The sequence below is a fragment of the Agaricus bisporus genome (genome assembly GCF_000300575.1).
Source record: "Agaricus bisporus var. bisporus H97 unplaced genomic scaffold AGABI2scaffold_2, whole genome shotgun sequence".
NCBI lineage: Eukaryota > Fungi > Basidiomycota > Agaricomycetes > Agaricales > Agaricaceae > Agaricus > Agaricus bisporus.
The window spans coordinates 2,999,555-3,065,823 of record NW_006267355.1 but is presented as its reverse complement, the minus strand read 5'-3'; the positions used below and the strand labels follow the sequence as shown (position 1 = coordinate 3,065,823).

At 46.7% G+C, this 66,269-nt stretch overlaps 16 protein-coding genes across 16 annotated transcripts in view; 7 read left to right on the top strand and 9 right to left on the bottom strand.

Annotated features, from left to right (window-relative positions):
• Positions 1 to 409, top strand: part of AGABI2DRAFT_115812 (hypothetical protein) — a gene marked incomplete at both ends in the record, with an annotated part of 1,881 nt that extends 1,472 nt beyond the window's left edge. Inside the window, 2 exons of the mRNA XM_006458733.1 lie at positions 29 to 252; positions 323 to 409. Coding sequence (XP_006458796.1) covers positions 29 to 252; positions 323 to 409 — 311 coding nt within the window. The remainder of the gene's footprint in view (positions 1 to 28; positions 253 to 322) is intronic.
• Positions 410 to 1,504: 1,095 nt separating this feature from the next.
• Positions 1,505 to 4,477, top strand: AGABI2DRAFT_190986 (hypothetical protein). The gene is made up of 3 exons (XM_006458732.1): positions 1,505 to 3,746; positions 3,801 to 3,887; positions 3,948 to 4,477. The coding sequence occupies exons 1-2, from the start codon at positions 1,673 to 1,675 to the stop codon at positions 3,872 to 3,874; spliced, it is 2,148 nt and encodes a 715-aa protein (XP_006458795.1). The 5' UTR covers positions 1,505 to 1,672; the 3' UTR covers positions 3,875 to 3,887; positions 3,948 to 4,477.
• A 189-nt stretch (positions 4,478 to 4,666) lies between these two features.
• AGABI2DRAFT_115810 (hypothetical protein) lies at positions 4,667 to 6,538 on the bottom strand (the record flags this gene model as incomplete). Its single annotated transcript, XM_006458731.1, has 1 exon — positions 4,667 to 6,538. The coding sequence occupies one exon, from the start codon at positions 6,536 to 6,538 to the stop codon at positions 4,667 to 4,669; it is 1,872 nt and encodes a 623-aa protein (XP_006458794.1).
• Positions 6,539 to 12,985: 6,447 nt separating this feature from the next.
• AGABI2DRAFT_190985 (hypothetical protein) lies at positions 12,986 to 15,158 on the top strand. Its single transcript, XM_006458730.1, has 5 exons — positions 12,986 to 13,519; positions 13,574 to 13,631; positions 13,680 to 13,877; positions 13,934 to 13,989; positions 14,041 to 15,158. Exons 1-5 carry the CDS (start codon positions 13,244 to 13,246, stop codon positions 15,067 to 15,069), a joined length of 1,617 nt encoding a protein of 538 aa, XP_006458793.1. The 5' UTR covers positions 12,986 to 13,243; the 3' UTR covers positions 15,070 to 15,158.
• A 183-nt stretch (positions 15,159 to 15,341) lies between these two features.
• On the bottom strand, positions 15,342 to 17,123 carry AGABI2DRAFT_115808 (hypothetical protein; the record flags this gene model as incomplete). The annotated part of the gene is made up of 3 exons (XM_006458729.1): positions 15,342 to 16,580; positions 16,632 to 16,815; positions 16,891 to 17,123. 3 exons carry the CDS (start codon positions 17,121 to 17,123, stop codon positions 15,342 to 15,344), a joined length of 1,656 nt encoding a protein of 551 aa, XP_006458792.1.
• Positions 17,124 to 17,467: 344 nt separating this feature from the next.
• Positions 17,468 to 18,511, bottom strand: AGABI2DRAFT_190982 (hypothetical protein). The gene is made up of 3 exons (XM_006458728.1): positions 18,198 to 18,511; positions 18,018 to 18,145; positions 17,468 to 17,960 (listed from the first exon to the last, which is right to left on the bottom strand). The coding sequence occupies exons 1-3, from the start codon at positions 18,467 to 18,469 to the stop codon at positions 17,743 to 17,745; spliced, it is 618 nt and encodes a 205-aa protein (XP_006458791.1). The 5' UTR covers positions 18,470 to 18,511; the 3' UTR covers positions 17,468 to 17,742.
• A 726-nt stretch (positions 18,512 to 19,237) lies between these two features.
• AGABI2DRAFT_177002 (hypothetical protein) lies at positions 19,238 to 22,734 on the top strand. The gene is made up of 16 exons (XM_006458727.1): positions 19,238 to 19,385; positions 19,436 to 19,504; positions 19,554 to 19,682; positions 19,740 to 19,757; positions 19,816 to 19,922; positions 19,979 to 20,107; positions 20,167 to 20,254; positions 20,309 to 20,322; positions 20,379 to 20,571; positions 20,628 to 20,928; positions 20,983 to 21,260; positions 21,323 to 21,516; positions 21,570 to 21,801; positions 21,850 to 22,074; positions 22,123 to 22,172; positions 22,226 to 22,734. The coding sequence occupies exons 1-16, from the start codon at positions 19,245 to 19,247 to the stop codon at positions 22,638 to 22,640; spliced, it is 2,583 nt and encodes an 860-aa protein (XP_006458790.1). The 5' UTR covers positions 19,238 to 19,244; the 3' UTR covers positions 22,641 to 22,734.
• Positions 22,735 to 23,060: 326 nt separating this feature from the next.
• Positions 23,061 to 24,741, bottom strand: AGABI2DRAFT_190980 (hypothetical protein). The gene is made up of 5 exons (XM_006458726.1): positions 24,452 to 24,741; positions 24,341 to 24,398; positions 24,091 to 24,292; positions 23,983 to 24,034; positions 23,061 to 23,927 (listed from the first exon to the last, which is right to left on the bottom strand). Exons 1-5 carry the CDS (start codon positions 24,725 to 24,727, stop codon positions 23,238 to 23,240), a joined length of 1,278 nt encoding a protein of 425 aa, XP_006458789.1. The 5' UTR covers positions 24,728 to 24,741; the 3' UTR covers positions 23,061 to 23,237.
• Positions 24,742 to 30,364: 5,623 nt separating this feature from the next.
• AGABI2DRAFT_64972 (hypothetical protein) lies at positions 30,365 to 31,747 on the top strand (the record flags this gene model as incomplete). Its single annotated transcript, XM_006458725.1, has 5 exons — positions 30,365 to 30,526; positions 30,582 to 30,639; positions 30,685 to 30,885; positions 30,942 to 30,997; positions 31,052 to 31,747. The coding sequence occupies 5 exons, from the start codon at positions 30,365 to 30,367 to the stop codon at positions 31,745 to 31,747; spliced, it is 1,173 nt and encodes a 390-aa protein (XP_006458788.1).
• Positions 31,748 to 32,759: 1,012 nt separating this feature from the next.
• On the bottom strand, positions 32,760 to 34,658 carry AGABI2DRAFT_190978 (hypothetical protein). Its single transcript, XM_006458724.1, has 5 exons — positions 34,646 to 34,658; positions 34,571 to 34,592; positions 34,129 to 34,521; positions 33,098 to 34,079; positions 32,760 to 33,041 (listed from the first exon to the last, which is right to left on the bottom strand). The coding sequence occupies exons 1-5, from the start codon at positions 34,653 to 34,655 to the stop codon at positions 33,027 to 33,029; spliced, it is 1,422 nt and encodes a 473-aa protein (XP_006458787.1). The 5' UTR covers positions 34,656 to 34,658; the 3' UTR covers positions 32,760 to 33,026.
• Positions 34,659 to 37,759: 3,101 nt separating this feature from the next.
• On the bottom strand, positions 37,760 to 39,381 carry AGABI2DRAFT_190977 (hypothetical protein). The gene is given in 5 exon segments (XM_006458723.1): positions 37,760 to 37,799; positions 37,819 to 38,580; positions 38,632 to 38,683; positions 38,740 to 38,941; positions 38,990 to 39,381. The coding sequence occupies 4 exon segments, from the start codon at positions 39,375 to 39,377 to the stop codon at positions 37,885 to 37,887; spliced, it is 1,338 nt and encodes a 445-aa protein (XP_006458786.1). The 5' UTR covers positions 39,378 to 39,381; the 3' UTR covers positions 37,760 to 37,799; positions 37,819 to 37,884.
• Positions 39,382 to 40,349: 968 nt separating this feature from the next.
• AGABI2DRAFT_190975 (hypothetical protein) lies at positions 40,350 to 40,731 on the bottom strand. The gene is made up of 2 exons (XM_006458722.1): positions 40,587 to 40,731; positions 40,350 to 40,484 (listed from the first exon to the last, which is right to left on the bottom strand). Exons 1-2 carry the CDS (start codon positions 40,704 to 40,706, stop codon positions 40,353 to 40,355), a joined length of 252 nt encoding a protein of 83 aa, XP_006458785.1. The 5' UTR covers positions 40,707 to 40,731; the 3' UTR covers positions 40,350 to 40,352.
• Positions 40,732 to 43,799: 3,068 nt separating this feature from the next.
• On the top strand, positions 43,800 to 45,178 carry AGABI2DRAFT_65123 (hypothetical protein; the record flags this gene model as incomplete). The annotated part of the gene is made up of 5 exons (XM_006458721.1): positions 43,800 to 43,961; positions 44,017 to 44,074; positions 44,123 to 44,320; positions 44,377 to 44,432; positions 44,483 to 45,178. 5 exons carry the CDS (start codon positions 43,800 to 43,802, stop codon positions 45,176 to 45,178), a joined length of 1,170 nt encoding a protein of 389 aa, XP_006458784.1.
• Positions 45,179 to 51,392: 6,214 nt separating this feature from the next.
• Positions 51,393 to 52,983, top strand: AGABI2DRAFT_190973 (hypothetical protein). The gene is made up of 5 exons (XM_006458720.1): positions 51,393 to 51,667; positions 51,721 to 51,778; positions 51,827 to 52,024; positions 52,081 to 52,136; positions 52,188 to 52,983. Exons 1-5 carry the CDS (start codon positions 51,506 to 51,508, stop codon positions 52,881 to 52,883), a joined length of 1,170 nt encoding a protein of 389 aa, XP_006458783.1. The 5' UTR covers positions 51,393 to 51,505; the 3' UTR covers positions 52,884 to 52,983.
• A 4,729-nt stretch (positions 52,984 to 57,712) lies between these two features.
• On the bottom strand, positions 57,713 to 58,192 carry AGABI2DRAFT_115799 (hypothetical protein; the record flags this gene model as incomplete). The annotated part of the gene is made up of 1 exon (XM_006458719.1): positions 57,713 to 58,192. One exon carries the CDS (start codon positions 58,190 to 58,192, stop codon positions 57,713 to 57,715), a length of 480 nt encoding a protein of 159 aa, XP_006458782.1.
• A 4,799-nt stretch (positions 58,193 to 62,991) lies between these two features.
• Positions 62,992 to 65,047, bottom strand: AGABI2DRAFT_190967 (hypothetical protein). The gene is made up of 6 exons (XM_006458718.1): positions 64,386 to 65,047; positions 64,273 to 64,330; positions 64,030 to 64,224; positions 63,919 to 63,974; positions 63,131 to 63,868; positions 62,992 to 63,109 (listed from the first exon to the last, which is right to left on the bottom strand). The coding sequence occupies exons 1-6, from the start codon at positions 64,701 to 64,703 to the stop codon at positions 63,065 to 63,067; spliced, it is 1,410 nt and encodes a 469-aa protein (XP_006458781.1). The 5' UTR covers positions 64,704 to 65,047; the 3' UTR covers positions 62,992 to 63,064.
• Positions 65,048 to 66,269: the final 1,222 nt, after the last annotated feature.

Sequence of the window (66,269 nt, the reverse complement as noted above, 5' to 3'; positions counted from 1 at the left end):
TATTAGAAATTGATATTTAAACTTCCAGTCGGCGCACCACTTTCGGGATATTTCTCGGATAGAATTGTGATCCGGTACAGGAAATCTAGGGCCGGGGTATGGTACCCGGAAGATCGACTCCGTGCTGCTCTGACCGGTGCACTGGTTTTGTTGCCGTTATCTACTATGCTATATGGTTTCACAACGGCCTATGTCGAAGGCCCTATTGGCGTGGCTCTGGATTGTATTTGTTTATTTGTAAACGGAATAGGGGTATGTCTTTCTCGCCGAAAATTCTCGGCGATCGTGGCGTTAACCAATGTATTAATTGATCAATCTCTAGTTGGAACTCGTGTTGAGTCCTGCTAGTTCATATGTTGTAGATGTACTACATTCGCGGAGTGCTGAGGCTGTAGCAGCAAACAAGTGAGTGTGTCATAATCTTTTCAATTTCACATAATTGCTCCGGACTCGGAGCGGAGTGAGATTGTTCTTTGCTCGGGGTTTGTAACCGATGTTCCTAATTATAACACTTTCATGTAGTGGCTTCCGATCCGTTATACTCTCGTTCGCTATTGCGGGAATCATGCCGATGATAGAGGCTCATGGAGTAGTGTTTACTAATTTCATTGCTGCAGTAGTGGCTTGGCTTGGTTTTGGGTGAGTCATGTGCCGTATTTCGTATTTTCAAATTAGGTGTCGTCATAAGAGGTACTGACGACTCGAGGCAGATTGTTATGGCTGACGATACGATATGGAGGATCTATGAGAGCGTGGTGTGACGTTGGTTTTTCCAAGGCAGAGACCAACTGATGTGCGTATTGTGAGCTAGTATACGGACAGAGTGGATGGAAGGTTAGTATTGTTACTTCTAGTGTTGTTGTTATGGGCCTGTACACAGGCTCGTATGAGCTGTTGCATTCTTTTGGACGGAGATCAATGATGGACAACTCTTATTGTGTTTATTATGCAGCTATGATGTAACTCTGTCGTGAAGACAGACATAAAATTATCGTACTTATGTGATGATTACGGGCTGTGGAGACTCCACTTAGCTTTCCGCACCTAGAACCTGCGATGGCAAACACTCTGACGCGCACTCTCCAAAAAGTTGTGGGTAATATCACGAGGACCCTGAGTTAATTGGACAAAGAGCATGATGAAATAGAAGGCGTTTATCGATGGATGGATTAAGCAAGGTGAAAGGGTCTGCTCCATCAGGTGGGAAATGATGGGAAAGAGTTATACTATGCATCCGTCCCATCGCATTGCAGTCATGATATTCTGAACTTGTTGCCTATCCTGGACTTTTACAAGCTGAACCCAACAGTAATGGACAAACCAGATGACTCCAGAGAAACTCCGTTGAGGGTATGTGGTGACGTGAAAGGAAAGAACATGAGGCATGATTTTCACATCAAAATTGACAGCGATCACCTCGAGGCAGACCATTGCTTAGTCATGATATGAAAGCTCATAGCCTCGAGTTCCCGTGGTCCGGTCGTCCCACCTCATCGACTTTCATCGCGAATGCTTGCAGACTAACTCTGAATTGCAGGCTATTTGACACACATTTCGACTTTCTTCTTGTTTACACACACACATTCTATCCGGGCACCACGATTTCGTTTTTCCCGAACATACACGTTGTCACCGGAAATCACCTCTGCCAGGTCCTCGTTTTACAGAAGCCATGTTGTATTTCTTGGAATCTTCCATGGACCTTCACCATTATACAGAACGACTGTCAGGATCCCTCTCTAACTCCATCCCTCCGGACTCTATCCCACCTAGCTGCAGCCCTCCATCGTCCCCCCCAACGTATTCTGACCCGCCCAATTGCACTCCTCAATCTCCCTCTTCTTCACTCCAATACCGCCCCTCTCTGCGCGACAGAGTAGACTACATCGGCGGCCCATTGAATTCGTTTTCCATGATGCGCCGCGATGCCTTTAAATCGCCGATGAATTCTCTGCCTTCGTCAAATTTTCCGGATGTACCATTCTCGCCAGCGTATACATCAACGTATTACGGTGCATTACCCACGCCTTCTTCCTCTCAGATGGAGGGAGAAAGTTCTTATTACCCTCTTATGGACGACTTTTCCAACCATAATGATCCCTCTGATAGCCCTTCCCCACCTTTTGGCGCGTTCACACCGAGCAGTCAAAGCAGCTGTAGTACGCTACAATCTTCACCACCCCTATCGCCTGTGTCTGCACAGTCACCGGAGTGGCCACTATTTTCGTCTTACGGAAATCGCCTGCCTCGTGACCACGATCTTGACGCCCTCTCCCTCCCATTTGGTGATTCCGAGGGTGGGAGTTTTTTCCAGGATCAGTTGGGTCAGAATAATAGCAAGTCACCCAAACGCAGTTCTTCGCTGTTGAGCGACCAGTGGCGCTATTATAACAATAGTTCCTATTCTGATGATGGCCATCCACTCTTTTGTCCTGAACTCGTTGAATCACCAAAGCCTATTTTCCAGCGCTTAGATCCTATTGATACAGATGATGCTCTTCCACCTCTTCCATTCGCTTTTCACCGTCCCTATGGAAAAGATCACGAGGTCGCAGGACAGACAAATAGCCTCGAGACACAGCAACAAAGAGAAAAAGAGTGTTTGTCATCGTTTATGCCCGCCACATTCTCTTGCTCTCTTTCCCCTTGGACGCACAGCAACAGTCCGCCTAGACTCCACGACGACCACATGGACGTCGATTTGCCCCATATCTTCGAGGATGCACCCCCACCATCACCTTCTCTTCGTTCGTACGCTGCGCTTCCTGATAATAACGATGAACTTCACGATATCTCTAAATTGTATACCCCTCCGGACGAAGATACCAATATGGACTTACTCGATTCTCCTACGTTATCCCTCTTGTCACTGCCTGGTGCTGACACCGACGAAGATTTGATATTTTTGGATCAAGCACTAGCAAGACCTGACCATCAAATTAAATCCTCGCCTTACGCTAATCGTCTTCTTGTACTTGACGATGATACATCATCCCCCCAAGACAATCAAAGATCACCTAGTCCTGAACCATGCGCGCTACTGGATATCACTCATCTAAGACCCGAAATGCAGAATGACGAAGAGTTGAGGAAGGTGTTTGGCTTGTTAAAGAAAATGAAGGAGAAGGAGAGAGCGGCGAAACAGTTGGAGACTGTTGTGGAGAGAGAAGAGAGGGTGGCGAGGAGTATAAGTAATAATGCCAGTGGAAGCGGGGCGGTAAAGGCACTTATGGATGCGAGAAGGAGAACGAAGAAAGTGAAAGATAAGGTTAGAGAGGTTGCGATTTTGTTGAGGTTAAATCTCGCGCAAAGAGGTTTGAAAGTCTCGCAAGATGAGTGCGGTAAAGTGACCTTGGAACCCATTTCACCTTCCCCTAATTCTATTGTTGATACTTCGAGAGACGACGAAGATGCGATGGAAGTTGAAAAGGTGGAGGAAAGGCGGACGTTGAGCAGTAGCTTTGTGCCATCAAAGAAACCGCCCATACGAAGTCCACAGCATTTGTTGGTCAGGATGATTTTGGATCGACATGAGCCGAAATACAGCCCAAACCTACGAGCTGGCTTGTCTTTGAGTAAGAAGACGGTTTCACCTCTCAGAAGAAGTTTTCTCGCTACGACTGAAATAGAGGATGCCGGCGAAATGGAGTATGATGGCGAAACCTGTGGCGTGAACCATACTAGCGCTAGCGAGTATTCTGATTCTATTCCATTGTTCAACTCGAGTCATGGGCCGCAAAACAGTGGTGTGTACATTGTTATGCGGAGCTGAATAGGGATTAACTGATCGCTTCTTGAAGACCTCGACAGCGACCGTGATGCAGGCTATGCTATAGCTCCCTTGGAGGAGCTGGATTTAGATATTGGATTTTGAGCATTACCCAACCGTACGTTCGCTTCGGTCCTCTATTAGTCTACCGTGCTTCATCTGAAAAATCTTTCAATAGGGCAAGCACCGCAAGAATCCATCCCTTTTCTCCAATTCTTTGAGCTTGAAGATCTCACAACGTGATCCTTGTACAAGCCAGCTGGGGCCCCTTGCTCGGATTATACACACATCTTTTCATTGGTTTTTTCTTCCACCACCATTTGTAGCAATAGAACCGAATTTGTTCGTGATCCCTCCCTATTTGCATCTCTTGGTTTCTTCTAGTGTCCATACTTCAAATCGATATCCATAAGCTATTCCGTTTTGCTCACTCATGTTACCCTTTACAAACTCAATTTGCTATCCTTCCTAGCTTCCTCTTTTTTCTTCTCGAGAATGTTTTCCTTCATGCAGCATAGCTTTGAACGCACGGAATTCGAAAATGTTTCGGACGTTTCTACTCTAGCTCGTGATTCTTGTCTAGTTGCTTCGTTTGCCTGTTTTCCAATCTTTCTCCGCGCTTCGTCCCTATTGATTTCAAACTATTATTTACTAAGACTTGTATTGAACTAGTGAACAAAATAAACGGAAATCGTCCTTTTTTTCTCATTATCAATTTTCTGTGTTATGTCCATACGATACATTACAACGCGAGATAGAAAGCAGCGATACAAGTACAAGAATTCAGAGCGATACAGGGCCTTCTTACCTTTGTAATTTGCTTCACCATGATACCCATACAAATACAGCAATAAGGTAAAGATCGACTTGCCTGGCTTATTTCAAATTGGTGACTCTTCAATCGTCGTCATCGTCGGAATCAGAATAGTAATTCGTATCGACGGGAACTCCAATCCTCTGTAATTGCTTTGTGAGGTCTTCGCAGTCACGTCTTCCGAGATCACCATCAGCAGGAATAATCTTGGGCCTAATACACTTCAACGGAGCACCCATAGCCTGTTTCTCTCTGCAAAATGCCACAACGCTATCCTTGAATTTAGATCCAACAGGAGACGGTGAAGTCCACAATTCCAGTCGTGTCAAGGCTTTGAGGAAGGTATTATTAGATCGTCGATGTCGTTGAGTACTCTTGTTACGGTGCGTGTTTGCCTTTGAGAACATATTTTGGCAAATGGTTTTCCAACCTCGTTGATTGATTGCTATTATCTCGGATAATCGATGACTGCTTGTCCATAATAGATCGGATAACCAAGTATCGTCCAAGATCATACCCGAATTATTGTCATCGTCTCTGAACAACAAAGAGTCGATATTGCCGAAAAGGGGTCGGAACAATTCCATCCACTTTGAGAGTACGTCTTGTGATTTCTTATCGCCACAAAAGAAATCGACTTCGACAACAGCTCCAGGAAATGTTGATGGACCTGAAGTTCCGATAGAATCTCCGGGTAAGTCTTCCAAATCTTGATCATCTGGATAACCTAGGATTTCGATTGAGCCATGACCGATTTGTAGAGCACAGTTTGAGAAGAGTGGGTTGGTAGTAATGAGACGCTTGACGATAGAGGAGACGCGAGAAAAGACGAGTCGCGTATAATTTTCTGTATCATTCTGAGTTTCATCGCACATCAACTGGAAAACCCTGTTCGATTTCAGATCGGCGAGGACAAGAAATTGTGCACAGAGGCAAATGTCGTCGCGGAGGTAGAATGAATCGAAACTTAAGCGGGACCTTGACTGCGCGTCCTCTTTCTTCAACCGTTGATTGGATATAACGCGATCAAGAGCGACGTTCCTGAGGCAAGGAAGGCGAGAAAGAACTGTGACCCATTCAAATGCACTCCAATAACGGGTGTTGCTGACATGGAGCTCGGTTAACCTGGTCAGACCAGTGATTTGCGAGATACTTTGCAAAGAACAAGTATGAAGGTGAAGTCGTTCCAGGTGTGGTGTTGCTTGACGAGAAGGAAAATGCTTTGGCATCAACAAAAACTTCGTGTTGTCCCTGATAAACCTCGGGTCGTACGCGTACCCTAATGTCCTCTGTATGAGATTCCCTTCATCATCGTAATCCGTATCGTCCCAATCGTCGTCAGATTCCGTACCGGAGTCCACTTTTCTGAAATCCGCGTCGTCGAACGTAAAATGGGCAATGCAAAGCGATCGTAGACGCGGCCACTTGTCTGGTATGTGATTGTCGTACCAAACTTTACAGTTCAAGTCGAAAGCCACCGAGTATGACGAAAGTTTGTCCGCGTATGCCAATTCCCTCTCAAACACGTTCTTGTTGACAATAAAATCGGGAGAAATGGTCGCATATGTGATCGGAAGAGGTTTCGACCTTTCGAGTAGTAGCCGAGTCCATCTGTGATTACGATGGTGTGGATTTACGAAATGGCACCAAAGACTTGGATCGTTGATGATGAAGCTCCTCCAGTGTCGACAGACATGGGACATATTGATGATAGATCGAAGTAGTAATGGACCCTCTTCGATGACGTCTTGACGACAGACATTTGACTCGACGTAGAGTTCTTTCACATAGGTGCGACAAATTCTCACCACAATCTCGTTTGGAAGGCTGCGAGAAAGAGAATATGCCTTGCGAGGCTTCTTTGGACCGTAATGAGACTGAGGTGAGAGGGAAACATAGTGAGAGTAATGGTTCCTCGGTATAACAGGTGAAGAGGTAGGCCGATAATGCGCCATCTTCTCGACCAAGTTAGTACAGAATCTATAAAACTTGTTGGCCACTTACACTTGACAAGCGTAAAACAGACTGAGGCTCGTCATAGCATAAGATGCTCATTTATACGCAAACACGATAGAGAACAGCACAATAATTCCAGGCATGGAAAACAATGGCCCATTTGAGGTGTTGTTCGCCACACGGGCTATAACTTGTAGATTGAAGAGAAAGAAAAAGAAAAGAAATTAAAGCAAGTCGCGACGGTCCACATGGTTACCGGGCTATTTCATTATCGGAACATTCCGAGATGGGTCACTTCACAGCCATCAAGATCAAGATCAAGATTACTGATTAGAGATTTGAGATCACTTTGTTTAGACGAATATTGAACAAGAATGGCTCTCTTAAGTTCCCGTGCAGAATAAGAGCAAGGTCAACTCGACAGTCACTGCCAGACTCCAGTACGAGAGACTCGAGAGGCGAAAACACGATATCAATCATTATCCCCGGAGACGTGATTAAGACTCTTTGAAGGAAAAACGTGATATGAAACCTTTTATGCAAAGCAATAATGCAATGAGACTGTTGACAGCACAAAACACAAGCAAAAGAGAGAAAGAGGAAAATTGAGCAAAGCCGAGCCAAGCCCATGACTCCGAGGAAGAGCGATGTCTCCCAGTTTTGAGACTCAAGAAATCAAACTCTGGGAAGGCAACGAAAGACTTCTCTACGGCCATCCGGGCCAGAGTCAAATCGGCAGATGACGGGATGAGTGACCTAGTGCCAGATCCAATGGGGACTAGTCGAGTAGCTCTATGCGATGCTGCACCGTCTTCTATGAGCGACTTGTTAGTATTCTGGCCGGTAAATGGTAGAATATGGCGGGACGATGAGGATCAGTTGCACACAAACTTACTAGTATGAGCGAATATCTAACCTCAATAGACTAATATTTTATAAACTTCGAACGAAATCGGGGCGCGGGAGTGAGATGCAAGCCTACATAACCCCTCCTGGTTGTGATGATTCATGAACTCCCTAGCAGCCTCTTAGACGAGGTTTGAGCCCACACAGACGACTCGAGCATTCTCGCCCGCTAAACCAATAAAGTCCCGGTATCGTCGATGATTATAACACTGTATCTTCCGGCTGGCCCGGCATGGACATTATCACGGTCATAATGACGAACGAGATTTGGTACTCATCGAGAATTCGTCCGTCTGGCTACAAGTATGAGGGTGCCGAGTCGAATAATTGCCTGGATCTCCTGCGCTATGCTGTTGTGCGAGACTTTCTGTAGCCTGTGGATGTTTAGACGGTCCGGAAGAAGCTTCGTGGTCAACGCAAATGACTCGGTGCCGCCTATAGGTGCGATGTTCAAATTCTCCCAAATTCTCATAGTCCCGGGTGATCACCATTCTTCGTTGTCTTAGTATCGCATCGCCATTTGGGCTGAAACTATTATCCTGGAAATTCCGAGTGAGTTTATAGTTCTAGTGACATACACCTGTTGACTGTGAGAAGACCGAGAAATTTAGACTCGCCGGATTTCAAACTACCAAATCAAATCGAGTTCTACCATGAACTTGTCGCGTGGTGACTGTCGAGAAGTTTTCTGGCCTGTCTCTAGACAATGTGGCAGCATCTTTGGAATCATGCGGGGCGTTCACTCTGATGATGATCCATCACTTTTCCGCAACTGATCCAGTACTCTCAAATTGTGCCATAATTACCCGACGCAGCACCTAAGGTCCCGAGTCGGAGAAGCGAAATTTTGGACTTCACCTTGGCCCGAGAGACACAATAAGTCGTCCCTGCTGGACAAGCGCATTAGCAATTGACCGCTCCATGCTCAAGCGGTGAAAGTTTAATCAATGCTGGCATACTACGAGTAAGAAGATGATTTGCCCTCTCAAAGTAACTTTGAGAGCACTTCTCATCAGGAATTGATCTGCGCATTTGGCAGTGGAAGAACTTCTTTGTGGGAAAGGCCCGGGCTCCAGATTACTTCCTCCCAGTTTCTTCCGAGAAGTTTCATATATTAGCCGTCAAAAATAGGCAGTTCCGGTTTGACAGGAGGGCAACAGGACCCTGAGGTATAACCCGTGTAGCCTGAAATTGGCCCTTTATGTCTGGACGAAAATCCACGAAAATCCACAAAACAGAAAAACAAAACAAAACATTTGCACTGGATCATGTCGGGAATTAAACGGCTTCTCCCGACCCTCAGACCTTGTTTAGGCCTCAGTCGTGTCCGGATTCGGACCCTCTTCGGCTTATTCTGACCCCGCCACCATTGACTACACCTGACGTAGATGCCGCCCTTTCCCAGGTTGTTGTGGCATGGGAAGGAAAAGTGGTACTCCATGGTATCAATCTGAAGAGATGATGGGCTCCGCCTCCCCGAGTTTGGGATACTAATCTAATCATCTCGAGTGCAGTATATCCACAGGCGGATGCAAGGGCAGCCTCGATCCCTAATATCGGTGACCCACTCAAGATGAAACTGCTTTCAAACCGACCTCGTGAAGAACTTAGTTCACCGTCGAAATTTTAATTATCAGCGTCTACGTCAATTGGAGTTGAAGTCAGCTAGCGCCATTGTCAGTAACCCCATGACGGTTTGGTGAAGCAAAAAAACGGGTTGACACCCGAGGAATTCCGTATATCCCTAAGGTGGTTTGGGAGCGACTGATATCCCACAAGGCTCTTACTCTGCCCACGGAGTCCCACGGATCAAATTGTTTAGCTAAGTCAAAGACGCTGCGCAGCAATTTCTTTTGCCGGACTGAGGTCCGTCAATTGCTGTAAGCAACGTCATGAGTTGGTGTGTCGCTCTGTACCTGCTCTGTACCTATCTTTCGATGTATAGATATAGCCAGCGCACTCTGTCCTATGAGAGTTGCGACCCGAGTCGGGATCTTTTTTATGGAACTGACACTCAGTTGTTTCGTACAAGTGTTCACAATAGGGAGCATCAATGCTCAGAGAATTAGTCCGGGAGTCCCTTCAAGCTTTGGCTCCTTGAAAGCCTTTAAGGGGAAGGATAATTCGATATGCGTAACAAACGGGAATTCGCGGTCAGCTCTCACTTTCATGCTGTTTTCTTAGAGGGAGTTAGATCGATCCGCGTCTTCATGGAATGTAAGTGCTGTTGTTTCCCTGCTATCTACTTGGGGGTAAGCTGTTATTCCATCAAACCCATTCACATCAATCCTTACAACGGACTACTCGGTGCTCTTTTTCTGCTGATTAGATAAATTAAGTACGCGATAGGAAAAGAGACGTCGGCTTTTATTGGATAAATTGTATTGTCTGAACAGTAACGAAAAGTGATTCGACAGGATCAGGCCGTGAATTTGACAGGATCGCATCTACATACTATGCGCCTCCCCAGGAATTTAATTACATTTATGTGCAACATTTCTACATATTTGGAATAATGTCTTTTTCCGCCGGGAACTATTATCTCTATCATTCAATACGGGGATTTCCGTTTGATCGTAATCGGAATCGATTCGTAGAGGGAGAACAGGCGGCAGGAGGCGTAAATTCGACCGACACCTGCGCCGAGGTGCGCCACAAGGATTAGAAAAAAAAGGTAAACAAGAGCCCTGGGGGATTTTACATTTTTTGAGAAGTCGAAGTTTCCGAGATGCTCGAGAGATACTTGTAGGAGAGGCGAGAGTTGGTAGAGCTAGATAAAAATTCAATATGGAAGAGAAATGGCAACGCCGCTTTCGCGGGTTTACAGGCAATTAGCTGTCAGAAACAGACAACTGTTGTATCGAGCCCTCGAGGAAGCCTCTGCGGAATGTAATGGGCTTGTAAATACAGCATGACGCCTCCGGGGTGACGCGATTCAAGTTGGCGAGAAATGATACGGAGCGATTGATGTTCGTCGTCTAGCGCTAGAGGGTATGGCGGAGTTGTCGGATGACATAGGAAGACAATGTTAGCCTGAACAGGGATTCATTCCTGAGAAGCCACCTTGAAGCATTTAGCGAACGCGGCGTATGGTAGGGTGCTCGGAACTCACTTTCCGCGTATGCAGAAACGTGCTTATTTCAATTTATTAGCGCGCCTGCCATCCACCGGATCTTTAAGTCACGCTGTCGGCTGGGACAATAAGCATATGAAGGTGTTTTTTCTACCACACGAGGTGCTGTGAAAGAGAGAACAGCTAAAATTCATAAGCTTTCAAGAGGCTCATTTACCAGTAGATACAGCAGGATCCATGAAGATCGGGTGAAAGATGAGATAAGCCCGCGGGAGTTGGGGATTATGGACGATAAAATTATCAGTCTGCCGACGTATCATCACATATTTCCAAAACTGAAATTGAGTGTTCATTGTAGATTCGTCGGGGCAAATCATCGATCATCCGATTCACTGATGTTTAACTGTATGCTTCCATTCAAACAGCTACAAATATCCGCTACTATCACTTTTACGTCTTGCGAAATCACAAACGCTGCTGGTACTGTGCCCAATCTCGGCGAGTGAGCAGATACTCCACGTCTGTTATCGTTATGTAGGAAATCCAGGCTGGAGGACCATAATTTGTGTGGGTCAGGGCCCTCCAATTTGCTTTTAGTGACCCCAAGGAAAGTGAGTGCGGAGAAAGCTGCCATCGCGTCCAGGCTCCTACCCATCCATCAGGGCGAGCTAAACAGACATATCCAAGCAATCCAAGGACTGCGCCTCGCTTAGACTGCCACTGTTTAGCGTTGTTAGCAACCAAGTGTGGGAGAGCTAGGTAAGAGCCTTCAACCCTGCTACAACCGGACCCATGATTGAGATAACACTTACTTGGGGTACCAATGGATTGTGGGGTATGTCTGACATTTGGATTATAGGGTTGAGATTTCTAGCAAACCGAGTCCGAGTCGGCAGTCAAAAAATCCAAGGGTGCAAATAGGACGATGGAGTTACTCAAGTCAGTAAAAAGTCTGGTGTATGGAAAGGCTCGATGAGGCTTAATCTTAATTGAGCTGCTTTCTCCCGTCGACTTCGACGTTGCGGGATGAGTACTTGAGTGCTCATAGTGAAGCTTTACCACGGACAGTTTGGCTGTGTATTTGTATCAGCCTGCCTGACTGAACATTAGGAACGGTCAGTACACAGACTCCTCAAAGTTGACGCAGCATCTCTCGGCATGACTTCTTTGCAACTGGTTTAATGAGGCGTTAACCCCCAAACGACCGAAGCACATCAATCAATGGATCTGTATCAGCTTCGGAAGCTCAAATCCGTGCCAAAGTTAGACCAAAACACAAAGTGTATTTCCGGGTACGGGGGGTAGTAAATAGTAACTGATACTTTGCAAGCAAAGCACCTGTTTTGGCTCACCCGAACCTGGTCTCGCCATGGGCGAGGGCGACCGGTCGCCAGAGACTCCCGTAAAGACCGCCAAGGTGGCGCATCTTCCGGCATGATTTCGCTCCCTCCCGCTAACTCCATGGAAAGTCACACAAAGGTGTGGTTAGCTCATTCGCGGTGCCTAGTCCGGTATGACACAGTACACAACTCTATCGTATTTCTTCAAACTATGAGGTCAATGTATGGGTCTATTCGTCACAACTACCGTCAATGAGCTCAGTTGTTGAAGAGACGTCAGATGGTTATCATTAAGATACTTTTATGGGCTGTACCGGCGCAGTCATTTTGAGCCCTTTACATCTAACCGCGGCAGGACAGGATCACGGCAAACGGACATTGACCCCTTGGAATATCACTAGAATAGTTTGATCTCAAAGGCGCCCCCGAGTTCATGTCCCAATTTGTTCACGCGCGTTCGCACATGGGAACGGGTCACATATTCACTGAAACAATGGCATTTTGCATCTGTAATTTGTTTCTTCGTGAAGTAGTCTCATTATAGCGTACATTGGAAATCGTGAATGCCTCTATCCTTGAGAGTGAAACAATGGTTTTATGATGCATTATGACGCAGTTTCAATAAATAGACCGATAATCTCTTCCCCTTTCTACTTCTACTTCCGCTAATCTCCGTCTGCTAATCAGAGAGTTTGCATCTCTGCAAGTCAAAAATTCCCCACATGAACTCTTGTTGTTATGTTCGACCCCTTTTGTCTACAGTTGCCTAACTTGATTCTTGGCAGCATGGACCCGTAAAGTTGATCTAAATCCACGAAATGTGAACACCGTAACGGTACGTAATATTGAGTAAGCCCCAGGTATATTACCTTTTGGTTTTGTCCTGCGGAACAGTTGATGAGATGGTGAAATGTAACAACGTCGATGAAAAATGATACGGACCCGCTTTCCAAGACAAATTACTCGACAATTTACACCATTTATGGGGTATGCTTGCTTAGCGCGGATATAGCGCTGGCCAACACGTTAGTGACGTCCAATGATAGGCTGGAATGATGCAGGGTAAGGGCCAGATTTCCCGGAGTTCAGTACCAAGAACTTTCCAAGTCATTTTCGCCGACGTCACTCTCACATTGATCTGTTATAGCTTCTTTTCTATTTTCGTCGACGTTCCCGCTCACCCTGTAGCAACCGAGTGCCAGTGGTGTCGGGCGCTGTGCGTGACAATCATCTCATTCAGGGTCTCTTGCACCCGACAAGATTTTGACTTCCTCTTCGAGGCGGTCGGCTATGCGACACCTGGTTTTTTGCGAACTAGACCAAAGTCGTAAGGGTATAAAAGCAAGGCTGGGAAGGGGTAAGGAAAATCAGTTCGCTGTTCAATCATGGTCGGCTTCCTATCCTTCGTCACCCTCGCAATCGCGCTGGCTGCTCCCGCTACCGCATTCCCAGCACATGCTTCATTGGCTGGTTTGTCGAGGCAAGAGTTGGATGACGCCATGAGTGGCTTCGGAGAATACACAAGGCCGCCACCACCCCCGGGACCACTCGAGTACGGTGGTGTTAAACTCGTCAACGATGCCGAACATCCTTTCATTGCTCCAGGCGAAGGCGACATCCGTGGTCCTTGCCCGGCTTTGAACACTCTCGCTAACCACGGTGTATGTACCATTTCTCCAGCTTGCTTCTCGGTAACATCTGACCGCAAATCACAGTACATCAGCCGCAATGGTATTGAGTCTCCTTCTAACATCGTCCGTGGTGCCATGGAAGGTTAGTGCTTCAGGTCTTCCTTCACGTCCTTTCGCTGACTTTGAGCAGGTTTCAACATGAACAACGACTTGTCCAAGTTCACTTGCTACGCTGCCTTCATGGTCAACGGAAACTTGATCACTGACTTGGTCAGTATCGGTGAGAAGTCCCCGAAGACTGGACCCGATCCAAAAGAACAACCGATGGCGACTATTGGTGGTTTGAACACCCACAACGTGTTCGAGGGTGACAGTTCTATGACTCGCGGTGAGTTTCGCGCATCGCCACAGTTATTTTAATCAAATGACTTACTTTGTCTCTAGCTGATTTCTATGATGGTGGTGATGTCGAGAGCTTCAACGAGACCCTCTTCCAAGGCGTATGTTGCTTCGTATATTTCGAATCTTCCGGCATCTGATTCCCTTCACAGTTCATTGAATACAGCAACAGGTTCGGTGGTGGAAGGTATAACCTTACCGCCGCTGGCCAGTTCCGTCTCAAACGTATCCAAGATGGTGTCGAGCACAACCCGACCTTCACCATCGTCGCTCCCCGACTCTTCTCTGCTTACTCCGAAGCCGTCAACCCCATCAACATGTGGGTCGATGGACGCCAAGACGATGGACAACTCAGGCTCGACCATGCCCGCAGCTTCTTCGAAGCCGCCCGTTTCCCCGATGACTTCCACAGGGCTGCACGCCCCATGAGCGCTGACAACGAGGCCGTGGTTCATGCTATCCACCCCATTGAGCCCGGAGCAAACATTGCTGGTGTTAACACTTACACTGTTGACCGTAATGCACCCAGACTGGCTGACAAGTGCGGTATCTTCGAGTACCACGTCAACCACACTCTCCGCACTCTCTATCCCAACCCCACCGGCAACTTGTTGGACGCGATCAGGGCCAACATCCACTACTTCTTCACCGCTATGGAGGCTAGGGGTTGCACCGAAATCTTCCCTTACGGTAGATTCGAGGATGGCGAAAGCAACAACTACTACGCGACCCCTGATTACCCCGAAGTCGAGCTCCCTGAGCTGGGAACTCTCCCCTTCCCCCCCGTCGATCTCCCTACATACTCTGACGCCCCGGCCCCAGCGCCCGAGACTCCTGAAGAACCCGCTGCCTCCATGCCCGCTGCCTCCATGCCCGCTGCCACCACGCCCGTCTCTGAACCCGCTGCCTCCATGCCCGCCTCTGAGCCCGTTGCCTCCATGCCCGCAGCTTCCATGCCCGTCCCGGAGCCCGCAGCCTCTATGCCCGCCTCTGAGCCCGTCCTCACCATGCCGGCAACCGCCCCTTCGATGCCTGCAGCTTCCGAGCCAGCACCCTCACTGCCCCTAGCTTCCGGGCCGGCACCCACAATGCCCGCAACTTCAGAGCCAGAAACTCCCGCTCCTGCAGGCCCCATGCCAGCTGCGCCAGCACCTGCAGCACCTGCCGCCTCGACAGCGTAGATATCTCCTAAAGATTGAAACACTTGTATTTGGTACACCCTCTGTGATAGAGTATACTAGAAATATTATTTTGCAATTTGTTGATCATCTCGCAACTGTTAGAATGAAATCAGCTTTGAGTATGTGGTAAGAATGGTAACTCCGACAAGACCTTGATAATCATTTGTTAAGATTTATAAATTGAATACTGACAAGAGCAGTCGGCGTATAAGAATATTTGACTTTCGTCTCCAAGTTTGACGAACTTCCTCGATTACAACTTCCATCCGACTTCATGAGGCAACGACACCTTCAACAACTTCTCCATTCTCCTCCTGAAACTTTGCCTTTTCTCTTGCCAACCTTCCTTTACCCCTAGCCAAATCAACCTCTCGCCACATATCCCTAGCTTCATCAAACACTTCCAACCGTTCATCATACACGTCCATGAACCTCTTGACCTCCCTCTCCCATTCTCCGTTGTCCCCTTTCAACAACACCAAACGAATGGAAGAGAAGAATGACTCCAAGATCGAGAGATTATGCATAACGAGCAATGAATGAGATGACATTTCGTGGGTATGTAAGAGATGATGAATATAAGCCCGCGTAAAGCTCGCTTTAATCCTCTTTTGAAGTGGAGAAGGTTCTTGTTCGTAAGTGTAAGAAGGATCATCCGCGCCATGATAAATCCGAGTTGAAGGAGCGACAGGCGAACAAGCGGAACATTCACAATGCTCGCTACTGAAAGATGAATAATCATGTGTGTATGAGTCGTCGTACAAGTTGTGTCCGATATCTATCTTCCCGTTTGACCTCGATTTGAGTCGGTTCGTAGACGGGGAAGACGGAGCGGGAAATGTGAAGTCAAGAGATACGCCGATGTCTCCTGCGCGTTGAGCCCAGCGGGCGTCAAATATATCGATACCAACGGTGGAGATCAAGCGAAGAATCTCATGTGGGGAGTTTATGGTATTTACAAGTCGTAGCTTCGTCGTCGGCAAAGCCTCGAGAGATACTTGTAAAAGAGGCGGTAGTTGATCCATATGGAAAGGTAGCGCTGGTTCGAGTTCATTTTGGGAATCCGAAATGGAAAGAGAAGGGGAAACGGTGGCTTTGAGCGTAGATGTTGGCGCTGGTGAATATTGGGGTTGCGCTCCAAGTGATAGGCGAAGTGGTACGAGATCGAATGAGTAGCCAGAAACTCCCTGGTCGAGTGTCTGGAGAGGCTTGATGGTTTCAGCCTCGGGACCAAAAAGCTTTTCTAGCAGGCCCTCTGCGAATGCTTTTCGGGCAGGTATGCTGGTCGACCCAGCCATATGCACAAAGATGCTAGGTTTGTAAGATATATCAACGTCTGCCGCGGCGGGACCTGATGCGATGATGTTTGCGAGCCATGACGCAGAACGGTCGTTGCTCTTTGTTAATCGTTTCTGGGAATAAGGTGGCTCTGTATATGGAGTATCGGATAATGCAAAGACGATATCAGGTTTACAAGAGTAAACGTATGATTTCCAGTCTCGAGGTGCTACCTGATAATACTCAGATGACGAAGCGGCAAAGGAAGAACATGGCAAACTCACTTTCCGAACGCCCTGAAGACTATATGCGGAAACGTGGTTATTTCCATTCGCTGGCATTTCTCTTCCATTTTCCGGATCCCTAAGAGACATAGATACAATATGTTGGCCGGGAGAAAAGCCCAAAAAAGTATGTAGAGGTGTTCTTCCGTGGACGAGAGTGGGTACAGGTGGAGGAACGGCTAAACTTTTTGTAATGAAACCAAAGTGATTGAAATTGAGTAACAGAGAGCTCACCAGCGGGATCATTGAGAGAACTCACAAGCTTTCAAAGGGCACATTTACCCAATGGATGCCGCTGGATCCATAATGATCGCGCGAGAGATGTGGAATAACTCCGCGAGAGGTAGTGGTCAGGAAATGAGGCGTCTGAATCCGTATCTCAGTTTGTTCAGCGCGTTTGAGAATAGCTTCTCCAAGCCGAGGACCAAAGCGTATTGAGGAGGGAGTGAACAGTGAAAACGAAAACCCAGATACTTGAGGAAGACTTGACATGGCGGTAATTTTTTGTTGTCGAAATATCAAAACATCAAACACAATGGGTCGCGTCAAATTCTGGTCAAATTCCACATGTCAACAACAGTTCTGACAGCACGTGGGAAAGCCGAGATAGCCGAGGCCAACCAGCACCTCAGTTATGCAGACAACTGGACTGGAAAATGACCTTGATAGAACAGCCTGTTTCAATTCTAGTGAGTTGATGATGACACCAGATCAGCTGCTAAATTCAAATATCCAGGCCGGCCTTCGAATACCGCCTCAACCTCACTAAGAGTTTCGGAAAGTCCCATATCCGGCGACCAAACGCCGATGAATCCAAGTTCAAGCTGGCCTTCAATCTAGACTCACAGAATTCAATTCGCGATTTTACTCGACTTGAACGGTCACTGCTCTACGCATCGTTTCTACTTGTGATTTCGAGTACACGGCCATTAGGATAAACAGGTCAACTTTACTTGAAAGACGATAACCTGACACGGGAGGAATATACGTAGACCCTCCTTTTATGAAAGTCCAACAACATTCAACATGCAATCAATAAGTATGAGTAGTAGGGTATCAAAATAAGGCATTCGTTGCATGTCGTCGCGAAAGTCATTCCTAGCGGCTTCTCCTAGAGAGCAGCCGCAGCGATTCCTATAAGACCAGCAGCAAAGGCCCAAATACCACTAGCAGCGGACATGTGAGCACCATTAGGAGCGGTGGGTGAGGGTGCCGGAGAAGTCATGTCCGATGCCCCAGTTGGGGGAGGGGCGATCGGCGTGCCACTACCGGAGGCAGTATTGGATACAGTATTAGAAGCCATACTAGAGGCACCAGAAGATCCATTCACTATTCATAAACGTTATTCCTCACGATAGAACGGATTTTAGGTCGATAACCACATACCAGCGGCACATTGTGTCATTTGGAGGTTGGTAGCTGCGGTAACGTCTGCCTGAGTACAATTAGCCATCAGGCAGCTGGTTGCAGCTGATTGGAAGGCCGTAGACGTGCAAACACACGTCAGATTGGTACTGTAATGAGACAGTCAGTTGTCGAAAGACAGAACAAAAAGAAACGAATTACAAGCTGACGCATTCACTCTGTGAAGCAGCGGTCGAGACACAGTCGAGGATGCAAGCAGTCAGATCAGCCGGGGCGCCAGAGGGGAATGGACCACTGATAGTGGTAGTAACATTTGCAGGAGAGGATGTTGTTGCAGGAGGCGGGGATGAGGCAGCAGAGGAAGCAGCAGAGGAGGAAGACGAGGAACCGGGAGCACTAGTATCAGAGGATGAAGACTGGGCTGCCACTACGGAAACGAGGGCCAGGAGAACCAATTTGACGTTGAAAATCATACTGTACTGTACTGTAGTGGACTGCTCCAAAGTCAAGTGAAGTCGTTCGACTGTTATATATATAAAAATTGCTCGTGGGTAAAGCCCCTTTCAGTCTTTCCACGGCCCTGAATTACAGAACCCACGCTCTCCCCACTCGCTTCTTCGTCCATTCTCGATGTCCAACTCGCTGACATGCCTTTCCTGGACGCCCCTTTTTGAAAGAAGTGAAGAGAGCGTGAAATTCTGATCCATTCGCAGTATTGCACCTTCCTTCCTACTCCATGACGTCCACAAGGCTTTCACACAGCTGGCATTGGTGCTACAGCACGACGTGTGTACTTGGTTTCTATTCTAGTCAGGAATTTTAGTTGATCGCACTATACTTATAGTCGCTGATGTAATTCAATTCTTACGTATCCACCATCAGAATTCAACTCATTTTCAACGGAATCCATCGAAGCCAGCTGTCCACTCGAATCTTCTTCTCTTCCCAGGAGTGACCAACGTGATCGACATTCTACCCTCCGGAATTCAACGTCCCACTAGTCTCGGAGCAACTCCCGGGATGAGCAGACGTGAGGCCTAGGGGCGACGACAGCCTGATTGACCGGAGAATACGTTGGCCTGTCTCAATCCAATTGAGTGGTCACCGGTCAAGTGAGATGGCTAATGTCAGGTGAGTTTTCCTGGAAAATTATCGGCTAAACATCGGATAATCTTTCTCTCACCTCGCGGTCTGCATATAAAAGAGTATGGACGATGTATTGAATTTTCACCACACGAACCATCGAAGATGCCTCCCTCTGACTTTGCCAACGCTGACATTGATAAAATTGTCGACGCATTGACTACCGATGAAGCCATTCTTTTGAGTGCTGGAGTTGGATTTTGGCATACTCATGCAATTGAGAGGCTGCAGATTCCCGCTGTGAAGGTATACGACCCTGAACTACTCTAAATTCCGGCGTATTGATCTTATATCAGGTTAGCGACGGGCCCAATGGTATCCGAGGAAATCATTTCTTTATGGGCACGCCAGCCAAGTGTTTGCCGGTGAGCGGGAAAGATGTATTCCTATGGACCGGCTCCTGAAACTTTCTAGTCATCCACTGCAATGGGCGCAACTTTCGATCGTGACCTACTTGAAGAAGTTGGTCTCAAGCTTCTCGCTAGAGAAGCAAAGCTCAGATCCGCCTCTGTTATCCTCGCTCCAACTTGTAACATCCAACGTGTCAGTCCTTATTATTATCTTTCCTTTGAATTATCGTGAATTTCATTCTATATCTAGAATCCCCTCGGTGGTAGGGTAAGCATACCCGTGACCACGAACGACGAAATTATCCGTAATTGACATTTTCCTCAAGAGTTTTGAAAGTTTTTCGGAGGACCCTTTCCTGTCTGGTATGCTTTGCAGTGCCTACATCAACGGAATTCAGAAAGGGGGTATTGGCGCCACTATCAAGCATTTCGTGTAAGCTACCCAATTCATTTCATCTCACAGATTTACGCCTAACAACCTTATTCCAGGGGAAATGACAAGGAAGATGATCGAACTGGATATGACAGTATCATTGCCGAACGACCTCTTCGGGAGATTTATCTCCTTCCGTTCATGCTGGCTCAGAAATATGCCTCTCCATGGGCGATCATGACCGCGTGAGTATATGCCTTAGCTTCTCTACTCTATCCAGGATTGATTGAGTTATATCATTCAGGTACAACCGTGTTAACGGTATTCACGTTTGCGAGAATCCCGAACTTCTACAGAAAATATTACGCGATGAGTGGAAATCAGATGTCATGGTACAGTTTAAGTGAACTATACAATCGAACAGAGCTGACTTACCTTAAATGTAGATCATGAGCGACTGGTATGCACCAATTCAGCAATAATAAGTTAACTCTTTTATCAACGATTTTCTTCTAGGTTCGGCACGTACAGCGTCGATGTGGGTTTAAATGCCGGTCTTGACCTTGAAATGCCCGGCCTTAACAAATGGCGTACACTCGAGTCTGTCAACCGATCAATTCAATCTAGGAAAGTAACCGCCAAGAAAGTCAAAGAGCGTGCTCGAAAAGTCCTCGAGCTTGTCAAAAAATGTGCTCAAGGCGCCCCTGAAGTAATTTTTTAATATTTATTCAGGTTAACGGTATACTCATGGCTTATTTTTGTAAGATTTTGGACGGCGATGGCCTTGAACGCACTCTTGATTCAGACGAAGATAATGCTCTCATGCGGAAATTTGCTGCAGAATCTATTGTTCTGCTCAAGAACGACAAGAAAGTCCTTCCCTTGGACCGTAAAAGTTTAAAGAAAGTTGCGATCGTGGGTGGTAATGCCAAAGCCGCTGTACTATCTGGTGGAGGTTCTGCTGCCCTCAAGCCGTCCTACTTCGTCTCTCCCTACGACGGTATCGTCAAGGCTCTGAAAGAAGTCAACCCAAACATCGAGGTTACTTACAGCGAAGGCGCTAGAGGTACGGTATTTGAACTGAATTACCAGGTATTCACTAATATCATGGAACCCATAGCGGTCAAGACGTTACCGACTTTGGATTTCGATTTGTTCACTGAGTCCGGCCAACGTGGCTGGACTGGGTCTTGGCATGCTCATGAAAATGACGATAGCCTCGTTGCCTTGCCTACGCCGATAAAAACACAATATGTTGACGAGACAAGAATGTTCATCAGCAGTTCTTCTCCTGCCGGTATAACCAAGAAGTGGACGCTTCGTATGAAAGGTTATTTGAAACCGCGAGAGCGTGATTGTAAATTCGAATTTGGATTGACCGCTGCTGGAAGAGCCAAGGTACGCAACTACTACGCGTGTCATCCTCATGACTGAGCCATGTTTGTTATTGATGTATGAAGCTGTTCGTCGATGGAAAACTGGTAATTGACAACTGGACGCGTCAACGTCGCGGTGTAGAATTCTTTGGATGTGGTTCAGAAGAGGAGACTGGCGTTGTTGAGTTGAAAGCTGGTGTCAAGCATGAGATTTATGTCGACTTCTGTAATGTTCGTGGGCCAGCTGATGGTGATGAAACCGAAACAATCATGGATAGGTAAGTCGATGACCGTTCATTATAGAATATGTACTTAACCTTTTTTTTTGCAGTAACCCTGGTATTCGCCTTGGGGGCGCTGAAGTTGAAGATCCTGATGAGCTCCTCAATTCCGCTGTCTCAATCGCAAAAGACGCTGATGCCGTTATTATCGTTGTCGGTTTAAACGGTGATTGGGAGACAGAGGGTAATGACCGTACCACCCTTGCCCTTCCCGGCCGTACCGACGAATTGGTACAAAAAGTCGTTGCTGCAAATCCTCGTGCTGTCGTCGTCACTCAAGCGGTTCGTAGCAAATCATCAATGTGTACAGGCTCCTGATGATCTGAACAGGGTTCCGCTATAACTATGCCTTGGGTCGACCAAGTTTCTTCCCTCCTACATACCTGGTATCTAGGTAATGCTACTGGCGATGCTATCGCCGACGTCATTTTTGGGAATCATAATCCTTCTGGAAAGCTTTCATTGACCTTCCCGAAGCGATTGGAGGATGTTCCTGCTCATGGCTATTTCCATTCTGAGAAAGGAAAGGTGACGTACGCTGAAGGTCTTTACGTGGTAAGTAACGGCACTGATTCGTAATTCCGTGCTAACATTGAGGTTCAGGGTTATAAACATTATCAACATCGTAATATCGAACCTCTCTTCGCGTTTGGGTAAGTGGGAACTGAGAGTGGATTTACGAAAGTATTTAACGTGCAATTTCTAGCCATGGTTTATCGTACACGTCGTTCAATATTTCAGACCTCCGTCTCTCACAACCTATCGTTTCCGGCGACCAATTTGATCTCAAAGCCACTGTTAAGCTTACCAACACCGGAAACATAACTGGATCTCAAGTCGTTCAACTCTATATCGGCTTGCCAAAGACCTCGGAACTCACTCACCCGCGCTGGCAGCTTCGTGGATTCGAGAAAATGAGGGACGTCAAACCTGGCGAGAGTCGAGAAGTTGAACTTGTAATGGATAGACTGAGTGTATCGTATTGGGATAAGGAGTGGGTCGTTGAGAATGGTGCGTATGATGTCAGAGTTGCGTTTACGAGTGAGGAGGGTGTAGGAGAGGGACAGGAACTTCTTGGACGATTCAACGTCGAGAAAGGCTTTGGGTGGAGAGGCTTGTGACCGCGTTGTGAATATGACCTTGTACTTATATTATGTGTTATAAGAACTTCGAAGGATCATATGGATTCATTCGATGAGATACATGTCGTATATCGAGATGAGCAGGGTGTTGTGCACGTTAGCACACTTGGATTGTAACTGTGAAAATGATTACTCGGCTCATATTCCTTGGCGCAAATCATAGTAAGCAATTATCAAGGTATTGCCAAGTGCGATCCCGTCCAAAAATATCATTCTCAATATCAGTGAATCGAAGCTAGGATCTTGAAGTACATTCAGGCTCGCATTCAGTGAAAAGATGAATAGCCGCAAGGGGCTGTCAACTGAGCAAACCGTGAAATCAACCCCCTTACAACTGCCCTCTCCAAGGCTTTCTGGTTGACTTAAGCATCCTAGAAACATAATAAATCACACTTTGATAGTAAAAAAAGATTTCTGATTTTCAAGCAAGTGAGTGAAATATATACTAACAATATTTGTAACAGTATATATATAAACTAACATCTAATTCAATGCTTAAAACGGACTGAGGGATACACTGCCTCGGCTTTAACCGATCCTAGGTGGTGGATAAGAGAGAATAAAGGACGTTAGACTTTAGGCGGTGGCGGCTCCGGGACCGACGTCTACGAGGGGGTCAGAGTATGTAGGGAGCTCGACGGGGGGGAAGGGGAGAGTTCCTAGCTCGGGAAGATCGACTTCGGGGAAATCAGGGGGCGCGTAGTAGTTGTTGCTTTCGCCATCCTCGAATCTACCGTAAGGGAATATTTCTGTGCAACCTCTAGCTTCCATAGCGGTGTAGAAATAGTGGATGTTGGCCCTGATGGCGTCCAACAAGTTACCGGTCGGGTTGGGGTAGAGAGTGCGGAGAGTGTGGTTGACGTGGTACTCGAAGATACCGCACTTGTCGTCGAGTCTGGGTGCATTACGGTCCACAGTGTAAGTATTGACACCAGCGATGTTTGCTCCTGGCTCAATGGGGTGGATAGCGTGCACAACGGCCTCATTGTCAGCGCTCATGGGGCGTGCAGCCCTGTGGAAGTCATCGGGGTAACGGGCGTTTTCGAAGAAGCTGCGGGCATGGTCGAGCCTGAGTTGACCATCGTCTTGGCGTCCATCTACCCACATGTTGATGGGGTTGACGGCTTCTGAGTAAGCAGAGAAGAGTCGGGGAGCGACGATGGTGAAGGTCGGGTTGTGCTGGACACCATCTTGGATACGCTTGAGACGGTACTGGCCAGCGGCGGTAAGGTTATACCTTCCACCACCGAACCTGTTGCTGTATTCGAGGAACTATAAAGTGATCAGATGTCGGAAACTTCAAAATATCGAGATAACATACGCCTTGGAACAAGGTCTCGTTAAAGCTCTCGACATCACCACCATCATAGAAATCAGCTGGAGACCAAGTAAGCCAATTGATTAGGATAACTGTGGCGATACGCGAAACTCACCGCGAGTCATAGAACTGTCACCCTCGAACACGTTGTGGGTGTTCAATCCACCAATAGTCGCCATCGGTTGTTCTTTTGGATCGGGTCCAGTCTTCGGGGACTTCTCACCGATACTGACCAAGTCAGTGATCAAGTTTCCGTTGACCATGAAGGCAGCGTAGCAAGTGAACTTGGACAAGTCGTTGTTCATGTTGAAACCTGCTCAAAGTCAGCGAAAGGACGTGAAGGAAGACCTGAAGCACTAACCTTCCATGGCACCACGGACGATGTTAGAAGGAGACTCGATACCGTTGCGGCTGATGTACTGTGATTTGCGGTCAGATATTAGCGAGAAGCAGGCTATAAAATGGTACGTACACCGTGGTTGGCGAGAGTGTTCAAAGCAGGGCAAGGACCACGGATGTCGCCTTCACCCGGAGCAATGAAAGGATGTTCTGCATCGTTGACCAACTTAACACCACCGTACTCGAGGGGTCCTGGGGGTGGTGGCGGTCTCTTATATTCGCCGAAGCCACTCATGGCATCATCCAGTTCTTGCCTCGACAAGCCAGCCAATGAACCATGTGCTGGGAATGCGGTAGCGGGAGCAGCCAGCGCGATTGCGAGGGTGACAAAGGATAGGAAGCCGACCATGACTGAACAGCGAACTGGATCTGGGGATTGACCTCTTTGCTCGCATGCTTTTATAGGTTGCTCGCTTTGATGTAGTTTCTCGAAAGCCGACCTGGCACAACAGGCGTGAAAGTAATCCCGGCCTCAAAAAATCCCCATAGAGCGCTCGATATGCGCTGGTCGCCGGGTGACGCGGGTGTAGAAACATTAGTGGAGCATCAGGCCTGGAAAAGACAATCAATAGATCAGTTATGAGTGTGACGTATCGAGGTTGATATCGAATATATTGGGTTATAAATCCGCAAACTCGGCCCTTTCAATTTATAATCCGAATTTATGATTGGATATGGATAAATGGACTGTCAGCCCGTAGGCCTATTCATCTGCGATGTCCTCAAGCAAGAATTACTCGACGTGCGAGCTGACTAGTCACCACCGACTTCCGTACAGTTGCAATCACCACAGATCTCCTGCTATGCTAAGAATAGACCCCTCCCCTCACTGTCTACCTGGGGCTTGGCATGATTACTATCTTTGACTTCAAGTGACTTTGATGTTTGGGTGCCGCCGTTAAGTTATATATTCAAAACTCGGGGCGACAAACGTTTATAACACTGATTGCGCACAGCCGAGAGATATGGGGAGTTCGGCTCCCCATACCTGGATGCACCCGGTAATTGAGACACGATAATTCAGGATTCCCATTGGATCCTGAACAGTTGGTGGCCATCTCCTCGGGTACACTCGCCTTCATCACATATACAAAACCTCGCTAGATTCCGGCCAAAATGTCCTTTCGGTCCCAAGGTCCCTTCAAACAAAGAACCGCTTCCTATATGTCGAGCCTGAACTCGGTGACAGCTATTCCTTAGATTATATGTCAACGCGTCCCTCATACACTCTCACGCATCCCCATGTATTCCGCACTCAGAATGATCCTGTTAATGATGATTTTACTGAATAGTCCCGTGGGGTAGCATTGGTTGAAAATCGAAGCGCCGAGTATACTCAGGGAGAAATGCGAATATCCGTGGGTCCCTGCCATTATGTTGCAAGCTTCAAAATATTGTCCTATACGAAAACAACACCTGACCAATGCCAGATTAACGCAGTTGTCTCGAAGATGTGACACGGCATTAAGAGATTGAAACGATAAACGGAACGACAAAGTCGAAAGTATATGGCAATCGTCATTATTTGGGATTATTCGATAAGATATCCCATACCTCGGATCCGACCCTTTCAGCGTACTATAAACACAGAGTTCGAATCATATTTCTCCTTGATAATTATCAGTCTCTCGTAATAGTCCCCGCATGATGATTTCTTGATTCGGTTACATGTAACGATATCTGTGAAATGCACTCAGCCTCCAACCGTATATACGTGGACCATCGGATTGTGAGCAACAGTTTCAGGGTCAGCCCGAGACAGGCTCTACCTGCAACCAAGTTAATGACAAGATAATGGATTAAAGTTTCTGAGGGTTGAGATGAGGGAAATTTACTCATTTGAAAGAGACCAATGACATATCGACAGAATTTCAGCTGTTTCACGGTTCACTCAGTTCTCAGGCGAGAAGTTAAATTCACTCAGTTCACCTGATCCGCCAACCGAGTCCTGTTCCTGCCCGATTTGGTCGTTGAATATTTCATAGAGATTATTGAAAGGAAAGATAATAGCAGGAGCATCGGAATAATTGGCGTTGTCTAAAGCAAGGTCAAAAAATGAAGATTCGTAGCACTGGCACCGGCGGGTCAAGCAAAGCAAAAACGAGCCTATTTGTCTTGCTAAGAGAACTTTATTCATCCCAGCTGGCATCAGTGAGCTTCGGGAAGAGCTTAATAAGTACAGTACCAACTGTTGCTGCCGTATCTGAAAATGTGATAGTGTGAATTTATATGAGGGCACTGGATGTCTGGGGAAATATGCCGTATAATTTCCATGATTTGTACGTGACAAAAGTGACGACGCCCCAAGATTTTGCACCGTCTAGGGTGTAAAAAAGAGGTCTTGGTCCATTGAAAGCATTTGCAACGATATGATCACCATCTGATTTGACGATAGTGAACTATCGATCGTTTCGGACACGGTCCACTCTTACGGAATCATCACATTAGCAAACTCACCGGTGCTAAAAAGTAAATCATGCTTGCGTGAGGAACAATAATCGATTTACCCCCTACATTCATGACGACTAGCTTGGGCTTGACTTGATTGTGCTGACTAGCGAGCTTAACAGCAGCCAGCACATCCAATCTCATTGGAGTCAATGATGATCCGAGCAATTACTGGAAGGGTCATCAACGGGATAGGACCTTTACCCCCCGTAGAGCGCTGAAGCGAGCGAAAGGATGGCACGGCGGTGATTCAAGATGTGAACTTTACCACAGCGGTGGAGCACCCATTCGCCTTATCCTTCCCAGCCGAGATAAAGGGTATGATGCTTAACACAACTCTACCCTAATAACCAAACATAGACCTTCATTCGAAATGTATTGAGAAGAAATAATCCTAACGTGGTGTGTATAGTGTGATCACTATCGCAGATGGAGCACTGCGCATTTTGGTGGCGCAATATAATCCTGCGCGTGGCGTGACAGACGCGTCGGAGGCAAGTTGAACGGATCAAAAAGTGAGTCCATGATAAGATTTGGGATTGAAGGTTATGTGGATAACGATCGAGGGATGATTGAAGGATATCAAGTGGCCGAAGAACCGTTCATCAAAACGACAAGCATTTGTAGTTTTTGTGAAAAAAGAAAGTGCGTATCATAAAATTATCTTAACGGGAGCAGTGACGCTAGAAAACAATACTATTCAATATTATCATTTCCTTTTAGAACCTTTTTCTATCTTTTGCTATCTTTCACCCTAGTACTTCGTCTAAAAACCTAAATTAATAAGGCACGACTATGGACGATATATAAAGCTACCATATCGAGCATCTTTCGTCGGTCCCTTTTTATAGAAATACGCTTTTCTCAAGGGTTGGTGTAGCTTAAACCCGGTACACTGACTTGACACTGACAGAGTGTCATCCGAGCTAGTGTCAAACTATTGTGGTCAATGCGTTGATCACTATATCCTATTTTTGTAGAAGAGAAGCAACAAGATAAGGGTAATGTCACTTCAGTGTCATTACGGAAATACGGCAGGATCTACACTAATCTTCTCTCTTATCCTTGGCTATACCTTGGCAGACTATTCCTTGGCCAATTCCAATTCCGCCAGCGTTCTAACAGACTGTTGAGTCAGCGCTTCAACAGCTTCGGAAGCATAACAACTCATGTGCGTGGAGAAATCCACATCAGCTATATCAATGATGAGAGTTTTGCGGGCTACAGCAAATGTGAGTTTCCCTCAGAGTTTTGCCATTATAGACATGATGCATCTCGTCTCGCCTCGGACATCAGAACCATATGTATCAAATAGAAGAAGCACTAATTTTCAGTTATAGTTGGATCTATCACGGCGTAGGTTTACCTCTCGGTGAGTCCGTCAGCGTATTGGATATGCAGGTCCATGGCACATAAAAAGACTTTGAAATTTGAACCATGAGATATTTTTTCGTTCTTTTATGTATTTGATAATAAGGATTTCGTCTCCATGTAAGTAAAATGATCAGTAGCTAAAGCGGCGCTTTGACTGGGAGCTCGCAATGGCCAGACCGGATCAGAGCCGATCCTATTAGAGTAGCAATCGGTTTGTCAAAGCCCTTGACTTATTTCTACGAAGCAGCGCAGCCCTAAAAACTTCGTTTCAACGAGGGCGATGCGCTGATGGCGCTCACGTCGGACTCGGTCACTCAGGGACTTTGAAATTTGCATAGGATTTGCAATGGCTGATTACGTCAAAAATATTATAAAGCGTTGCCCGCGGCCAGGTCCTGATGCACCAGAACGAGGTACAGTCGAGTTTGTCGTAACTCTGGCGGTGGAGAGGCCTCAGGGGGAATGGAATGTGATGGAGTTCCGGATAGACGAGCTTGGCATCAGACTCTGTGCGTAATCGTTACCTGATCAGTGATCATGAAGTGGGCTAGTGACACTAGTCCGAGCTAGGCAAGGTGGGTGGCAAAATTCGTCCACTTACTAGTCAATATTTTTACGGAAACAGTGCAGCTTCTAGTGCCCCATTTCCTGTGGACGACCCCTATCGTTGGACACACTAATAATGCATAATATTAATGGGATTATTGTCAATTTCATCATCACGTGCCTTGACCGAAGCATAAGTGACTGAGGCAAGATCTGCGTCACGGTCGTCTTCCTTCTCTCACTTGAAGGGTTCGGTAACCTGTCGGTAACACATCCAAATGGCTCTACCGACAAATTCCGATATCCGATTTGTGAAATCATTTTATGTAAGCAAATTGTGCAATTATACCCACTGGGTTTCCCCAGGTATGCAGTTTCCTAGGTCCGACTGTTTTTAAAACATCGGATTCGTACAATCTAGATCGTTCCTGCCAGTAGCAGTGCTGAAAGTAAACAGACCTGGCCGTCGTCCTGTGGTCGCACCTTCGCCTACGGTAGAATGCCGCAGAACGTTATGGTCGAAGGGAAACTGGTGCGAATAAGCAAATGAAGTTGGAATAGTTTTGTGTTATAATCCGAATATGCGGATCAAGGAGTCTGGTGCCATGGCCCATCAACCCTTTCTCGATGGGTGTTGGCTCCTTCCGGGTGAGGGACAAGCGCTGATAGGCATGGAAACGTTCCCGAGTTGAGGCATCATTTACGCCTTTTCAAGCGATGTGCCAGGATTTCTGATAATGCGATCCGGAGAGACTGTGAGTCACCGTATCTCAATTCTCGGCATGGGAATGGCCATTTTTATGATCCATCACATGGATTCTGACTTCTCCCGCCCCACCATAACTCGTTGATTGCAGCCAGTGAAATTATTGATAGCTAACTCTCGTCCTATAATGTTATCCACGGTCGACCACTCGCCTTGGCAGCACGAACCCATACAACTGATCTGAATCGTTCATGTCTTGGCAATACGGACCCGTATAACTGATCAACTCATCTAAATCAAAGATAGGTATCATACATACGTGATATACAAGTCCCAGGTAAATTCATATTTTGTTGGCTCTGAGCATATTCTTGGCACTGCCAGACGTTCCTGGGATATCGAATGCACAGAAGTGAGTGGGTGCTGACTAGAACGATTGGCTCATTCGTGCACTGAACAGCAGCGTGTAGATATTATACCTCAAGAACAGCATAACGTTCAATCATAAGTCGTCTGGGATGATATGCAGTAACGGTCGAACTTACAACAGAGAACATGTCAAACGCATACGTCACTCTCGAACTGATTATTGACGAATATGACCCCGCCTCACCCTGCAGAAAACCGAGTGCGGCTGTATGTCAGAGAGTACTTGATGTCTCGAACCTTTCTCACACCCGGCAGTACGACGTCGGTCCTTTAGGCTACGCGAACTTTGCGTTTGCGAAACTGTATCAAATCAGGAAAGGTATAAAAGGATGCCTGGCAAGAGAAGGAAAATCAGTTCGCTGTTCAGTCATGGTCGGCTTCCTATCCTTCGTTGCGCTCGCAGTGGCTTTGGCTGCTCCCGCCGCCGCATTCCCAGCACATGGTTCATTGGCTGGCTTGTCGAGGCAAGAATTGGACGATGCCATGAGTGGCTTCGGCGAATACACAAGGCCACCACCACCCCCAGGACCCCTCGAGTACGGTGGTGTTAAGTTGGTCAACGATGCCGACCATCCTTTCATTGCTCCGGGTGAAGGCGACATCCGTGGTCCTTGCCCGGCTTTGAACACTCTCGCCAACCACGGTGTACGTACCATTTTTCTAGTTTGCTTCTCGGTAACATCTGACCCCAAATTGACAGTACATCAGCCGCAACGGTATTGAGTCACCATCTAACATCGTCCGTGGTGCCATGGAAGGTCAGTGCTTCAGGTCTTCCTTCACGTCCTTTCGCTGACTTTGAGCAGGTTTCAACATGAACAACGACTTGTCCAAGTTCACCTGTTACGCTGCCTTCATGGTCAACGGAAACTTGATCACTGACTTGGTCAGTATTGGTGAGAAGTCCCCGAAGACCGGACCAGACCCAAAAGAACAACCGATGGCGACTATTGGTGGTTTGAACACTCACAACGTGTTCGAGGGTGACAGTTCTATGACTCGCGGTGAGTTTCGCGTATTGCCATAGTTATCCTAATCAAGTGGCTTACTTGGTCTCCAGCTGATTTCTATGATGGTGGTGATGTCGAGAGCTTCAACGAGACCCTTTTCCAAGGAGTATGTTATCTCCCATATTTTGACGCTTCCAGGATCTGACCACTTCGATCACAGTTCATTGAATACAGCAACAGGTTCGGTGGTGGAAGGTACAACCTTACCGCCGCTGGCCAGTTCCGTCTCAAACGTATCCAAGATGGTGTCCAACACAACCCGACCTTCACCATCGTCGCTCCCCGACTCTTCTCTGCTTACTCCGAAGCCGTCAACCCCATCAACATGTGGGTCGATGGACGCCAAGACGATGGTCAACTCAGGCTCGACCATGCCCGCAGCTTCTTCGAAGCCGCACGTTTCCCCGATGACTTCCACAGGGCTGCACGCCCCATGAGCGCCGACAACGAGGCCGTTGTACACGCTATCCACCCCATTGAGCCAGGAGCAAACATCGCCGGTATCAACACTTACACTGTTGACCGTAATGCACCCAGACTTGACGACAAGTGCGGTATCTTCGAGTACCACGTCAACCACACTCTCCGCACTCTCTACCCCAACCCGACCGGTAACTTGTTGGACGCCATCAGGGCCAACATCCACTATTTCTTCACCGCTATGGAGGCTAGGGGTTGCACCGAAATCTTCCCTTACGGTAGATTCGAGGATGGCGAAAGCAACAACTACTACGCGACCCCCGATTACCCCGAAGTCGAGCTCCCCGAGCTAGGAACTCTCCCCTTCCCCCCAGTCGAACTCCCTACATACTCTGACCCCCTCGTAGACGTTGGCCCCGCAGCCACCACCGCCTAAAGCGCTAACCTCTTGTATTCTTCTTTTTTTATTTGTGGCATACATCTTTGGTACATCTGTAAACTTGTTATCTGCAAATTGTTATCCATGCTGTGACTGTCATAATAAATTCAACTTTCACTGTATCGTTATCATACCTATTTGAGTTGCCTGTCAACGTACGATTGCTTTGCGTAGTAGCCTTGACTTCCTCGAGTTCATCCGACATGATACCTCTGAACGCTCCTGTACCTGCTCCTGAAACCTTTTCGTTAATCAAACATTCCGCCACATTTTAATCGCCTCATCGAGAGCTCTTCCATCTCTTCGTCCTAATAACCCTCTTCACCTACCCTTCCAGTTCTTCACTATTTTCGTTTGACAGCGCAAAATGAAGGGGAAAGACGACAAAAGTCCAATATTGCGCATGATGAACAGTCCAAGTAGCGGTGAATGCGAATTCGAAGAATTTATCATCACATGGTTGAAAAAGATAACGTCTCGAGTGTAACGGAATTTGCCGGCGTCCCCACGTCCAGCAGGGCCGTAAGGGGCCGTAAGGGCCGGGCAGAGATCATCATCATCAGCCTCGAATCACATCCAAGTTTAAATCTTTCATTCTCACCTTCGTGCGACGCTTGATCCTATTACATCCTAGACAACAACCACACAAATCCTCATTTTGATTAGCCGCCGAGTAGGCATCCTGACGCCTTCTATTCCCACCAGAGCTCCCACTCCGTTAAAAAGACAATACAAAGTCCCAACCAATTCAATTAATCGATTCAAGCAACCACCCAACAAGAAATATAATATCAAAACTATTATATATATATAACCCCAACCTCCATTTACGGTGTTTCGAAATCACCGAAGGACCAACTAAACACACACCAAGAACAAAGAGACTCCTATAATAAGATATAAATAGTCATAGAAAAAAGAAAAGGATATACACAAATATACCAAGTTAACGGAGGGCGTTCATAAACAGGGTAGGCAAGCTATACATACAAGAAGATAAACAACAAGAGAAATATAAACCCGGTCGAATAATAATTTTCAGGAGGGACATACAGTCAACCGTCTCCAAGGACAAAATATAGATAAGAATCTGAACAAGAGAGGAGGGAAGGAAGGAGCGGCGTTTGTAGGATTAAGGAGCGACGAAAAGAAAGTCGGATGAAGCAATAAAGGCATCGACGCATTCGACAAGAACACCAAAGAGAGCAAAGAAAAAGACCATACACCGTTACTAGGTTACCTGCATTCATATCCTTATTCAACATTTGTTCTGCAACTATTCATTTGCAACCTATCAATCAACTTGGTGAGCAACTAGTGGGAGACGGCAAGCTCAGAAAAACAAACCTTCAAGATCCGCCTAGGTGGTTCCTCTTCGTCATCTGAATGACCATCGTACTCATCAGGGCGACCTGGCGTTGCCGAGAATGGGTTGGGTAACGGTCCAGGCGCGGGCGATTGAGAATAAGCCGCCCTCGTCTCTACTGGTTCAGTGGTATAACCACCATATGCCGCGCTCAGATCCTCTTCGGATCGCGCGGCAGGTATAGTTTGCAATCTCTGTTGTCCACTTGCTGCAAAGGCATTGAAACTGTTAGGGTATCCACCTTGTTGTCCTTGGGAATACAAACTTCCACTGTCATTACTGGAAGGGATATATGAATGATCGGATTGGTACGAAGGGGCGACCGTGCTCGACGCGGCATTGTACGATTTGTTCCTCGAAATCCCAGAATAATCGGTTTGTTGGGTCATTTGCGAGGGTCGTCGCTCCAAGTCAAATTCGGGGCCACCGGCACCGCGAATCATGCCGTGGGGGTATTGTGATTGGGCGGGGTTCAAACCAGGGGCGGCAAAAGCGGCATATGGTGATGCGCCCTCAGTCAGGCCGGCAGCATAACCGCCATCACGCATACTTCTCGCTCTCGCGACACCGATACCGGCCGCACCTGCGGGTGCAGAACCCTCCAAGGTTGTAGGATCGAAATACTCGCCAGGATTGGGTCCATGCGGTGACATTTCGCGCATGCCATATGACTCTGGCACAGCCATCGGAGTTTGGGCATATGTGCCATGTGATGCATCTGAAAACTTAGCACCGCTTGTACCATAAGCTCCAGGCCGGAAATCGTCGTCGTCGTCTGCATATGCTGCAAAGTTGGGTATTTGAGTATTGGCAGCATCGCGAGCGGCAGCAGCAGTCTCGTCATCAAATCTTTTTACTCTTCGGCGACGGATGGTCGTCACGATCAGAGCGATCAAGATGGCGAGGCCAACAAGTCCAACGACAGTAAAAACACCTGCGACAGCGCCTCTGTTGTCGAAGAATCTGTTGGACGGAATGAGTAATAGTAAGCCTGAAAGAGTATGTGACTTGCCCATTGGAAGAATCCGTGTTGCTGGTGTCGCCACCGCTGAGGGCGCCAGTGGGTGCGATGTTGCGGGAGGAAGAGGTAGTGACGACGGAGGTGATAGTGACAACATTTCCACCCGACGTGCTCACAATGGCCGTTGTGGACTCAGAAGTGGTGGTGGAAGTGGTGGAAGTGGTGCTGGAAGTAGTCGTGGGAACAGGCAAGGAAAGTGTTGTTGAGGTTGTCGACGAGGTGGAGGTAGTGGGTGGAAATGAGACTGTGCTAGTAGTCGAGGTTGTGTCGGGGATGGGCGTGGTAGTCGAGGTTGTTGGTGGGGGGGTCGGGGTGGTCGTAGTCGTCGGCGGCGGCGGTAATGGAGTTGTAGGGGCCAAGGTCGGGGTGGTTGAGGTGCCCGTGCTGGATAGGGATCAGTCAAGATACGGCGCAGACTGTGGGAGACACGCACGGCAGGGTCGTCGGCGGCGGCGCTGAGCAGAAAAAATCAGAAAAACACAGCCTTGCGGTAGAAAAAGCGACTTACGGGCAGCCATTCGCACTGGCAGGAGACAAGCCCAAATTCAATATTTCCCATCCATTCTCTACATTTATTACGTAATTTATGCCTTTCCCACAGCGTCGGCTCCCTCGTTCCGCGATCCCGTAGACCGGCCCCCGCTCGGCACTGACGGCTTCCAAACAAATGGCTAGCAATCAGCAGCATAGATGCGTCGCTTGTCCCCTCGACTCGAAAGTCTGGGTCAACCACCTACCAACTTGCACCACGAGGAGACATTGCTGCAGGCCCAACACCATGGGTAAACGTTGCCCCCATGCTTCGTACATATCCATCAAGATCCTCATCGGAAGTTACATCCTCTCCTGGCAGTATTGTTCCCAACACAGAACCCCTAATTGCAGGCGCGAAACACAATCTTCGAGCGTTCCTAATGCCTTCTCTCATAATCGCAATATCAACCTAGTAGATTGAAATCGGTATTTGGATGCATGAACGGGTTTGACGTTTAGAGGCTGATAGAGCCGCCTGCACTCCAAATTTAGTGAAATCCAAATTTAGTTTCGATCCGAGGAAACTGACGGGAAATGGAATTGAGGTTTGCTCACCAGGAGCTGCAATGTTACCAAAACCTGGATGCCGACAGTTGTTACCATTTTTACTCGGTAGCCAGGCACTGCTTACCATGTGGGACTGCGGGCATCTTGATAGCAGTGAGAGCTAATTTATAGCGGCATCATTTGAATGTGTGGTCAATTTGGCATCTTTGCCGCGGCATCAGGAAAGCCGTCTTTTACTGAATTAAGGTGTTGCGTTAGTTGACAAGCGGACCCAAGTGATATGATTCAAAGTAATTTGGCAGCGCCAATGGTCCTTTTCGAGTTCCATTCCAATCTGCCAACGCCGTGTTTTTATGTCATGATATAGCTGTTGGGCATCAATGACTATATGAGATATGATGGATATTCATCGACTTACTCTGTGTCCTGTATCTTTGTCGCAAAAGCAGCTTGGACCATCGTCAAATTCTTCCCCGAATTATCTACCAAAGTCTCAATTTACTCTTGACGACTTCCAATTCCAGAGTTCAATATTACGACCCCTTCGCGAGTTTTACTTTTATGAAATCCGTACTGTCGCTGATCGCAGGTAAAACACGCGTTACATGTGTGTTCACCAACACATGAACATTCGGTCCAGTTTTTCATTGAACGCAGCAGAACTACTCCTCCCGGCATTCTCATCCACCCTAAACTGGATCCACGCTACCCAAGTTAGTTCAAACGAAAGAAACTGAAGCTCGAATTGACTCAGGGATTCCTATCGGTCTACCATCATTCATATCCAACTTTAACAAAAATTCGTCTTTCAATTTCTTCCGTGGATCGAATCAACATTTCGTTGAATGAATGATTGGAGTACGGTGTTGATACAGAGAGTTTGCCTTTTACGGCCATTAAATTTTGGATCTATATGTCCTTCAGTTGATCGTTTTTTCAGGAGAATCAACTAGTTTCTCTGTCTAGTATTAGTATTGTCCTACGACGAGACGATAAAGTCCTCACCTGTAACATATACGAAATCATCTAAATTCAACATCCCTAGACAACTCTTCCACACTAGTCCAAAACCGCAGGACCTCCTCGTCTATGAGCTTCAAATTCCAGACGACCTTCAGATTGAAGAATATCGCTACCGACATTACCAAAGTACATCTTGAAATTCGACAAAAGTCCCTCGCAATGATCCGAATTGAACCCCAAGACGAGACCGCCAAACGATGAAAACCTTGAATTACCATCGAGTCAGTATAAAGTGTCACTGCCTCGATGGTTGAGCAAAACAACGGAACTAAAAGGAGAGAAGAGAGAAGAGAGTTTTAGAAACAGTCGGCCGTAGTAAACCGGGAGAAGCCAACAACACTTCCCAACTTCAACATTTTTTACGTAGTAAAAGTGGCCAGTCAATACCAGTAGCAAGATGTTTCGAATACGCAGAAAGCATGTGACCCAGAAACAAAGAATCGCGGCGAAAGTAGCATGAAGGAATTCAATAGCTTCAAGGTACTACTTTGCTAGATCCCACACACTCGAGACTCCAGGGCCCAGAAGTTTTTGAAGCGATGCACGACCAGAGACAGATAATCGCAAAGGAGAAAGACCCCCGGGCATGCAGGGACAAACTAGTAAGATAAAGAACTCTCAGAACGGAGATGAAAGAAAGATCAAACCATAGAAAGCGAAAATAAAGCTTGTGCTTCGAGTAAGTTCGAGAGCTATAGTAGCTGTCCACGCCTTGATGGAAAAGACCCAGAGACCCATGGACTCCATCCATATAATCCCGAACTTGATTCAGGTAGAAGTGAGTCTAGACCTGTGGCTAGATCGATCTATGTTGGCTGAGGCATGCAGGTATGATTAAGAGCGAAAGACTCGGATACCAGTGCAAGTTGCCAGCACATGATATACATGCTACTTTGAAGCAACGACACAAGGCCATCAGTGACTTGCGAAGTTACAAATAACAAATATGTACAAAGTTTATTTTGGTCCCTAACCATTAACCATTATGTCGACTCTTTGCGGGCGGCTCCATTCAGCTGTTTCAAGCCTCAAGGCCTCAAGGCCTCAAACTCGAGGACTAGCCAGTGGGCGGCTTATGGGCCATACTCGTATTCACGACTCGTTCACTACTAGCTTGCTCCGTTCAGTGGAAATATAGACCAAACATTTGCGCTATCACACAACTATCTCTCTGTGTTCTCAGGCCGGACGCCACTGCGGAGTATCGTTTCGTGAACATCTCAGATTTGGCATACCCAAATTCAACACCCCTCATTTTTCCCTCAACGCAGCTGACAATTCAGCGTCACTGATCATTCGAAGCCTCATCGACATCATCTATAGAAATTGCATAAGGCCACATCTTGGTGCCCTTACTTTCAGAAAAGAGTGAATCATCGGACGAAGGATGGAAGGGCTCGATCAGGCGAGTAAGACCTTGCGATATGTTCGACTAATGAGAAGCGGGGAAAGGATTCAGGAGCATAGCAGAGGAGTGTTCGGAAGCATCATGTCGGATGGAAATGGGAGCCTAGGCTGCTATGCAAAGCGATCTCACAGGCAACTCAAAAGGTATTATAGCAATACACTCAAACATGAATTTATTATGACAGTCGGAGGATGGTTAACAATTTGCAGATAACATTTTAACAGGTGTACAAAGATATATGCCAAGAAAAAGAAAGAATAAAGGACGTTAGCGCTTTAGGCGGTGGTGGCTCCGGGACCGACGTCTACGAGGGGGTCAGAGTATGTAGGGAGCTCGACGGGGGGGAAGGGGAGAGTTCCTAGCTCGGGGAGCTCGACTTCGGGGTAATCAGGGGTCGCGTAGTAGTTGTTGCTTTCGCCATCCTCGAATCTACCGTAAGGGAAGATTTCGGTGCAACCCCTAGCCTCCATAGCGGTGAAGAAGTAGTGGATGTTGGCCCTGATGGCGTCTAACAAGTTACCGGTCGGGTTGGGGTAGAGAGTGCGGAGAGTGTGGTTGACGTGGTACTCGAAGATACCGCACTTGTCGTCGAGTCTGGGTGCATTACGGTCAACAGTGTAAGTGTTGATACCGGCGATGTTTGCTCCGGGCTCGATGGGGTGGATAGCGTGTACAACGGCCTCGTTGTCAGCGCTCATGGGGCGTGCGGCCCTGTGGAAGTCATCGGGGAAACGGGCGGCTTCGAAGAAGCTGCGGGCATGGTCGAGCCTGAGTTGACCATCATCTTGGCGTCCATCGACCCACATGTTGATCGGGTTGACGGCTTCAGAGTAAGCAGAGAAGAGTCGGGGAGCGACGATGGTGAAGGTCGGGTTGTGCTGGACACCATCTTGGATACGCTTGAGACGGAACTGGCCAGCGGCGGTAAGGTTGTACCTTCCACCACCGAACCTGTTGCTGTATTCAATGAACTGTGAAGAGAATCAGATTCTGGGAGCTTCAAGATATACAGGACAACATACGCCTTGGAAGAGGGTTTCGTTGAAGCTCTCGACATCACCACCATCATAGAAATCAGCTGGAGACAAAGTAAGCCAATTGATTGGGATAACTGTGGCGATACGCGAAACTCACCGCGAGTCATAGAACTGTCACCCTCGAACACGTTGTGGGTGTTCAAACCACCAATAGTCGCCATCGGTTGTTCTTTTGGGTCTGGTCCGGTCTTCGGGGACTTCTCACCGATACTGACCAAGTCAGTGATCAAGTTTCCGTTGACCATGAAGGCAGCGTAACAGGTGAACTTGGACAAGTCGTTGTTCATGTTGAAACCTGCTCAAAGTCAGCGAAAGGACGTGAAGGAAGACCTGAAGCACTAACCTTCCATGGCACCACGGACGATGTTAGATGGTGACTCAATACCATTGCGGCTGATGTACTGTGATTTGCGGTCAGATGTTACCGAGAAGCGAGCTGGAGAAATGGTACGTACACCGTGGTTGGCGAGAGTGTTCAAAGCCGGGCAAGGACCACGGATGTCGCCTTCACCCGGAGCGATGAAAGGATGGTCGGCATCGTTGACCAGTTTAACACCACCGTACTCGAGGGGTCCTGGGGGTGGCGGTGGCCTTGTGTATTCTCCGAAGCCACTCATGGCATCGTCCAACTCTTGCCTCGACAAGCCAGCCAATGAACCATGAGCTGGGAATGCGGCGGCGGGAGCAGCCAAAGCCACTGCGAGCGCAACGAAGGATAGGAAGCCGACCATGACTGAACAGCGAACTGATCTTTCTTACCTCTTGCCAGGCATCCTTTTATATCTTTCCGGTTTTCATACAGTTTCGCAAACACAAAGTTCGCGTACCGTAAAGGACCGACGTCGTGCTACCGGGTGTGAGAATGCGATAGGACATCAAGTGCAGCTCGACATACCCTCGCACCCGGTTTTTGCAGGGTGAGGCGGGAATATGTTCTTGATCAATTAATCAATTCGGGAGTGACGTATGCGGTTAATATGTTCTTGGTTTTAAGTTGTAAGCGGACCCTTACCGATATATTATCATCCCTGTCGACTTACCAATAGTTAGACGTTATCAGCATACCGATCCATATGTTGTTCGTGAGGCATAATGACTCTTCCGTGCACGAACGAGCAAGTCGGTGTAGACCGCACCGACTCATTTCCATGCATTCGAGTTCTCAGGATCGTCCTACAGTGCCAAGAATATACTCAGAGTCAATAAAAAATGTATTTACCTGGGACTTGTATATCACGTATGATAACTATCTTTGATTTAGATGGGTTGATCAGTTATACGGGTCCGTACTGTCAAGAAGCGGAGGACTCAGATAAGTTATATGGGTTCGTGCTGCCAAGTCGAGTTGGTGGGCTGTCGATAAGTCCAAATCTGACTATACGACAGAAGTCAGTTATCAATAATTCCACTGGGTAGAATCAACGAGTTGTGGTGGAGCGGGAGAAGTCAGAATCCATGCGATCGACTAGGCCATTCTCATGTCCAGAATTGAGATACAGTGACTCACAATCTATCCGGATTGCATTATCAGAAATCCTGGCACATCGCTTGAAAAGGCGTAAATGATGCCTCAACTCGGGAACGTTTCCATGCATATCCGCGCTTGTCCCTCACCCGGAAGGAGCCAACGCCGCCATGTAATAGGGTTGATGGCGCAAGACTCCTTGATCCGCATATTCGGATTATAACGAAAAACTATTCCAACTTCATTCGCTTGTTTGCAACAGTTTCCTTTCAGTTAGAACGTCCTGCGGTATTCTACATGTTGGCAAAATTGTGCGACCACAGGACAGCGACAAGTACTGTTCAACTTCGGAGCTGCTGCTGGTAGGAGTGGTCTAGAAGTTTAAGATTTCGATTTTTTAGGAAGTTAAAGCAGTCAGCCCAGGAAAGTACGTATATGGGGAAACCAGTGGGAATATTTACACAACTTTACTTACATAGTTTGTTTCCCAAACCAGACTTCGGAAATTCTCGGTAGAGCCATTTGATGTGTTGCTGAACCCTTCAAGTGAGTCGGTGCGATGAGAGAAGGTAATGGACAACGAAATCTTCGGCATGCGATGATGAAAGATAATTATCCCATATGCATTATTAGTGAGTCCAACGATAGGGGTCGTCCGCTCGAAATAAGGCACCAGAAGAGACTAGAAGTTGCATTGCTTCCGTAAAGATATTGGCTAGTATTAAGTGAACAGATTTTGCCACCCAAATGCTTAGCTCGGGCTACCCCTTCAGGTAAAAATTATCTTGCTTACAAAGCAATGATCCTCTGATGCCAGTGAATGTCGATGCGGAGCCCCTCACATTCCATACCCTGAGGCCTCCACCGCCAGAGTTACGACAACCTCGACAGTACCTCGTTCTGGTGCCTCTTTGGGACCTGGCCGCGGGCAACACTTTATAATATTCTTGACGTAATCAGCCATTGCAAATCCCATGCAAATCCCTTAAACCCGCGAAGCAATGTCTGAGCAATGCCAAGGAGACGTTTCCGTTGGCTGGGTGAAATGACGATTGTGAACCTGCGGCTAGGCCGATTCATGTCAAATGTCACGGTATTGAGTCAACTTACAACAAATCAAACATCTATCCAGTCCCTAAATAAATATGCAATGCCAACAATCTCCTCGGGTACATTCGATTAGGCCAAGTTCCGGCCAAGACATCGCTTGAAAAGACGTAAGTTATACCTGAACTCGGGGACGGCTTCAACATATCACCGCATTTCCTTCGCCAAGAGTCAGGAAGGAGACAAAGCTCCCGTGGGAAGTCTGGTGGACGAGTCTATTTGATTCCCCGGAAGGAAATCAGTATGGTATTCTCTTCGAGATTGTCGCTGTTCGGCGTTAAACAGATTTTGTATGGAAATGGCGGCATTAGCCATTTCACAGCGGCGAACGCAACAATTTAAGGGTACAAAAACTTCATTTCCAAAGCCAGAAAGTAGGAAGGATTCAGAAGCAATCATGCTTTGAGAATGCGATCGGGCTATGCCCGAAACATTCATCTATTTTTGTGATCGTTTTTGCTTTACTTTCTCACGTTCCCTAGGTATTTAAGTAGTTCGCTTGTACTTGAGTAGTTATTTTGACTATCCTTTGTGATGAAGCTACCCACCAGGTGTTAGTTTTGGCGATACCAGGATAGTTTTCATGATATGACGACCTGCGCGTTGTGTTTATACCTTTAAGGTTGACTCGGAATTGATTCCGGAGGTGATTTTTCCAGTCTCGGTGAACGGATCTCGTCTCTTCATTCTCATATGGATTACAAAGTGCCTCGCAGTACTTAGTAGCATGGAGAATGTCCTGATTCTTTTCCCCCAATATTATATCCGTTACAGCCGTATATCCGTTACAGCCGTATATCCCGATTTTAGGACCACGAAATAAGACATCAAGAGCCTGGCATACTCTTAGTCTCGAAACTATATTCAAGAATTATTAATGCTTTATTTGGCTCAAACGAGTTTTCGTATTGATATTCAATATGCGCAGATTTGTAACTACGCTTGTGGCAAGTATTGATTATTGTAGAGCGCGAACATCTGCCCTTCTCAACTCCAGGACGAATAAACCAAGCAAAGTGGAGGAGTTCCGAGGCACTGAATAGAGGTGAGAAGTTCATAGACGTCCCGAGTTTCCCAGTTCACGCGTTTGGCCTACAAGCACCTTTGGTAGAGAGGGTAGCTGTAGATACTCATGACACGGAAATCGAATCAGAGTAAAAATTACACTGAAATTGTGTGTATGCGAAATCAAGCCACAGACAATGTCGCCGGTACGGGAGAAGGCCACATTTCGGATCAAATATCGGATTGGTTACAAATCAGCATGAAAAGAGTGAAGAGCTTGGCAGTGATGGATCATAAGTTAAAGAAGTTCTTCCATATCTTGCCACATCGAAGTGTAGCCTTAGTGAGTGAGCGGTGACCAAAGAAGATGATTACGACGCCGGTGAGAGAATTGCCCATCATGCTTCTCAGAAATGTGTTATGATATGCGGCTGTACCAGACCTCCCATAAATCAATAATGCTAGGGATTTCAGAGGCGGTACTTAGGAGCCAAATAGTGACGGAAATACTGATGGAGATGACGACAATGATAAAGGCCGAAGGTTAAAGCCGATTTCCTTCCAAACTTGCTTGTGCTCAGCAAAAGGGACGAAAGATAGAAGGATATCGCTGCTGTTTGGGCTGAATGATCGAAATTACCTTCGAAAAACGTTCCAGCCACAACCTGGAAAGTAGTAAGTGGTGTGACCTGTAATATGACCTATAATATGAAGCCTCAACCACAAGCGAGTGGCCAAGAAAGCAACGGGTTGCCAAGAAAAACATCCCTGTTTTGATGTACAAGCAATTCGAGGATCATTGTCGTCACAGTTGCACAGAAGAGTCTGAACGTAATCAAGGATCATAGCACATAAGATTCCGAGAGGGATACGGGCGGCAAGCGAAGCTGTTGAACGCCGGGGTATTGAGGGATGCGCTCTGCTGCCTGGAACACAAAGGGGTCAATAGATTGGTGACAGCAAGAGTTATCATACATGATATACAAGTCCCAGGTAAATTGATTTTTACTGGCTCTGAGTATATTCTTGGCACTGCAGGACGGTCCTGAGAACTCGAATGCATAGAGGTGAGTCGGTGGGGACTCGACCAGCCTGCTCATAGATAGACGTTATCAGCGTACCGGCTCGTATGCTGTTCGTCAGGCATATTGACTCTTATGGACGAATGAGCAAGTCGACGGGGACGTTATACGGTAAGAGCCTGCTTACAACTTAAAAACCAAGAACATGCCAACCGTATACGTCACCCCCGAACTGATTAATTGATCAAGAACATATTCCCGCCTCACCCTGGAAAAACCGGGTGCGAAGATATGTTGAGCTGCACTTGATGTCCTATCGCATTCTCACACCCGGCAGTACGACGTCGGTCCTTTACGGTACGCGATCTTGGTGTTGCAAACTGGAAATGTATAAAAGGATGCCTGGAAAGAGGTAAGAAAGATCAGTTCGCTGTTCAGTCATGGTCGGCTTCCTATCCTTCGTCACCCTCGCAATCGCGCTGGCTGCTCCCGCTACCGCATTCCCAGCTCATGGTTCATTGGCTGGCTTGTCGAGGCAAGAGTTGGACGATGCCATGAGTGGCTTCGGAGAATACACAAGGCCACCGCCACCCCCAGGACCCCTCGAGTACGGTGGTGTTAAGCTGGTCAACGATGCCGACCATCCTTTCATTGCTCCGGGTGAAGGCGACATCCGTGGTCCTTGCCCGGCTTTGAACACCCTCGCCAACCACGGTGTACGTATCATTTCTCCAGCATACTTCTCGGTAACATCTGACCCCAAATTGACAGTACATCAGCCGCAACGGTATTGAGTCACCTTCTAACATCGTCCGTGGTGCCATGGAAGGTCAGTGCTTCAGCTATTCCTTCACGTCCTTTCGCTGACTTTGGGCAGGTTTCAACATGAACAACGACTTGTCCAAGTTCACCTGTTACGCTGCCTTCATGGTCAACGGAAACTTGATCACTGACTTGGTCAGTATCGGTGAGAAGTCCGCGAAGACCGGACCCGACCCAAAAGAACAACCGATGGCGACCATTGGTGGATTGAACACTCACAACGTGTTCGAAGGTGACAGTTCTATGACTCGCGGTGAGTTTCGCGTATCGCCACAGTTATCCTAATCAAATGACTTACTTGGTCTCTAGCTGATTTCTATGATGGTGGCGATGTCGAAAGCTTCAACGAGACCTTGTTCCAAGGCGTATGTTATCTCGCATATTTTGACGTTTCCAGGATCTGATTAGTTCGCAGTTCATTGAATACAGCAACAGGTTCGGAGGTGGAAGGTACAACCTTACCGCTGCCGGCGAGTTCCGTCTCAAACGTATTCAAGACGGTGTCGAGCAAAACCCGACCTTCACCATCGTCGCTCCCCGACTCTTCTCTGCTTACTCCGAAGCCGTCAACCCCATCAACATGTGGGTCGATGGACGCCAAGACGATGGTCAACTCAGACTCGACCATGCCCGCAGCTTCTTCGAAGCCGCCCGTTTCCCCGATGACTTCCACAGGGCTGCACGCCCCATGAGCGCTGACAACGAGGCCGTGGTTCATGCTATCCACCCCATTGAGCCCGGAGCAAACATTGCTGGTGTCAACACTTACACTGTGGACCGTAATGCACCCAGACTCGACGACAAGTGCGGTATCTTCGAATACCACGTCAACCACACTCTCCGCACTCTCTACCCCAACCCGACCGGTAACTTGTTGGACGCGATCAGGGCCAACATCCACTACTTCTTCACCGCTATGGAGGCTAGGGGTTGCACCGAAATCTTCCCTTACGGTAGATTCGAGGATGGCGAAAGCAACAACTACTACGCGACCCCTGATTACCCCGAAGTCGAGCTCCCCGAGCTGGGAACATTCCCCTATCCCCCAGTCGAGCTCCCTACATACTCTGACCCCCTTGTAGACACCGCCCCCGGAGCTACCACCGCCTAAAGCGTCCTTTAATCTTTTTTATTCTTGGTATATATCTTTTGTACACCTGTTAAATGTTATCTGCGACTGTCATATAAAGTCAAGTTTGAGTGTATCGCTATAATACCTTTTGAGTTGCCTGTGAGATAGATCGCTTTGCATAGCAGCCTATGCTCCCTTTTCCATCCGACATGATACTTCTGAACGCTCTTCTGCTGTGAACCTGAATCCTTTCCCCCCCTTTCCATTAGTCCAACAATTCGCAACATAATATTACTCACCTGATTGAGCACTCCCATCCCTTTGTCCGGCTATCCTTCTATTCCACTTCGTGATTGTGGGTGTGTAGGAGGCCGTGGATACTAGCAGGCTTCAACTTCAAATAATGAGGCGCGGCGCTTGTAAGACATGACGATCTAACATGAAAATTAGGCAATGATGATGGGAGTGGAATTCCATTCTAAACCTTGATCATGGTGACAATAAGAAAGCGGGCCTTGACTTATCGAAAGTGGCATCCTCGGTGATGGTAAGGGCACCAAGATGTGGCCATATGCAATACCCATAGACGGTCAGGCCCCGATGATAAGGGACACTAAAGCATGAGCTGCGTTGAGGGAAGAATGAGGGCTTTAGAAGTGGTATGTGCCAAATCAGACATGTTCACGAAACGATAATCCGCAGAGCGTCGCGACTTGTCAAGAAAGCAATGATTGCCAAGAAGAATAGATATATGTCGAGGGTAGATATGAAGTCCCTTTTTTGATGTACAAGCAATTCGGGGCGCGTGCTCGCCACACTTGCATTGAAGAGTTTTAACATCTCGAGAGGGGCCGCAAACGAAGCCGTCAAATGTCGGGGCATCGAGGGATGCGCTCCGCTATCTGGAACACAAATGGGTCAATAGATTGGTGACAGCAAAAGTAATGGACGAAGGGAGAAAGTTGAATTCGGCCCGGCAATCATGTAGCCACCATCACGAGTTCTCCCGAAATAAACAAATCAAAATACCGGTGGCGCCCCTTTTCAAACCTAGCCCAATGGCAGTAGGACCCCGGATAATCCCTATATATGTTGGATCCGAAAGAGGGTCATTTTCCGGGCTCCAGGCCAGACCGTTTTTTGGCCATTATGGGATTTTCTGTCCGGATTTTCACCCGGCCTCAGGCCCTCGCGAAAAATGTTGTCCGGATCTAGGGATCCGGCCTCAAATGGCTCAAAAATCGTAAAAAAAAATCGTAAAAAATCAGCAAAAAATCGTGGCCCATTGAAATGTCTAATCTGACTTGTAGTGTCCTTTGACAGCTCTGTTAAAGCTTCTCTAATGTCACAATACACTCCTGTAATTTCTTGAAGTTACCTGTGGGCCTCGGGATTGCCGAAAAACTTGGAAAGTGATATTTGAAAGTGCCAAAATGACTGTCAAAAACTGACACATATGAGAGTCGAACCTACGTCCCCTCGTTGAGTTTCGGCGGCTGAGGTCAACTCCTGACCGCTGCACTACGGCCACTTATGTCCGGACTGGAGGCGTGTGGTAGATCCGGCCTCAGGCTAATATAGGGGTCTGAGGATCCAGCCTCACCCAAAATTGGGTTTTGCCGGAACAGTAAATGGCATCCGGCCTCCCGGCCAAAAAGCCCAGAATCTGTCCGACTTGGCATCCAACATTAGTAGGGATTATCCGGGGTCCTATGGCAGTTTGAACAGTGATTGTGACATATCACTGTGATAGGTATCATCCCCAAAGACTGCCACCAGAGTCAGACACGGAAATCATCGAGGATCGATTGAGTAAAGCTCGAGGATGAAGCTGATAATCTTACTCCGCAAAAGCGGCGGGAAACTGATAAATAACTGAAACGCCTTGACCAGACTCTACAAATTACCCTCGCGGTATCGGAAACAGGCTAGATCCATCCATTGGTGGCCGTAGTCACCAAGTCGAGACTCGCTTCAAGCTTCCGCGTTGCTCCGTGCTCCGTGCCCTATAGGAATGCAATGCTGGATCAAGAAGTCGACCTGCCACGGGAACAGCCACAAACGGCTGCGTAGCGTGGAATCTTCAACTTTCAGAACGAGGAGACCCTTTAACGGCAAGCCTAATTTCATTTCATTCCAGCGGTAAAATTCTTAACAGCCTCGTGAGTCATGATACCTGGTCCGGTTTTTTCCAAGTTTGTTATGTACCTCCTGAACAGATTCAAAGATTTCCACCCCCGTTTTACTTATTTGAATTATCTTGATTTTTCAAGCTTTTCAAGATCATCGCAAGGGATCGTTAGAAAATAGATCTAGAGAAACCTCGATCGTGTTCCAGTTAACCAAACATCACTAACTGCCCATGCTTGTCGACAATGTTGGGGAGCATGAGTACGACTATGTGCATATGGCCCGTAGTCTTAACTTGGGTGAAAATTTGGTAACGCCAAAGGTGTTATCTGTCAATCAAACTTGAGCTTGATTATCTGAAAGAAAGTATATTCTTTTCATTCGAATAGATCTGTCGTACTAGTCGTTCTATAGGACCTGTGGTCTCAGCCCTGAAGTCGGTGAGACTGAAGATTGAATAGAGAATTGAAGGCTTAAGGGAGCTGAGCCTAGTAGCGGTTAGTACCCTACTACCGATATGAGTCTAAGGAACGTTAGAGATTCGGACTCCCCAATTTTCCAAGCTACATTTTTTCTTTCACGCCCCTTTGGTATGTAGCTACGCCCCGATGCAAAAGCAAAAGAGAACTTCGGAGCCAACTTTTGACAACTCTCCACAACTCCTTCAAGTACCATGAAAGACAAACGAAACGAGAGAATTGAAGCATCTTGAAGATTAACTTACATATCTACGCCACAACTCCGAAATTTCGTCATAGAAACTATGTATGGTATACAGTAGTAACCTATGACACATCTAGAAAGACGGAAAGGGGAAAACAAAAGAAGAAGAGGAAAAGACCTCCCTGAAATCATGATCATTGATCATGAAGTCACAAGCACTTTGTCATAAAGTTAATTATAACAAAAACTCGTGATCAGAGGAGCAAAGACAAAGTAACTTAATATAAATATACCTTGCCAGAGAGCAGTTTTTCCTCATAAAGTTGATCTGCTCTCTCGGTTTTTTGTGACTCCGAGGAGGAAATGGTTCTCTTTAACATTAGTACGTCAAATAACAAATGTACCATGGATATCGCACACGAGAAGAAACTTGTCTGACGATGAGTAGAAGGAAGTACATTGATTCTCAACCGATAAAGTAATTTTCACGTTTCTTTAGCCACACCCTTAGATACAGCAACGAATGTGTAAGTCTAGCTAGACGGACTTGTTTTCGTATTTCCACCCATCCTTCCCCATAAGTACTTGTCTTTTCCAGGAACTTCAATTGTCCGAGAAACGGACAACAACCGATGTCATAAACATAACTTACATTCAACAAATTCCACATCTGCACATACAACATCTCAAAACGGACATAATATATACACGCCCATATTTAGTATATATAGATCAAAACACAAGTGAGTTGTTCTGACACTTGGATGCGAAACCCTTAACGACTACGAAAAACAAATCTCACCTGCGGGGGAGGATGCCAATTCATGTTAGTTAGGTTACCTAGAAACTTACAGAAACTTGTGTTTCGCCACGAAAATTAAGCCGTTTGCGCTGTAAGACCATACAGTATCAAATGAAGTTACATGTATCCAGTCCCTAACGATCTCCTCGGGTACATTCGATCAGGCCAAGTTCCGGCCAAGACATCGCTTGAAAAGACGTAAGTTATACCTGAACTCGGGGACGGCTTCAACATATCACCGCTTTTCCTTCGCCAAGATTCAGGAAGGAGACAACTCGTGGGAAGTCTGGTGGACGAGTCTATTTGATTCCCCGAAAGGATAAAAGTTAGTATGGTCTTCGAGATTGTCGCTATTCAGCGTTAAACAGAATTTGTATGGGAATGGCGACATTAACCATTTCACAGCGACGAACGCAAACAATTTAAGGATACAAAAACTTCATTTCCAAAGCCAGAAAGTAGTAAGGATTCAGAAGCAATCATGCTTTGAGAATGCGATCGGGCTATGCCCGAAACATTCATCTATTTTTGTGATCGTTTTTTTGTTTTACTTGTCTGCATAGTATTTAGAATTCAACCTGATCCCAGAGACTCGACGCTGAAATCTCACCTGATAGCCTTCATTTCCACCGTGTGGTCAGCTGAAGACGTTTCCTAGGTATTTAAGCTTATTTAACTAGTTCGCTTGTACTTGAGTAGATATTTTGGCTCTCCCCGTGATGGAACGACCCACCAGGCGTTAGTTTTGACGAGACCAGGATAGTTTTAATGATATGACGGCCTGCGCGGTGTACTTGTACCTTTGAGGTTGACTCAAAATTGTTCTTGGAGGTGGTTTTGCCAATATCGATGAACGGAGCTCGTCTCTTCATTCTTAAATGGATTACATAGTGCCTCGCAGTAGTAGCATGGAGATTGTCCGGATTCCTTTGCCCCGATATCATATCCGTGACAGCAGTATATCCCGATTTTAGGACCACGAAACCAGATATCAAGAGGCAAAGTCTTAGTCTCGAAACTATATTCAAGGATTATCAATGATTAGAGCAACTGGCTCAAATGGTTTTCGTATTGATATTCAATTTGCCCAGATTTGGAAAGACGCTTGTGGCAAGCATCGATTGCTGTAGAACGTGAACATCTACCCTTCTCAACTCCAGGACGAATAAACCAAGCAAAGTGGAGGAGTTCCGAGGAACTGAATAGAGGTGAGAAGTTCATAGACATTATCCTGAATCTGTTCCGGGCCCGAGTTTCGCATTTCACGCGTTTGGCCTACAAACACCTTTGGTAGAGAGGGTAGGTGTAGATGCTGATGACACGGAAATCGAATCAGAGTAAAAATTACCCTGAAATTGTGTGGATGGGAAATCAAGCCACAGACAATGTCACCGAGTACGGGAGAAGGCCACATTTCGGATCAAATATCGGATTGCTTAGAAATCAACATGAAGAGTGAAGAGCTTGGCAATGATGGATCATAAGTTGAAGAAGTTCTTCCATATCTTGCCACATCGAAGTGTAGCCTTAGTGAGTGAGCTGTGACCAAAGAAGATTATTACGATGCCGGTGAGAAGATTACTCATCAAGCTTCTCAGATATGGGTTATGAAATCGGCTGTAAATCAATGTTGAATGCTAAGGATTTCAGAGGCGGTGCTTCGGTGCCTAATAGTGACAAAAATACTGATGGAGATGTCCACGACCCGGACGATGATAAAGGTCTAAATCTATTTCCTTCCAAACTTGCATGTGTTCAGCAAAGGGACAGATGATAGAAAGATATCGCTGCTGTAACCTGTTTGGGCAGAGTGGTCGAAAGTGCCTTCGAAAAAGTTCCAGCCACATCCTGGAAAGTGCTAGGTGGTGGGATTTGTAATATGAAACCTCAACCATAAGCGAGTGGCCAAGAAAGGAACGGGTTGCCAAGAAGAACAAGTACGTGTCGAGGGTAGATATAAAGTCCCTTTTTTTGATGTACAAGCAATTCGAGGATCATTGTCGTCACACTTGCATGGAAGAGTCTGAACGTAATCAAGGATCATAATGCATAAGATTCCGAGAGGGAGACGGGCGGTAAGCGAAGTTGTCGAACGCCGGGGCATTGAGGGATGTGCGCTGCTGTCTGAAACACAAATGGGTCAATAGATTGGTGACAGTAAGAGTCATACGTGATATACAAGTCCCAGGTAAATACATTTTTTATTGGCTCTGAGTACGTTCTTGGCACTGTAGGACGGTCCTGAGAACTCGAGTGCATTAGAGGTGAGTCGGTGGGGACTAGACCGGCCTGCTCATTCATGCACAGAAGAGTCAATATGCCTCACGAACAGCATATGAGTCGGTATGCTGATAACGTCTATTGGTATGTCGACTGGGAGGATATACGACAAGGGCCTGCGTACAACTTAAACACCAAGAAAATGCCAATCATATACGTCACTCCCGAACTGATTCGTTGATCAAGAACATATTCCCGCCTCACCCTGAAAAAACCGAGTGCGATGGTATGTCGAGCTGTACTTGATGTCCTATCGCATTCACACACCCGGCAGTACGACGTCGGTCCTTTACGGTACGCGATCTTGGTGTTGCAAACCGGAAAGGTATAAAAGGATGCCTGGCAAGAGGTAAGAAAGATCAGTTCGCTGTTCAGTCATGGTCGGCTTCCTATCCTTCGTCACCCTCGCAATCGCGCTGGCTGCTCCCGCTGCCGCATTCCCAGCTCATGGTTCATTGGCTGGCTTGTCGAGGCAAGAGTTGGACGATGCCATGAGTGGCTTCGGCGAATACACAAGGCCACCACCACCCCCAGGACCCCTCGAGTACGGTGGTGTTAAGCTGGTCAACGATGCCGAACATCCTTTCATTGCTCCGGGTGAAGGCGACATCCGTGGTCCTTGCCCGGCTTTGAACACTCTCGCCAACCACGGTGTACGTACCATTTTATAGCCTGCTTCTCGCTAATATCTGACCGCAAATCACAGTACATCAGCCGCAATGGTATTGAGTCTCCTTCTAACATCGTCCGTGGTGCCATGGAAGGTTAGTGCTTCAGGTCTTCCTTCACGTCCATTCGTTGACTTTGCGCAGGTTTCAACATGAACAACGACTTGTCCAAGTTCACCTGTTACGCTGCCTTCATGGTCAACGGAAACTTGATCACTGACTTGGTCAGTATCGGTGAGAAGTCTCCGAAGACCGGACCCGACCCAAAAGAACAACCGATGGCGACCATTGGTGGATTGAACACTCACAACGTGTTCGAGGGTGACAGTTCTATGACTCGAGGTGAGTTTCGCGCATCGCCACAGTTATCCTATTCATTTGACTTACGTTGTCTCTAGCTGATTTCTACGATGGTGGTGATGTCGAGAGCTTCAACGAGACCCTCTTCCAAGGGGTATGTTGCTTCGTATATTTCGAGGTTTCCAGCATCTGATTCCCTTCACAGTTCATTGAATACAGCAACAGGTTCGGTGGTGGAAGGTACAACCTTACCGCTGCTGGCGAGTTCCGTCTCAAACGTATTCAAGACGGTGTCGAGCAAAACCCGACCTTCACCATCGTCGCTCCCCGACTCTTCTCTGCTTACTCCGAAGCTGTCAACCCGATCAACATGTGGGTCGATGGACGCCAAGACGATGGTCAACTCAGGCTCGACCATGCCCGCAGCTTCTTCGAAGCCGCACGTTTCCCCGATGACTTCCACAGGGCTGCACGCCCCATGAGTGCTGACAACGAGGCCGTTGTCCATGCTATCCACCCCATTGAGCCAGGAGCAAACATCGCTGGTGTTAACACTTACACTGTTGACCGTAATGCACCCAGACTTGACGACAAGTGCGGTATCTTCGAATACCACGTCAACCACACTCTGCGCACGCTCTACCCCAACCCCACCGGCAACTTGTTGGACGCAATCAGAGCCAACATCCATTACTTCTACACCGCCATGGAAGCTAGAGGTTGCACAGAAATTTTCCCTTACGGTAGATTCGAGGATGGTGAAAGCAACACTTACTACGCTCCCCCCGATTACCCCGAAGTCGAGCTCCCCGAGCTGGGAACTTTCCCCTATCCCCCAGTCGAGCTCCCTACATACTCTGACCCCCTCGTAGACGTCGGCCCCGGAGCCACCACCGCCTAAAGCGCCCTTTATTCTTTTGTATTCTTGATATATATCTTTTGTACACCTGTTAAATTGTTATTTGCGACTGTCATATAAATTCAAGTTAGAGTGTATTGCTATAATACCTTTTGAGTTGCCTGTGAGATCGCGTTGCATAGCTACCTAGGCTCCCATTTCCATCCGACATGATACTTCTGAACGCTCCTCTGCTATGTTCCTGAAACCTTTCATCCCTTTCCATTAGTCAAACATTTCGTGACATATTACTCACCTGATTGAGCACTCCCATGACTATCTCTCTTTATCTACCAGTCCAGTTCTTAGTCGTGGGTGCATAGGGGGCCGCAGATACTATCAGGCTTCAACTTCAAATAATGAGGCGCGGCATTTGCAAGACATGACGAGGTAACATGAAAATTAGGCAATGATGATGAGAGTGTAATTCCATTCTAAACCTTGCTCAAGAAAGCGGGCCTTAACTTGTCGAAAGTGGCATCTTCGGCAATGGTAAGGGCACCGAGATGTGGCCATATGCAATCTCTATAGATGATCGGTCTTCGATGATAAGTGACGCTGAGCATCAGCTGCGTTGAGGGAAGAATGAGGGGTGTTGAATTTGGGTGTGCCAAATCAGACATGTTCACGAAACGATAATCCGCAGTGGCGTCGCGACTTGTCAAGAAAGCAACGGATTGCCGAGAAGAATGATAAATTTGTCGAGGACTGACATGAAGTACCTGTTATTGATGTAAAAGCAATTCGAGGCTCGAGCTCGCCGCACTTGCATTGAAGACTCGTAATCGAGGATCCCGATGCATAAGATCTCGAAAGGGCAGCGGGCCGCAAACGAAGCCGTCGAACGTCGGGATATTGAGGAATGCGCTCTGCTATCCGGACACAAACGGGTCAATAGATTGGTGCCAACAGCAAAAGTAATGGACAAAGGGAGAACGTTTAATCCGGCCCGAGAATCATGTAGCCACCATCACGAGTTCTCCCGAAATAAACAAATCAAAATACTGGTGGCGCCCCTTTTCAAACCTAGCCCAGTGTCAGTTTGAACAGTGATACATATCACTGTGATAGGTATCATGAGTCCCCAAAGACTGCCAGGGTCAAACATCGAGGATCGATTGAGTAAAGCTCAGCTAACGATCTTACTCCGCCAAACCGGTCGGAAACTGATAACCCCTTCTCTATATACTGTCATTCTGTCAACGTCAAGACCACGTCAAGAAACTACATTCAAGTCAAACGGCATGGTAAAACCGGACCGTGACGATCATAGGATATCCTACGCCCAATGATACTACCATGACAAGTAAAGGCCACAGTGACATCAGGAAGCCGGCGACACGAACAGCGGAATTCAGATTCAATTCGCAGCCAGCAACCATTCACAGGATGGATATATGGAAGCAAAATTTGGTTTATCTTGGCCAAGTGGAAGAATCGTACTTAGCAACGAGAAGTTGAATCTGATCATGAGTTGAATCGTCCTTTGGGGTGTGATTATATATAACTGAAACGCCTTGACTAGACTCTAGTACAAATTACCCTCTTGGTATCGGATAGAGGCTAGATCCATCCATTAGTGGCCGTAGGCACCAAGTCGAGACCCGTTTCAACTTTCAAGCTTCCGCGTTACTCCGTGCTCCGGAGGGAGTTTCCGTTTGGCATTGAAAATTCTCTGCCCCATGCAGGACAGCAATGCAATGCTGGATCAAGAAGTCGACCTGCGGGAACAGCCACAAACGGCTGCGTAGGGCGGAACCGTCAACTTTCAGGACGAGACCCCTCAACGGCAAGCCTAATTTCATTTCATTCCAGCGGTAAAATTCTTAACAGCCTCGTGAGTCATGACACCTGGTCCGGTTTTTTTCCAAGTTTGTTATGTCCTAAACAGATTCAAAGATTTCCACCCCCGTTTTACTTATCCGAGATGCCGTCCTTTTTAAAAACTTTTCAGGATCGTCAGAAGGGATCGTTAGAAAACAGATCTAGAGGGACCTCGGTCGTGTTCAAGGTAACCAAAAAAATCACCGACTACCCATGCTTGTCGACAATATCTGGGAAACTCTTCTTCTACACCTCTACTCTCTCGTCTCACGTTTAGGAACATGAGTTCGACTATGCGCATATGGCCCGTTAGTCTTATATTGGGTGAAAAATGATAACGCCAAAGGTGTTATCTGTCAATCATTCTTGATTTATCCGAAGATTAATTTCATTTGAATAGATCTACGGTAGTCTGAGGTTTGAGCCCTAAAGTCGGTGAGCCTAGCAGTGGTACCCTATTACTAATGTGAGTCTCAAGAAACGTTAGAGATTCGGGCTCCCCACTTCTCCAAGTTACTTTTTATTCTTTCACGCCCCTACACCCCGATGCAAAATAAATTTAAAAGAAATAGAGAACTTTGGAACCAACTTTTGACAACTCTCCGCAACTCCTTCAAGTCCCCTGAAAGACAAACGAAACGAGCCTAGAATTGAAGCATCACAAAGATTAAGCAACATCTACGCCACAACTCCGAATTTTCGTCATAGAAACTGTATATGGTATAGTGTAGTGACCTATGACACATCTAAAAAGACGGCGGAAAGGGGAAAACAAAAGAAGAAAGAAAAGGAAGAACTTTTATGAACCTCCCTGAAGTCATGATGATAAAGTTTGTCATAAAACGTTAATTATAACAAAGAACTCGTGATCAGAGGGGAGCAAACTTTGCAAAGACAAAGAGCAGTTTTTCCTCATAAAGAAAGTTGATCTGCTCTCTCGGTTTTTTTGTCGCTCCGCGGAGGAAATTGGGTTCTCTTGAACATCAGTACATCAAACAACAAATATACCAATGGATACCGCACACGAGAAGGAAACTATGAAATACTTAGTAGCAGGAAGTACATACTAGTAGATTTCTCAACCAATAAAAAGTAATTTCATGCTTCTTTTGCCACACTCATTAGATACAGCAAACCAAACTTGTTTTTTCGAGGTTTCCTACCCTCCGAGCTTCCCCATAAGTATTTATCTTTTCCAGGAGTTTTTACCGAGAAAAGGGACAACAACAACCGGTGTCATTAATCATACATTCAACAAATTCCACATCTGCACATACTTAGTACAACAACAATCTCAAAAACCGACATAAGACACACACGCTTCATCTTATATTATATATATATATAGATCAAGAGTTGTTTCCACCTCGATGCGAAACCCTTAACGACTACGAAAAAAAAAACAAAATTTCATCTGCGAGGAGGATACCCAATTTATGTTAGATGTATCCTAGAAACTTATAGAAAGCTTGTATTTTCGCCACGAAAAAATTATGGCATTTTGCGCGTAAAGACCACACAAGTAAAGTTCTATAAAAAAAAAGAAAAGAAAGAATCTTTAAATCTACCTGGGTCCATTGTCCATGTGCAACATGTACATTCAACTGAAATAGACTTTTACGTTCTTTCCAATTCCGATATTGGTAAAAAAACAATAACGAACCCTTGTTTCGTACTTGTAATTTACAATCTCCGTGTATATGAGAATGAAGATGAACCGGCGGAGGAGGATTGAAAGAACCGGTAAAATAAACTGACCGAATTCTTCACTAGTCTTACAACACACGCAACATACACAATGGCAAAGAGGTCACTGATTCCAACAACGCCGCAAAGGCGTACTACATACCCGATAAGAAGTAATAACAACTAAATTAACAACGCCACTGATGACTACGTCGTACTAAGAACTTAAGTTGTTAATTGACACCAAACAACACATGGCGTGGTGAAGAATCAAAACTGGACCTCGGTAAAAAGGTACCTCGAATTTTTTTTTTATTAACGACTATGTACAATGCGCAAACCCAGTAGTACTAGTAAGGCCCCACCAAAAAGAAAAAACAAAGAAAAGCGGCGATATATCATTCCCCCTCAACCGCCGTGTCAAGGTTCTTCCAGAAAAGTAACGCATGTCGTCGAACGTTCTAATAAATTACCTTACCACAACCCTTGATTCATTCTCTCCTGAAAACCTGAATCCTGAAAAACCTGAATCCTTAGCCCGAGCGTATCCCCGAGGATGCCTCCCTACATCACACTCTCGCTTCCGACTCGAAACACCACATGCGCGCTGATCTTTTTTACATAACACGTTATACAACAATTTCTGATACGTCAACAACAACCTTCTTTCAACATCAGAAACCATTCCAATCAGAAAAAGAAAGGATTACCATCTTAAGTATGGTTAGTATGAATACATAATACGAAGCGAGGCACAAATGTCAAGCTGAGACGATAACGATTACTAATATAATACTTTATACTTTGTTGTTTCCTTCTACACCGCCTCGTGGGCTTAAGTAGACTATCCCTTAAAAAGATTTGAAACACTAACACTACAATCTAAGAAAAAGGAACGTCGAAATTTTTTATGAACGACGGTATGATAAAACTACACAAAAAGGAATAACAACATAGAGCTTCTAAACAACATCAGAGAGTAATAAAAAAGACACCCAAGAAAACAAAAAAGTGCGGGGGGGAGAGGCGGTTTTTTTATAAAAAAGCTCCAACGTTCATCGAAAAGAAACTACGTAGAAAAACCTTGGTATTGGATAACTTGATTGTACAATTGCTATAGCGTAAAACAAGACGTTTGTTTTGGGTTGAGGAAGACGTTAGAGGATTGTAAGTTGGGGGGGACGACGTGGAGAGATGCGACGAATATGCGATTGAGAGAGACGAGAAGGATGCATCAGAAATAAGATTATCGGGAATCAAATGGATGAGACGGCGGTTCGAGAAGACGAAGAAGCGAATTGAGTCGTCGTCAAGTGAGTGAGTCATGCCTCGATGCTGACGCAAGTGGATAGACCACTCGGAACATAAGGTCTTGGGGTATCAGAAGCCCTTCGACGCATGGGCTTGCCTACAGCATGGACACGATTGAGAAGAATGCCAGCCACGATTTTAGAACGTGCTTCACGTTCTTGCAGGGCAGTGGCCGTCGACTTGGGTTGAGGGGTAGGATAGACGACGGCGGTAGTGGTGGTGGGCACTGGTGGTGGTGCGCTGCGGTAGCTACGACGCAGAAAAGACTCCTGCTGACGACGACGGTGGCGCTGGATGTCCGCAGGTGCCGCCGGGGGAATATGGATGGTGTAGGGGAGCGGGGGGTGGTAGGAAAGTTCGTCGGCAAAGGGGTCAAACTTGATTCTGCGAAGAGAGGGAGTACGGACGAAGAAAGGATCCCGAGACCAGGCGGGAGAGGCGGTGAAGGAGGTGTGGATGGTGCGGATGTAGTGGGCAGGAGCAGCAGCCATGGCCTCTGCACTCTCTCAGCCCGCTTATATTGCAGATCCCATCGTCTGTCACGCCGTCACAGTCTCACACTCCCCCCTATCCGCCACTCTCACGCCCCGGATATTGCCACTCCATGTCCAGTGACCCACCTCTCCTTCCGCACGGATCATCGGGCGAAACGACGAACGACGACGACGAGAGCGAAAGGATAACTCTTGGAGGCACAGTTTATCACCACCCGATCCTTGACTAGGCTTTTCACTTCTAGTACTACTAAGCGGAACACGGGCAATAACTGCTCGACATCGGATGACGTAGCCCACTCAAAAGTCCCCGCTTACAACTCCCGTTCCTTTTTTTTTCTTCAGGGGGATCTGCGAGATTGACTCTTTTTTCGAACAAGTGGGTTCATTGAGCAGACCCATCTCAAGAACATGACAATAACCACATTAACTCTTGGGGGTGGGGTGAGGGGTATATCCCCAGGGTAAATTAAATCCGCCGACGCATATCTACGAGGAGTTACAACTAATAATATATATAGCGGATCATAATTATCCTCAGTGTATACTAATGAATGCCACCCCTCGAATATAAGAATCTCGGAGCAACCTTTAACGGCTTGCTGAGATGTCGAAGAGAGAATTCCATTCCTTGTTTTTCAAATTCCTCAGTTCGACAATATGTGAAAATTGAAATCGCTTAAGAAAAAATGTTTGATACTCGACCCCCCTCTCACTGGACCAGGGTCGCCGGAAGGTATAATACTAAAATGTTACCGAAACAGACAGCGACAGAGTAAAAAACGTTCGTCTGATCAAACATCGCAAAGTAAGAAACCCCAAGGCCTTCTTCGGTCTCGTTCTGTCGTTCAAAAGTCAAGCCAAGAACAGCGTACATCATATCCCCCATCCCCACACTAATTATTTTTTCTTACAAATTGAAAAACCGACGATCGCTACCCAAGTACCTACTACCTACCCTATAATACCTCCTCGGGTTTTAATAATAAGCGTTTGCATATATAATATCTTTGCTCTTCGTCTAAACCGGTAATCATTCGAAGTTGATACCTACTCACTCCAACATAATCCGTTTTCTTCCCTCTCCTCTTGGCAGACTTTCTTTTGCCAAGGTCAAACACGGTGTAGTAACTTAACTACTGTCTTCTCGGAGTCTTGATTGCATGATGGAACCTGGACAAACGATCGCGAGGGGTGTTACATGATTAGCGTTCATTGTTAGAAATCAACGGAATCTATACGCCGCTGATATGTACTCCAACAGAGAAAGCACGGTAAAAACAACTCGAATAGATTGCGTTTTCAAGCGTATTCTGAGACACTTGAATGACTTACTGATATCTCGAACTACTAAACAGAGTAATGTTCCAAAACATTCTCCGAAAACTTTTCGCCTCTTCCTAAAACACCGGAGCCACAACCCCATTTTCGGCTTCCATAGTTGTATGTAACATACGTGACAATACATTCGATCGATCTTTTTCGAAACGTCATGAGGGTTGGTGGTGTTTGATCACATACAGTACATACGTCCCTTATGTCTCAGATCGTTTGCGTTATTTCAAATAAGAGAAAGATCGAGAGAGAGACACAGCCCTACATAAACTACGTATGTACTGTATGTGGTAATTATTAAGGATGATACATTGGTAGTAATAAGCCAAGTTTTTTTTCTTTTTTTGAATGAATTCCATTACGCTCGGAAAAACCTAATTATGGTGATAGCGAAAAATGTTCACTTTATTGCGAGCGATGGCGCTAAGATTTGTTAGAGAGTAGAAGTGATGGAGAGATGTGGAGTTGGAATTTGAATGGAATTTAAACGTTTGAGGGATCATCGTCGTTTTTTTTTTTTTATGAATTGGAATTCTCGTCTTGATCTCGACTAGCGCTACACAATCTTAGCAAGACTAATTTGATCTCTTCTCGAGTAGAATTTTGGACTGTAAGTACTTGACGGTCCGAGTCGTTCTTGGGAATATCAGATAGAGATGACTTTCGCATCAGAACCCACTCAGTCAGACGTCTCTCAGACTTACTAAAAAGAAATCACTCAAGACTTTGTATCACAGTAGAGGACAGAAGACGTCCAACTATAGACCCACCGACCGATCGATCAGCATCATCGTTCCACTTTACTCCAAAGATCTCTTTTTTGCCCACCCAAAAGCAATCTCTGAACTGTATGTGGCAGCTTACCATAATAAGAAATGTAAAGCGCGGTTATTGCGGAATTATCCCCCCTTGCAGATTCAGAATGAGTTATCCATGTGACCTCATTAGAAAAATTTTTGCGGAGAGCTTCGAATAGTGGGAACAACGAGGACTTACTTAGTACAACACAACATGAGAGATCCAAACAAAATGTAGACTTCTGAAAAAAAGTTCCGGCGATGAGCAAGGATAACTAACCCGTTCAAGAGTTGTAGGGTCGTTTGAATATAACTAAGTCACGGAGTCTTTGTATGTATAGCGTGGAGTTGATACTTTGTGATTTCAATACAAAGTGAAGCGTCACGCCGCTGGTTGCGGCTGCGAAGTGTTTCGTTCATACAATGGTACTTATCAGATGTGCTTCGCTTTTCTGATATGCTATCCCTTATAGTGATTAGTAACAAGAAGCAGCCTTGATATTGTATACCAAAAATATAAAGAGCTTGTATTCGTCGACCCACCTTGGGGTAAATGAAAAAAACGAAAGCAAAAAACATTAAAGACTATTGTCGACCAGAATCATTATGACGACACAGGGGGGGAATAACGAGAAACTACGGTACGGGACTTGTTAGGGTCGCACATTGTACAAACTCTGTGTGTCACCGATAACGTTCTTCTTGAGCAAAAGCACGAGCCCTGTTCTTCTCAACATAAATCAGCGCACCATATTTAGTAGCCTCCAAAGGTCATTTGACCTAGACCTGACATGAAATGTCCGATTCTCGCCTTACTTATTGAAACAGTTGGCAGATCTTCTTAACGTTGGAGTGACATAGAGTTACTAATCGTCATTCCGGAACTTGTTGTAAGGAAGAGATCTTGAAATTTTAGCACAAGGTTTCAAATGCGTGATATCAGTCACGGAAGTTTCCAGGGCGAAGAAGCGAAAAAAAGCTTACTCAGAGGAAGAAGTGATAGCGATGCTGAGGGACCGTGATGGAAAACATCATGCATCCGTAACGATGGGAAACTTGTCGAGCAGCCGGTGAAGGAATCATTGACTCCAAGTAACGCTGGAGTGGCATGGACTCTTGATTTCGAGTACAGCCTCTTCGGTACCTATGAACAAGATAGAAGAACGATAAGAAAAGGAACGAGTGTTTTAGGCGGCAAAAAGAATACCAGTTAGAAAATGGAAGATCAAGAACACGTTATATGAAACACTTACACAAGGGATAGCTACGCCTCTGAGTAGATGTGCGCCGGATCTTGTGAGTTGTTGGGCGGAGCTTCTTCTTCTACTATCCTGTTCGTTGGTTCCGAACCATTGCAATTATGGACTTTGCGGGTTTGCGGGCAACAAGCCTTGTTCTTGTGATGGAAATCGCGTTCTTCAAGCTTCGACATATGACAAGTACAACTCAGAATAGACGTGGCGTGGGAGAGAATGTGCTCTTCATTCAATGTGAGCCTCATAGCTTCTAAGGTTAGTATTGCAGTCATATGAATCGACTATCAAAGGCGATAATGACGTCGAGAATTCCCAACCTAAACGTCCAGCACTGCCATCATGGTGAGAACAAAGAGCATGGAAGGTCTCGCCACCTTCGGGAACAAAAGGTTATCTAAAGACCATTGAATTAGATTCGAGCCTGATACTTCCATAATCACAAGCGATGGGAGAACCGTGGTGGTTCAACTTCATATACACCGCTCTATCGAGTCACGAAATGGGACTGTCGAGTAGTCTTGGGTTACAGGCTTTGGGGTACAGCGATGTGAGGACCGAGTAGGTGCCCGTGTAGTAGATTTCCAAGAGGAGGTACTAAGTAGTATTAGTAATGCAGATGTGCCATCAATATTTCCACCTGCTTTCAACCACACCCAACGGGGATGCCGTTGAAGACTCGACACAATTCGGACACAATTCGACAACAGCGGCCTCATCACCCACACTCAGAAATGTTATTCCTACTTGACTTTCGATTCCGGATCCGACTCTGAATTTGAGCCAGCCGGGCTACCATTCAATAAGGATCTCTCGAGCCTCTAGTGACTAACGACGAAACTACGGCTTGTAAATCTTCAGGTAAGGTTCTGTATTTAAATGCTACCGTTGGTTATAGTGTATTAACCGCCAGCTCGGCTAAACACGTAGATAACATTCTGATTTCATGCCTCCTGCTCCCGGGGTCCCTCCTCCTCATCTCTCATTTCATCATATTGCCTCACCTGCCCGCCTACCCCAATCAGGTGCAGATCATCCTTCTTGTTCCAACGAACGAGATCTCTCGGCCTACAGAAGAGAGGAAAGCCTGTGTGTAGGCGGTTTCGTATCATCCGCGACCCCCTACGCGCTCACAAAATTGCATCCCATTTTTACTTGTCATGAGCTCGGTCGTCACTTCCGTTCGCTTTGTGGTGTCCAATGCGAACAGCGAAGGACAGGAAAGGGAAGTAGAGCGAGCTATAACGAAGGGATGGAAGTGCTCGAAGGAGCTAGCAATACGTTGAGGGAACAGGAAAGAAAATTCAGGAGCAGAGCAGAGAAGTGCTTGAACGGTTCGCTGGCCTCTGAAGTCGGATGCAGGGCAAGCCCAGGTAATATGCGACGCCAACTTACAGACAACTCAAAGGGATTAACGTCATAACAGTGGAAAAAATATTATAAAGATCTACAGAATATACAGGAGATACATAGCAAGTGGGCCCTTAGGCGCTAGATGCTTCAGGAACCGCCATCGATGCTTCAGGAGCCGCCATCGATGCTTCAGAAACCGCCATCGATGCTTCAGGTGATGCCGCGGCGCTGGATGCGGCAGCGCTGGATGCAGGGGCGGTGGATGTGGGGACGAGGTCGTCAGAGTAGGGAGGGAGGTCGACTGGGGGGAAGGGGAAAGTTCCGTATTCAGGGAGATCGACCTCGGGGAAATCAGGGTACGCGTAGTAAGCATTGTTTTTCCCATCCTCGAATCGACCGTAGGGGAAGATTTCGGTGCAACCTCTAGCTTGGACAGAGGTGTAGAAGTAGTGGATGTTGGCCCTGATCGCGTCCAACAAGTTGCCTCTCGGGTTGGGGTAGAGTGTGCGCAGAGTGGTGTTGACGTGGTACTCGAAGATACCGCACTTGTCGTCAAGTCTGGGTGCATTACGGTCCACAGTGTAAGTGTTAACTCCTGCGACGTTGGCTCCTGGCTCAAGGGGATGGATAGCATGCACGACGGCCTCGTTATCAGCGCTCATGGGGCGTGCAGCCCGGTGGAAGTCATCGGGATAACGGGCGGCCTCAAAGAAGCTGCGGGCATGGTCGAGCCTGAGTTGTCCATCGTCTTGGCGTCCATCTACCCACAAGTTGATGGGGTTGACGGATTCAGAGTAAGCAGAGAAGAGTCGGGGAGCGACGATGGTGAAGGTGGGATTGTTTTGGATACCGTCTTGAGTACGCTTGAGGCGGTACTCGCCAGCAGCGGTAAGGTTGTACCTTCCACCACCGAATCTGTAGCTGTATTCAAGGAACTGTGAAATGATCAGATCCTGGAAGCTTCAAAATATACAGGACAACATACTCCTTGGAAGAGGGTCTCGTTGAAGCTCTCGACATCGCCACCATCATAGAAATCAGCTAGAGACAACGTAAGTCATTTGATTAGGATAGTGTGGCGATGCGCGAAACTCACCTCGAGTCATAGAGCTGTCACCCTCAAACACGTTATGCGTGTTCAAACCACCAATAGTCGCCGGTTGATCTTTCGGGTCGGGTCCAGTCTTCTTGGACTTTTCGCCGATACTGACCAAGTCGGTGACCATGTTTCCGTTGACAATGAAGGCAGCGTAGCAGGTGAACTTGGCCAAGTCGTTGTTCATGTTGAAACCTGCGCAAGGTCAGCGAATGACCGTGAAGGAAAAGCTGAAGCACTGACCTTCCATGGCGGCACGGACGATGTTAGAGGGTGACTCGATACCGTTGCGGCTGATGTACTGTGAATTGGGTCAGATGTTAAAGCGAGAAGCAAGGTCGAAGAATGGTACGTACACCATGGTTGGCGAGAGTGTTCAAAGCTGGGCAAGGACCACGGATATCACCTTTGCGCGGAGGCTTGAAAGGATGTTCGGCATCGTTGACGAGCTTGACACCACCATATTCGAGGGGTCCAGGGGGTGGTGGCGGTCTCTTGTATTTGCCGAAGGCACTCATGGCATCATCCAATTCTTGCCTCGACAATCCAGCTAATGAACCATGTGCTGGGAATGCGGCGGCGGGAGCGACCAAAGCGACTGCGAGCACAACGAAGGAGATGAAGCCAACCATGACTGAAAAGCGAACTGATTTTTCTTCCCTCTTGCCCGGCATCCCTTTATACCTTTCGGGTTATGATACAAGTTTCGCAAACATAAAGTTCGCGTATCCTAAAGGACCTACGTCGTATTGCTGGGTGAGAAAATAGCGATAAGACATCAGGTACAGCCCGACGTGCCCTCGCACCCGGTCCTGCAGGGTGAAGCGGGAACATTTCTTAATAAATTAATCAGTACGGAGTGACGTATTTTGGTTGACATGGCATGTCCTCAATAGCAGGTTGTAATCGGGCCCTTGCCACATATCATATTCGTCTCAGTTGACTACTATTGGATATTATCAGCCTACAGTGACTGGTAGCTTCTATCTGCCCATTTAAGAGGCATATATTATCTATACGCTGCAGTTTGGTGCATAAACGAGCAGGTTAATATCGTGATCCGCAACAATAGGCTAGTTTCACACATTCATTCTCACTGCCATCCCAAGAACATATTCAGAGCCAAAAAATGGACTTACCTGGGGCTTGTCTATCACGTACTAGTATGATAGCCATCCTCAATTTAGATCAGTTGATCTTATACGGGTCCGTATTGCCATGAAACCAGACGACCGTCGACAACTCAGTGACAGCACTGCTTCAATATTCGATAGTCACACAGTTAGATATGGCGGCGGAGAATCCAAACCGTTGGTCCACGCAAAAGGTCATCCTACTTTCGAGGACTAAATTGCTGTTAAATCAAATATCTTTGCAGGACTTGACCCAGTTTTAGGCCAATAACTCACCCAGCAACTTGAGTCATGCCTGCACTCGGGGACGGCTCCATGCATATCAGCGCCTGTCTGCCACCTGTTTGAAGGAGCTAACGCCACTAATACTGTGGGTGTTTGATGGCATGCGTACGGTTGATCCGTATTACCCTCGGGACAGTATCTGAAAGGATTATTCTTGATTCATCCGTTTCAGTTCAACGAGTTCCGAACCTTTGACCACAAAATCCTGTGATGCACAATGCCGGGGTATGTGCCCACATCCCGTACTCGATATGGTCATTTTCTCCTTCATCAGAGCCGCTGCTCCCACTGATAATCTTTCGCTGGCTACTGATGTTTTCGCTAATCGAGTATGTTTGGGCACCCCATTGGTCGACAATCAATGTCCAAATGGGTTTTTTCAATTCTCTCAATTACATGTCAAAGTGAGCTTGAAACAGGGATAGCTACGCCTTAACGGTGTAGATGTGCGACGGATCTTGTGAGTTGTTGATCGGAGCGTCTTCTTCTATTCTTTGGTTCCGAACCATTGCAACTATGGACTTTGCGGTCAACAAGCCTTGTTTCTGTGTTGAAAATCGCGTTCTTCGAGCTTTGACATATGACAAGTACAACTCAGAATAGACGTGGTGTGAGAGAGAAAATGCTTTTCAATTCAATGTGAGCCTCATAGCTTCTACGGTTAGCATAGCGGTCATATGAATCGACTATCAAAGGCGATAATGACGTCGAGAGTTCCCAACCTAAATGTCCAGCACTGCCATTATGGTGAGCACAAAGAGCATGGAAGGTTTTGACCACCTTCGGGAATAGAAGGTTATTCAAAGACGAAGGTCACATGCA

Coding starts and splice junctions, on each gene's coding strand:
- AGABI2DRAFT_190986 (XM_006458732.1), top strand. CDS start 1,673: ATGTTGTATTTCTTGGAATCTTCCATGGACCTTCACCATTATACAGAA. Junction 3,747..3,800: donor TCATGGGCCGCAAAACAGTG/GTGTGTACATTG, acceptor CGCTTCTTGAAG/ACCTCGACAGCGACCGTGAT.
- AGABI2DRAFT_190985 (XM_006458730.1), top strand. CDS start 13,244: ATGGTCGGCTTCCTATCCTTCGTCACCCTCGCAATCGCGCTGGCTGCT. Junction 13,632..13,679: donor CGTCCGTGGTGCCATGGAAG/GTTAGTGCTTCA, acceptor GACTTTGAGCAG/GTTTCAACATGAACAACGAC. Junction 13,878..13,933: donor TGACAGTTCTATGACTCGCG/GTGAGTTTCGCG, acceptor CTTTGTCTCTAG/CTGATTTCTATGATGGTGGT.
- AGABI2DRAFT_190982 (XM_006458728.1), bottom strand. CDS start 18,469: ATGATTTTCAACGTCAAATTGGTTCTCCTGGCCCTCGTTTCCGTAGTG. Junction 18,146..18,197: donor CAGAGTGAATGCGTCAGCTT/GTAATTCGTTTC, acceptor GTCTCATTACAG/TACCAATCTGACGTGTGTTT. Junction 17,961..18,017: donor AATGACACAATGTGCCGCTG/GTATGTGGTTAT, acceptor GTTTATGAATAG/TGAATGGATCTTCTGGTGCC.
- AGABI2DRAFT_177002 (XM_006458727.1), top strand. CDS start 19,245: ATGCCTCCCTCTGACTTTGCCAACGCTGACATTGATAAAATTGTCGAC. Junction 19,923..19,978: donor GCCACTATCAAGCATTTCGT/GTAAGCTACCCA, acceptor ACCTTATTCCAG/GGGAAATGACAAGGAAGATG. Junction 21,261..21,322: donor CCGCTGCTGGAAGAGCCAAG/GTACGCAACTAC, acceptor TGATGTATGAAG/CTGTTCGTCGATGGAAAACT.
- AGABI2DRAFT_190980 (XM_006458726.1), bottom strand. CDS start 24,727: ATGGTCGGCTTCCTATCCTTTGTCACCCTCGCAATCGCGCTGGCTGCT. Junction 24,399..24,451: donor ACACTCTCGCCAACCACGGT/GTACGTACCATT, acceptor CGCAAATCACAG/TACATCAGCCGCAACGGTAT. Junction 23,928..23,982: donor ACGAGACCTTGTTCCAAGGC/GTATGTTATCTC, acceptor TTATAGTTCCTC/GAATACAGCAACAGGTTCGG.
- AGABI2DRAFT_190978 (XM_006458724.1), bottom strand. Junction 34,522..34,570: donor CCGCCGCCGACGACCCTGCC/GTGCGTGTCTCC, acceptor ATCCCTATCCAG/CACGGGCACCTCAACCACCC. Junction 34,080..34,128: donor AACACGGATTCTTCCAATGG/GCAAGTCACATA, acceptor TCCGTCCAACAG/ATTCTTCGACAACAGAGGCG.
- AGABI2DRAFT_190977 (XM_006458723.1), bottom strand. CDS start 39,377: ATGGTCGGCTTCCTATCCTTCGTTGCGCTCGCAGTGGCTTTGGCTGCT. Junction 38,942..38,989: donor CGTCCGTGGTGCCATGGAAG/GTTAGTGCTTCA, acceptor GACTTTGAGCAG/GTTTCAACATGAACAACGAC. Junction 38,581..38,631: donor ACGAAACCCTCTTCCAAGGC/GTATGTTGTCCT, acceptor TTCTCTTCACAG/TTCATTGAATACAGCAACAG.
- AGABI2DRAFT_190975 (XM_006458722.1), bottom strand. CDS start 40,706: ATGCCGAAGATTTCGTTGTCCATTACCTTCTCTCATCGCACCGACTCA. Junction 40,485..40,586: donor TGGTTTGGGAAACAAACTAT/GTAAGTAAAGTT, acceptor TTAAACTTCTAG/ACCACTCCTACCAGCAGCAG.
- AGABI2DRAFT_190973 (XM_006458720.1), top strand. CDS start 51,506: ATGAGTGGCTTCGGCGAATACACAAGGCCACCACCACCCCCAGGACCC. Junction 51,668..51,720: donor ACACTCTCGCCAACCACGGT/GTACGTACCATT, acceptor CGCAAATCACAG/TACATCAGCCGCAATGGTAT. Junction 52,025..52,080: donor TGACAGTTCTATGACTCGAG/GTGAGTTTCGCG, acceptor CGTTGTCTCTAG/CTGATTTCTACGATGGTGGT.
- AGABI2DRAFT_190967 (XM_006458718.1), bottom strand. CDS start 64,703: ATGCCGGGCAAGAGGGAAGAAAAATCAGTTCGCTTTTCAGTCATGGTT. Junction 64,225..64,272: donor CGTCCGTGCCGCCATGGAAG/GTCAGTGCTTCA, acceptor GACCTTGCGCAG/GTTTCAACATGAACAACGAC. Junction 63,975..64,029: donor TGACAGCTCTATGACTCGAG/GTGAGTTTCGCG, acceptor CGTTGTCTCTAG/CTGATTTCTATGATGGTGGC.